The sequence below is a fragment of the Carya illinoinensis genome, chromosome 2 (assembly GCF_018687715.1).
Source record: "Carya illinoinensis cultivar Pawnee chromosome 2, C.illinoinensisPawnee_v1, whole genome shotgun sequence".
In the NCBI taxonomy this organism is placed as follows: Eukaryota; Viridiplantae; Streptophyta; class Magnoliopsida; order Fagales; family Juglandaceae; genus Carya; species Carya illinoinensis.
In genome coordinates, this window is record NC_056753.1 from 15,663,344 (window position 1) to 15,735,432 (window position 72,089).

Consider the following 72,089-nt stretch of genomic DNA (forward strand, 5'->3'; position numbering starts at 1 on the left):
CTGCTATGCTATAGTGGATAAGGGAAGAAGATAGGAGCTTGCCAGGAAAGTGATAGGAGAGGTTCCGTCCAAAGAGAAGGGAGAGAAGTCTGAAAGGGAGAGGGGTCTGTCGAGGAGAGGGGAAGGGGAAAATGATTCCCATCCATCGCACCCACGATTTTTTTATTTTTTATTATTATCATATAAATCGCCTATGTGTCTGCTTATATTTGGACACTGTAAAACATGAATAAACACTAGGTCCGGTTTGAAGTTAAACTCATTTCAATAACAACTGCCTTTATTCTGCAGTACCTCTCTCTGTCGGTGAAGCAACCAACGGGAGGCGGACTGCACACTACCAAAATCCCCCATCTTCCACTTCGGATATCAAATTTTTTAACCCTGTTCCATAAGAAAGAAATGTCCAGATTTCAATCTAAACTAAATACAAAACCATTACCGAAGTGACCAGATGTAGAGTGCAGACCACCCTATGGTTGTTAAGGACAAGCAACTAATCTTAATGAGAAAGAACAAACAAAATAAAAAAAGAGTTATCTATTTGTAGATCTCATCAAAGAAGACAGACGCTTAAGCCTTTCCTCCCACTCGCCCGCAAGAAGATATATTATATACATTTAACTCGCAGTTGGAACAAAAAGATAGTACTCCTACACCATATTCTGTATCGTAACCATTTATGTGAAAATGACTAACCCAATCGTGAAACTCTAATAAATCATGTCTGAATCTGCTGACCAAGAACCCTGACAGGAATGATTTTGCTCTCTGCCACAAGTAATTGCCACAGTTGCAACAATTCTGCTGTACAACTAACCCGCACGACGCCACCTCTTTCTGCTTCTCTCGCTACTATAGAATAGAAGGATATTGCAATGTTAAATTGATGCCAAGAAGCTAAACAATATAAAGGGGTGAATATATCTTCCACATTACGAATATTACACATTTGACACTTACGATACATGAGCAGAAACTATTGTCTTCGATAAAAATGAAGCAAGAAAATAAAAAGCCTCAACTGCAATAAGAAAGTTCTTTGGCACACACCAGCCCTATGTATAATTTTTATGGATTAAACATCTTAATCAGTTGATAAGAAAATGAATATCTAGTTCATAAAATAAACTACCAGTTTCTCACCCACATCATTGACAACCTTTCCAGCAAATATGTAGGTCTCAAGAAAATCATTTCCATGCTTCAACTGTACTTGACAAAACTGATTTTCTTTTTTTCTTTTTTTCCTTTTTCAAGCTAAGATTATTATTAGTCTGCATTCATCAATTTAACAGAAGTGAAAGGGGCAAAATGCTCCTCAACCTCTGTCCAACCCTATAAAAGAAAGTAAAAGGGAAAAAATAGAAATACAATGCCAGTAAGGTCCAAGCTAAAAACAGAAGGCACCCTGGGAGGTTTATACTATGAGAAATGATATTTGCAATTGTGGTGTGTGCAAGAGCCATGTAATTTCTTTGAAAAATGTGTACATACGGGACCCACATAAAAATAAACTAATTTTTTAATAGTAGACCCTACTCTTTTTCAAAGCGATTACATGGCGCTTGCACACTCTATGAATGTATGTAGCATTACTCTTATACTATTGAGTGTGGGCCAATAACAGTAAACAACAACTACGATTATTGTCGTCATTAATCTTATGTGTAGCAGTTTTAAGATAGTAGCCAAGTTTTGTGGTTTTGCAACAACGCTATATAATCTGCAATGGCAATATATATATGCATACAGCCACACTTGAAAATACTCAACGTGGAAATGTATACATATGTGAGTACAAGTTCAATGCAATCCCATATCAGAAATCACATCAAAATCACCGGTAGGTACACTGCAAATCCACAACAGACGACTAAATACAATGCTAATATTGGATAAATCCAGTCATACATAACAGGAAATGGTATATTAGACATACATGGAGAAAATGAAAACTCACCAAGTAGATGCACTATGCACAGGGGCAAAGTCGCCTGGTATATGGATGTGAACCATCACAAGAAAGCATCGCTTGTGCTCGAGTAAACAAGCATGCTCCAGGATTCTGAAAGTCATCAAAGAACAGATACAGTTTAGTTAAGTGTAACAGGATTGAATTTTTGATTGGCATAACAGGATCCATAGTTAAGGGATTTACTATGGATCAGCCACTGTTCATTTTCACACCACACACATATAGCTTTTTCATAGGGTGTAGGGGTGCTTTTCATAGGATATATAGGTATTTTTCATAGGGTGTGTGGTGTGGAGTGGTGAATAGTGGCTGATGAGAAGAATTTTTCTTGAATTTAATGTTATAAGTTTCATAATTTTTACATACATTTCTCTTCCAAATGCAAACACTCCTGTATTGTTGAAATGAATGTTAAAAACAATAGCATTTCAATTTTGAGTTGTTCCCTTTGTTTCAGGAAAACATTTTGATCACACTTAGGACGATATATGATCTTGATTCTAATAACTGCCATACCAAAAATTAAAAAGTCTTGCAGTTTTAATATATAGAAGCTCTAAAGATTTGGGCAACAAAAAGTTAATAAGAAACTTGCATCTGTTTGGAGAAGAACAGAATCATTATTGCAGTGGAGGATGGGGGCTACTGGCATCCTTCCAATGTGGAAGTTAAGGATTCAAGCAACCTCATAAAGGCGAGTACAAAGAGGGATTTTGGAGAGGGTAGCCTTCAGCCTATATTGACTTGGAAATGAAACCAACAAGCCTCCCCAAAACACACAAAACAGAATAAAAAAAGAATTCTTTTATGGGACACCCCCTGTGCTATGCCCAATTTGGATTTAGGACACTGCCTTTTTTTTTTTTTTTCTTTTTTTAGTGCAATAGCTCCCTAGTGGTTTGAGATTTTTAGCAATAGCCCCTTCTGTTACAATTTTTGTTCATTAAATTTTCTACGAAATGCTTCTTAAAAAGTAAAAAATATATTTAACTAAAAAATTAATTTCTATTATTTAGAAAACTTGAAGAAAAAAGGACAAACCTACCACCACGGGTGGCAGACCTCTGGCCACCATGAAGGTGGCCCAAGCAGGGCCCACGTGGTGACCATGTCTCAGCCACCCACATGGTGGCCAGAATATGGCCACCATTCTGGCCACCGACGGTGGCTGTGCCACCATGGGTGGGTTTTCTTTCTTCTTTCCTTTAACTTTTTTCTAAATATATATATATATAATATATATCAGGAAAAAATCTCTTATTTTTTAACTTAATTTTTTAAGAAAAAATAAATTCACGAGCGGCATCCTATGATAAGACCATGTGTCATCTATTAATGTTGATGGGCAGAAATTGTACAGAAGGGACACATGTTACACACACATTTTGAGGATAAGCACGTATGGGTTCACATGTTACATAACACAAATCTATGTTTAAGGAATGAGGTATGGATCAAGGTTGCACCGATGGCCCCCAATGTTTATGGAATTTCCCCTCCCAGGCATGCGTTTCCCAACCAAAAAAAGTTAAGGGATATCATATTTAATCTAAGATGGTGTAGAAGTGCTCCAAACACCAACACCAGATGATCTTTGCAATATAGAGAATTTTAAGATGTTGCAATACTAAGTGAGAAAAAAAAAAAAAAAAAAAACTAGGAATGAAAAACAAATCAAAACTGACAAGCCATTGACTGCCCATATTGTAATATTGAACCTTCAATGAGAACCAATCTCTCAATAGATAGAATACACACTTTTAATCAGCATTGTTATCTAGGAAAAGACGAAGTAAAGAAATATGAAAACCTTGGTGCAAAAGTGCAAGTATACCATATTTTTAGGGGCATCATCAACAACTTCTGCAGGTTGATCTGCTCCCATACTTGCCAAGCAAGCTCCTTTGCAGGTCATATATTTCTGCATACTGTTTCATAAACAAATCAGAGCATGGGCAATTTATGTATTAGTCTGATAGAAAGCAAGAGTAATTAACTTATAAAGAGAAAGTCAAAATGCATTATATTCTTGTGTGCTCAATGGAACTTCTTAGGCAGCTAGAATCATATCATCCCATGGAAGACTGGTCCCCAAGCATTTAAAACGGGCCCTATGAAACTTTACATTAAAGCTTGTTAATCATTGAAAAGGGAAAGTAAATCATAATGACCTCCCCAAAAGGAAAAGAAAAGAGACGCAATCATAATATTAAGAAGCTAAAAATCAAGATAGTAAATTAGTACTGTGATCAAATGCATGCTTGAATGTGATTCTTCATTGCGCAACTAATCAATTCATAGGAAGGCCAAATGCCCCATAAAATTATTTTCCCTCGTCCAAAAGAGATGGGAAAGAGAAGAAAAGGTACTGTAAAAAATCAACCCCTCCCTCCAAAAAGAAAAACACTTACAGAAGGGCAGAAAGGTTCGCAGGTAGAACATAACCATATCTTTATGCAAAGCAAATTTTTTGGGCAATAAGTCAAAAAAAAAAAAAAAAAAAAAAGGAGAGAATTACTGAATTCACATAGTTTCATCTGGGCAATTGCACATAGATTGTTGACACAAAGTGAACAGTACCTTGTGATATTTTAGCAACAATATCTCAGAAAATGGTCAAATATAATAGAACAAATGCATAATGGGAAACTTACATCTCACATTGATTCAGCACCGAAAGCTTATTTGGGACGCACGATTGCCCATTTGACTTGCAAACTGAATCGCATGACTCACTTTGTCTATCACCCAAGTGAGGAGTTCAAAGTGTAAGCTACAGTTGGAAATTAAATGGACAGGATTTTGCTCTAAACTGGGTTGGATGAAACTTTCTCCAACCCATTTAAGAAATTTTCATGTGTCCTTTGAGCATGTGAGAAGCACATGTTTTTTTAATGAAGGGAGACATGGCAGTGTTTTAACTTAAAAACTTTTAAAAAAGCACGTTCTTGCCACATGTTTAATGGACACTAGTCATTTCATAGATGGGTTGGACCAACCGCAGGAAAACTCTGTCCATATTAAATAAATTGAATCCAAGAAACAAAAAAACAATCACCATGATTACTCACCTTCCAACAATAACGTTAATTCCATTTAGTCTTCCTTCAAGTTGTGTATTACTGGCCCCTGGTGCAGAGGAATTTTTTTTTTTGATAAGTAAAGTGCAGAGGGATTTTAAAACACGCAAAATTCAAATGTTAAATAATGTAAACTGCATCCAATCTAAAAGTTTGGTTTTTGATAAGTAAATCATCTAAAAGTTGAATCTTGTTTTTGATAAGGAATCACTATATCTCTATGGAAAGAACCAACAAGAACCACATACAAAATTGTAACACACCCTCCCTTTAGACTTAAGAATGCTTTTTTCTTTTTTTCTTTTTTATAAGTCCTTTAGACTTAAGAATGCTACTTAACATTTATAAAAATAAAAAATAAAAATAAAATAAAATAAAATAAAAAACACTTTATATGAGCTAGGTATAAAAAAAATTCTATAAAATAAAAACAAATAACACTTTAATAAATAAAAGAGTCATAGGTACACTATTAAATAAATGACAACTGTTGTGTTAAATCACAAATCATTATTGATGATCATAAAACATAAAGGTCTTGTGATAACCCGGACTTAGCCAAGTCCACGTCTGTTACTTTTATTTATGGTTACTTTAACCCATTTAGTTATCTGTCCAAATTATAGCATGGAGAGTGTATGGGAAGCATCATGGGCCTTGTTATCTCAAGAAGGGGGCGCCCAAGCCCAAGGCCACCATGGGCTAGCGTGTATTGGCCACTAAGGGCCAAGGGTTTAGGAAAAACCCTAACTAGGGTCTAGCATGGGAGGTGTCCACATGGAGTAGGGAATGCGTGCTTTGGTTAGTACAAGAAGTGCCACATGGCTAGCATGCAAGACTATACCCTGGGTACATTGAATCTGGACCTGAAAATGGAAGAAGGGGGAGAGAGAGGAGGGTTTCGGAACCCTAAGGGACATGCCACACACACACACATTTGTGCAAGTTCCTAGATAGTGCAATGATTTGGGGCACCTAGGGAATATGCAAAATCAGAGGCACAATATTCTAAGGGACTGCATGGATTCGGCCAAGGAGGATGCAAGTTGCCATGTGTCAGTGTAACATACGGGTCCTAAATTAGGGCTTAGGAGGCGGAGGTTGGCCAAGGGGGATGCAAGTTGCCATGTGTCACTATAACAAACGAGTCCTAAATTAGGGCTTAGGAGGATGATTATTATTATTATTATTATTATTATTATTATTATTTTAAGATCTGTGTTAAAATAGTGATTTTATTTGATAGGGTTTCTTCCACCATCTTCATCCTCATATATCCCTCTGTTGATTTCCTAGTTTGAATAGTTTCCTAATTGGAAACCAACTCCCACCTCAAAAACCCTCCCATAAATCCTCTCTTTTTCCTAACGCTTTTTCCTCCATCAGCTCCCTTGTGGCCAAAACCTACCAATTAGCCACTGCCCATACTCACGGCCAAACCCACTCACAGCAAGCCCACGTCGAAAACAAAAGACACCTCCTTGGAAACCACCACCACCACAGAGCACACCGACGAGGACGTCGGACTACCATTGAGTAACCCAGAAATTGCCAGCCAGCCAAGTTCCGTTGAACCCACACCTTCCCGAAGGAGCCTCCAGTTGTTCCACCGTAAACCTCGGCCAGCCACCCAAATCCCCATCATGCGATCAGCTTTCTCTCTCTCGATCATGAGCTACGACGTGAGATTGTGGAAGCAATGTTAAGAGGTAAGTAGCATGATCATAATTATGTGTGCTGTAATTATTCTGCTTGTGCATGAAAATGTGATATTTACCTATGCTATGCTACAAGCCAAGTCAAGGTTAGAACTCTTTTCACAAGTCTCGATGAATTACGATGATATGCTTGTGATGCCATGCTGGTATGAATTGTAGATGGATGACATTATGAAAATCACATGTATGCCATGTAATGTTCATGCAATAACTAGATCATCTATGCCAAGTAATGTCCATGTAATACTTAGATCATGTATGCCATGTAATGTTTAGATCATGTATGCCATGCACAAGAGTATGCCATGCTAGGAAAAGTTCATGAAGTCAAATATGTTCACATGCATTATTGAAGTTTATAAGAAAACACATGAATGATGAGTAAACTTAAAATTGGTTTTATGTTATGGGTGGGTGTGCAAGCCACAGACTCGAGTGTGGTCCACCACATGAAAGATATGATGTTTTGAAGTAACACGGACCCAAGCGTGTTCACCGCAGGTTATGATATGCGGTGCCCAGGACTCAAGCGTGGTTACCATATGCTATGTGATAACATGGACTCGAGCTTGTTTCACCACAGGTTATGATATGCAGTGTCACGGATTCAAGCATGGTTCACCATATGTTAAGTGATAACACAGAACCAAGGTGTATCACTACATGGTATGATACGTTACACGATGCCACAAACCCAAGCGTAGTTCACCTCATGTCACGATAAGAATATGCAGTCAATGACAATCGGACCGATTCACAAATGTAATGATGGCCACTAAATAAGTGAAAGACAAGATGAACAAGTCATGTATAATTGTTAGGAAATGCATGGAGTCAATCATTCATTCATCCACCTTACATGTATTGCCATGACTATGTATGATTCCGCTTATGTTAGTAATGAATGATATATATGTTATGTAAATGTGTGACGATATATTTAAGTTTTCAAAATTAAGCCTTATGATAAACTAAGTTCAGTTTATATAGTATGATGTGCTATTACTGAGTCTTTGACTCATTTGTTTGTTTTCTGTTTTTATGTTTTAATGTCCCAGATGACAGTACAGAACAGGAGTGCCCAGAGTAGAATAAATTTCTAGAGACCTAGCGTATGATTTAGACATTGAAGTTGTGTTGGTTTCACGTAGAACTAGCTTATGTCATTTCTTTTATTTCTTAGCTTTTATGTTATGAAAGACTGTCATACTATATGAGTTTTATGATCAAATATATGAGGTATTTTATGAGACTGAATTTCTTTACCAGGTGTTATTTTAAGAATATACGTACTTATCAAAAAAAAAATTATGAATATACGTAACATTCCTAACCTACAGGAAGGGGTGTTACACGCTCCCTGCACCCGCGGTGAGCCCAGATGCAGGCAGGTTACCCAGCAGCCCGCATCCAGCTGATGGGGACACTGCCCCACCCATGCAGGGGCAATGCGAACGGTGGCGGGGTGCAGGGCCCTATTGCCCTCCCCTACATTAAACCAACCATTCCTCATAAGTTTCAGAAACCGAAAGTGCTCCTCTACAGTTACTATTCACAGTCCAGGAATAGCAAACTAGAACTTGACTTTCCCTTTATTCTTGCTTTCAAGCCGAATCATTTTTCTTCTCAAATCTAACCTTAATACCAAATAGTTTCCAGCCTTTTCCCATCATGATCCTAGTCCTAGCTCATCCTAAATCCTAAAACAAGTTGTCCATAAACCCGTGCCTCAGTTTGTAATCAAAGCGCTTTGTCCGACATCAATGTCATTTTTCTTTTTAGGTTGTCCTACACCAATGTCATATCAGAGTTTTTTTCCTGATAACAGTGTCAAGTACTCTCCAGGAGCATTTAGAATTAGCTTAATCATTTAATCATATAGCTTAAGATTTTATTTTGTCTGTATATCAAAACCCAGAACCATATGGTATCAATATCTTCCATTCAAGTAGCCAAACTAAACTAGCTGCAAGGCGATACTTTTATGGCTTTGTCCCACTTTTCTGGAAATATCACCCAAAAACTGCAGCTTTCGGAACCAAATCGTTTCTATTAGTATGAGGAGGTGCATGAATACTTGTAATACCCAAATTTAGTATGTGTGTGATGAATAATAGAATCCCACATTACTTCAAAGGGAAAAGTTATTGCCCTTTATAATGATTTCAAGTAACTACAACTGTAGCATTAACTACTCCTTTTGGAATATAGATCCAAATGTGGGTCGAGCTTAACCAAAAGTGCAGGACTTAAGTCATGCCACACACAACTGAATGCGATAACAAGGACTAGACCAAACATCCCTAGGGACTAGACCGGTAGCTATTGGTCCAAACTTTTTTTTCAAAAGAAATTGATTAATAAAAAAAATTTATTTAAAATACTAATTTAAATTTAGTGACTTATTAAATGAAAATTACATAATAAATTGTATAATTATTAATATATACTAGTACTATTTATTATAGTTATACATTAAAAAATATAATAGTACATTGATCTAAATATATATAGTTACAGACTTAGTACCAATACTATAACTAATAACTATACTAGTAGTATTACTAACATACTATATGTTAGTGATAAATTGGTAATACAATATTAAATAATACTATGTAGTTATAGTGATTAATACTAACATATTAAGTTAACTATACTAATACTATTATAAATTTATACATATACTATAATTTATACTATAACTCTTATAATATGTTAATATATTAATATATACTAGTACTATATATTATAGTTATACATTAAAGAATATAATACTTTATGTAATATTTTGATATATTAATAATTAATTATATACAATTATTTATATAAATAATAAAATATATACCTTTTTTATTTTCATTCGGTCCAATCGGGGGTGAAAAACCCCTGGACCGGGACCAGACCAGACCCAATTCGGTCCGGTCCAAAAATGGTTTGTCTGGTTGGTTTCTCCTGTCCAGACCAGGCGAATCTCACCCATAATTCTAATGCCTTTTTCCTTTAGGCAATGATGAATTGTTGAGGGAACCTAGCATGTGAACACTTGTGTATGTGAATCCCATCTTATTCTCCAAGTCTCCAAATAGTTAAAACTTTTTCTATTTAGTTATTCAATACTCAAATTAATTGATCCTTAATCCCAACTAACTGGGTTAGCAGTATACGAACTTTGTCAACAAGGTCAACATATATATATTCACAATTTTATCCTAGCCAAGGGCATGCTTTGCATGACTTCTCCATATATCACATTCTTTTCTACCGCTTATGTGAATGTTATTAGGGCTCCCTCATCTTTTTTTCACTCTAGCTTGAATCATATCAACTTTCTCACTATTATGGTTAGCAGTATTCATTTTCATGAAGCCAAGTCATGCAAGAAAAGAAAACATAGACCCCTCGCATAAAGTAAAGATTGATAAATAAGCATGTTTATTGGCAAATACCACATTTTAAAAAGTGTAAACCTTGCTTTTACAAGCAATTACACTTTCTTCTGATTAAGAGCAAATTAGGTTTTTCTGCTTAAAAAGCAAACAATCCATCAGCCCAAATAAAATTGTGCCAAAATAATAAATAATGATAATTAATGTTGTATGCTTTCAAAATTGTACCCGTATCACTCCATGAAATGCAATGTCATTAAAGTAAGATAATTAATGAAACAACCTAAGGAAATCTCAATCCACATTTGTGCTTATACTCCAAACAGGCTAGCTAAGATAACAATTAAATCTCCATTGATTCATTATAAAGGATGATAACTTCTCCATTCCAAGCAATGCCTGATCTCATTCATGAGACTTCCTATCTACCACCATCCATATGCCCCACTCAAATCTTTGCAACCTGTTTAGGCCATTTCGTTGTGGCATGGAATGCAATACCGTGAATTGTGCATAGGAAAATGGTGAACGGGGTCCTATATTGCTTGGGAGAGAGAAGTTCAAGCCTTTGATAATCATTCTAAGGTACTTCAATTGTAACTTGACTAGTCCTTTTGGAGAATGGGTCTACATGCCGCTTGAGCCTTCCTTGGGTGGTTGTTATCAATGATATCATAGTCAAATCCAACCAGAAGTGTGAGAATTGACCCAAGCAACATGATACAATGGCTTAACGAGAACATTAGGGATTCAAAAGGAAAGATAGTAATATCCCAGAGCGTGTATAGAAAGGTGGTGAATGGGATCCAACATTGCTTGTGATTGGGAAGTTCAAGCCCTTTATAATGATTTGAAGAGACTCCAATTGCAATATCAACTAGTCCTTTTGGAGTATGAGCCTAGATGTGGCTAGAGACTTATTTTGGTCATTACAAATCCAACACTTATGGCTAGAATTTGGTTTGATAACATTTGTAACAATCAAAGGAAAATTTAATTCACATTTGAGACTTAAATCTCCTTAAGGCCCAAAACTTATCCCTCTCAGGCAATAAGAGATTATATTCACCACCCTCTTATAGATGTGAGGTGTTACGAAAACAGAAAAAAAAAAAAAAAAAAAAAAAAAAAAAAAAAAGAAGAAAAGAAAAATTTGGGCTTTTGGGGAAGACAATGTAATCCTTTCAACCCCTAGGGGTTGGCTCAAGTGATAAACGCCTTAGGCTTGAGCGTATGCTCCCTTCAGGTTTAAGATTCAAATCCCCTTGGGTGCAAATAATCTTTAGGCGCCATCGGACTGAAAGATTTTTCCCTTGAATTACCCGAGGGGTACTTGAGGAAAACTCCTTGCCGAGGGCCTGTGCACCCCCGGGATCAGTCGGGACGCTGTTCTCAGACACCCGATGCCAATAAAAAAAAAAAATTAAATCTTTAAATAGAGCCCTTGTTTAAATATGTAATCTCTAAACATAAAAACATCAACAAAAAACCTAAGCAATTGCAGGGGTTGAATCCCAGGAGAGAAAATCAAGTGACAAAGCATTAATTGGCAATCATTAGAAAGCATAAAAACAAGTAACAGATATTGAAGCAAGAAGATGGAGAACAGTAAATGTTAAAAATGTAACATTCTCTCAATCGTTAAAGTGTCTTTCACTATAAACATAAAACATGGATACTTGAAGACAACTAAAAGGTTAAAAAGATGTAGCTAAACAAGTGCACCCAATAGAAATAATAACTACAAATTCATACATAGACTCACCCGAAGAATTTGACGGAAGAGAAAAGCAGTGATGGAAATCACTAAGGTAAGCATTTTCATGAACCTGAAAAGTTAAAACTCATTTCAAATTGTATAACAAACTATAGCATTTCACAATCATATCAAGAGGACTACAACTTCTTCAGTCCACATCAGCAAATACAGGGTGAACATAAGAGTTTGGTAGGTGATGAGCGAAAATTGTTACGGTTAGTAAAATTATTATTACCATTGTTTATTTTTCTCTTGTAAATCAAGGAGTTCACTTATTCTTCATGTAAACGTTTATTACATTAGTAGTTTTCGTGATTTTCCCTTAGTGTTAATCAAGTAAAAGCAATAATAAGAGTAACTTGAGTGATCTGCCTTCAGGAGCAACTATAGTTGGCCCTCTAAGATTGGCCGCATCAGGAAGTCCTCACTATAAAGATAGAAAGTGTTCATCACACCATTAGCACATTTATCAGCTCACATGTGATTCTATACATTAGCTTAACTAAAAAAAAAAAAAAGACACATATTGAAAATGCAAATTTCAAATTTTGGTTGGTTAAAAGGGAAACCAAACCAAAGTCAACACTTAAGATTACAGCCTACTTTAAAAAAAAAAAAAAAAAAAAAAAAAGATTAAAGCTTAAAGAATCACTGCAATTGATAAGGCATACCAATTTTATTAGTTAAGAAAATCCAAGTTAAGAAATATTGACAACCATCCTCTAGCAGAAACACAATCTAATAATACAAGTATTACTTACCACGCTCTCAGAATTATGACGGCACCTTCCAGCACAGAAATCAAAAACACCAGCATAAGTTCCTGCAAGAACAATTGCAGATATATATTACCCTAGAAGAAATTCAACAGAAAGGCTGCTATCTGCTAGAAAAGAAACCAAATTTAGCTCAGTTCATATCCACTTAACACGTCTAGGGGATCAATATCCACATTGAGAGTGACCCAGACCCAAGCCAAACATAGCAATGTACCATCAGTCATCAATGCTTGTTAGATCCTATGTTCTTTCCCACATACTGTAATTGCTTCTTCTCCAAAAAATAAAGGTCCATTACTACAGTTACCCACAATAATTGATTTTACTTTAAATTTTAGGGGATGTTTGGAAATTGTTTTGGTCTCATCTCATTTCTTTCCCAAACATCACTCAAATACAAACACTTTTAAACAAAAAACAATTCAAATTTTTCAAATCCCAAAATAAAAACACTATCAAAAAATAATATTCTAATAATATTTTAACTTTATAATATTTTTTATTCAACCTTTTCTCTCTCCTTTCCCAAAACTCCATAAAACATTAACTCAAACCATCTCACTACTATTCACAAACCATCTTACCACCATTCACAAAATTCTCATCTCATCTCATTCCCCAAGCATCCCCTTAAACTCAAAGATCTCCTACATGAGATCTAAATGCTAGGTATAGCAGTCCATGTAGGTCAAACTTACAAACTATACCTTCCAACAAAAGAACGAACTACTTCTCAATAAGAAAGTAAAATTTACCCTTATCTTTTTGGTTCAGAAACAGCATTTTACCTGCAGTTGCTTGTTTAGCAATTTTCACCTTCAGTACCTGTTCCTTTTGTGTCTGCAGAAGAACTCCAGAAAAGTGAAGATACTTTTGAAAAAAGAGAGGGATAAAATAAAACCCGAAAAAGAAAAGGAAAAAAAAAAGGAACACAAATATACCCGTGACGGATTTAGGCAGCACGAAACACAAAACTCATAGGAGTTGCAACATTGCGAGAGAAGGTTGCATCCACTGAAACAAGAAAAACAGATGTGAGCTTGCCAAGTTGCTTTGAAGGTAAGTAGTACAGAGCCTAATTTAGAAAAACTCACTGACAAGAGAATTTCTCTGCTTTTCCAGGACAGCAGCCAGACTGTGGATCCATTGATAAAGCATCACATACACGGCCTACAATATGTATATCACTTAGGAGACGAAACGAAAGAAAAGGCAATAATGCAACAGTGCAACCTTTGTCAAGTTGCAATTATTAAAGTGAAAATGAAGGAATACATAAAAAACAAGAACAGGTCTGGCATTACCACCATGCATTTAAGAACAATTTTGAAACAACCATAGTAGATGGCCACCAAAATTGAGTTCCCAAATGCTGGAGGACACTAGGGTACCAATGGCAGCCATAGCAAGCACGATTTAGCCCCACAAAGCTCAAGGGAAGTATCAATTGACATCTTTTTCCATTGTATGCTTCCTATACACTTGGGTTGCACCCCTCAGCGCTTTTTAATATGATTACAATACTTATCCGGAATAAAATTAATGATGTGTCATACAGGTTTTTATAGGACCTTAATCTTGTCACGCCTGAGACTTAATTAAAGGGTAAAATCACTCTCAAATTATATCATATGTTACTTGCCTTTTCTTGTAAGTCTTTTTATGCATCAATTATAAGATATGAAAGTTACTTATCAAAACAAAAAATTATAAGATATGAAAGGTAAGGTTTTGCAAATGCTTTAGCGAGATGCTTGTGCTACATTATATTTAATTTATGTGCTCACGTCATGCAAGTTTTAAGGATACACACGATATGAAAGTTATGAGAAACGAAAAGGAACAAAATGAATGAATAATGATGTATGTGACTGTATTAAGAACATCTTGGTTGTTAAATGACGCGCCATGGTACCATTGCAAAAAAGGCCGATGCAACAATCATTGTGTCATCCATAGAGGTTGACACACCCAAGTAAGCCATCGCTTATTGAGTGCTTTCATACCTAATACAAATCCACTAGTGGCCATGGAAACAGAGTTAGGATTATTGTGATTGCCAACCCTAACACAAGTTGTATACAAGTTGTATATGTGTGTAGCAACCCAAGAATTTCAAAGAATGCGCATTTTTTTTCTGTGTAAACTGTTCACTTGATACTTCTCTACGATAAAGGATGCTTGCAACTCTTTTTATTTTTGTTTATATGTTTTGAAATATTTTTTTTTTTTTGGCAAGTAAAAATATTTTATATATCAAAAGGAGTGACCAAGTACACTAAACGTATACAAGAAAACACCTAACCCATAATAAAGAGCCCCTAATGACCCAAAAAAGCCCGTGAAAAAGGACTGTTTTCAGTCTGCGCTTTCCACAAGGCCCTAATACAAGGGCAACCCTCTCAGTTCCCGTGGAAAAAACTTTGGAAACACAAGGCGCCTCTCAAAGCGGCGTTTTTCGTGTGGACCGCTTCTCTGGGTAAGATCCTCACAACGGATAATTTGAGAAAACGGAGGGTTATCATTATAGATTGGTGTTGTATGTGCAGAAAGGGGGGTGAATCCGTGGACCATCTATTATTACATTGTGAGGTAGCTAGAGGGTTATGGAATGAGGTTTTTCGTAGACTCAACTTGGGCTGGGTTATGCCAGACTCAGTAGTGGCAGCTATTGCTAGCTGGACAGGTTTGAGAGGCAATAACCAGATAAAGGCGATTTGGAAGATGATCCCGATATGCATTATGTGGTGCATATGGAAGGAACGCAACGAACGGACTTTCGAGGACAAAGAGAGATCAATGGAGGAGCTGAAAGTTTTCTTTTTTAGAACTCTTTGTACTTGGGCTATTGCTATTAGTTTTAATGGCCAAAGCCTACATGATTTTCTTACGTCTGTGGATCCTACATAATCTAGGACATTCTTTGTACTGAACGTGGCATTTTGCCTATTCTTTTATTAATATACTCTTTTACTTCTCTCAAAAAAAAAAAACAAACCAAAATACACTAATCCCAACACTACCCAAAATACCCAAAAAATTACCCTGAACCTCAACCCCTTGTTTCCCGTAGAACTAATACCCAAGCCTAACCCAGCCCCTTGTGTTTCCCGTCTTTACATTGCCCTCTCTTTAGACTTTCCTCTACTTTAGCTACCTTCTTGAGCGTCATAGTTAATTGCCCAAGAAAGACGTTGTAACTCCCTGTTTTTCTTGAAACTTTTGGTTTCAAGCGCGTGGCTTGCCTCAATCGCGGTGATTTGAAATATCCCAAGCAACAATGAGGATTACTACGCAGGTTAATAGTGGGGGCAACAACCCAGTCAAGGTTATGTAGGCTATATGACTTATGTTTAGAATTATTATGAAATTGCGGTTTCTCTCAAGTTTTAACATGCTGGATTTTATTCATTTATAATGTTGAGATCTAATAATGTGGTCGATGGTACTTGAAGTCAATATTGTTTATAGAACTCTTATTATCAACTGCTATGAAAAGTATGAAGTAGCACTTCTAACCTTTATCTTTTTTTTTTTTTTTTTTTTTTGGATAGGTTAGTAAGAAAGTGGCATTCCTAACCTTATCGGGTAGGGATTTTACAAATCCTATATTCATATTACTCAGGAAAGTAAAGTGTATTATCCCATTTTGAAAAGAATTTAATCTATAAAACTTTGATTAGAGGTACATTGTCGCAATCGCCCATTATGTATAACTCTTTCTCTAACAACTCAAGTCAGTTTGCAAACTGATATTAAAAGTCATCCACCAAGACCAAGAGAAAAAGACCCAGAACATTATGGGAATATCTAGAATAACTACTGCTTGAGAAAGTGCTTTATCAATCTTTCGTATTAATAATGCAGAGAAAAAGGTCACAAAGAGAGAAACAGACCAAATAGAAACCCGGACAGGAAACATGCTCACCATTATCATCAGAGAGCAAATATCTTCCTTGTACAGTATTTCTGCAAATGGATTTCTCTAGAAACCCAATATCCTTCCTGCAATGGTGGAAGGGGATAAATAAGAATACAAACCTGACTACCAATAGCATTAAATAGGGCCAAAGGAAAAAAAATGTAGAAAGCAAAATAAGTTAAATCAATATCAACAATTTCAAAGAAGCAGCTTGGATGTTTGATTCCAAAGGGAAAAAAATCATGCTTGGTATAATATAACAATCACTGCTCAAAACATCAATTATCCATAATCTTTGTCAAATGCATGCACATACAGGTGCACACTTGCAAACACATGCAAATGGAAATATTTAAATAAATGGAATGATACCATAAGGGTTTACACCACATTGTAGGTGAAAGTGCTACGCACACTTCAGCACAAAAGCCATCTAGAGCCTAGGTGCTAAGCAGAAGAGCCAATTATAGAAGTAAAGCGCATGTTTTTAAAAATGATATGTAATGACCAAAGATCTATAAATACCTGATGATATTTGATTACATCAGTTTCTGTGTCTTGAATTGTATAGGCGTCTACTGTGCTAGTGTCAGGCAGGATATATCTCTACTGTAAATGTGTCTATAAAAAGGGCGTCTGTATGTAAATAAAGGCATTCAGAACTCATCTGAAGCCATTCCATTCCCTCTCTCGCTCTTCCAAATCTCCAAATATCCTCTCTTGTAATCTATGCACATTAAAAGGGCACTATTTTAAATGTATATAGCTTTCGGCATGTGAAGCACTTGGCACTATGCGCTTTATGCCGAAGCATGCTTTTACCAACACCGTACCACCTTGATATTCTTCCAATAAGCATCATTATGTTACAATGGAGATTGTCCCTCTTCATAAATTTTCCTTATGATAAAGAATGCAAAATGTTTTCTTTCTTCAATTTGCATTTTACTTTTTCAGTCAGCAAATGTAACATTTTACAGCCTAAACAATTAACATATAAAGACGAGATGCAGAATTTAGAAAAGACAAAAAGGCAACTTCTTTCACCAAAAAAAAAATACAAAGAAAGAAAGAAAATGTAATTAAATATTAAAAGTAATCTCCCAATTCCCATTGTGTGCTTCTTCAATTACGTTTTAAAATCATAAAAAGATTATTTGTAAAAGGAAAGCTTGATCTCAAACTAAACTTTCAGCTATAGCTTCTTTTTTGCAAAATGGACCAAGCCAAATTACTCTATGTGAACTTGTGTATAGAAAGTACAGGATCCAGAAAATTTATTGAACTACAATTCACCATCGTTTCACACCCACATTGAAAACCATTTTACTCACACATTTTCATTTGAATTTGGTAAATTGCTAGCTAAAAGACCCCAAGGGTTGGCTCAATTGGTGAAGGACTTGGTCTTAGGGTACCACTCCCTTCAAGGTCCAAGGTTCAATACCTCATAGGTGCAAATAATCCTTTGGGCCACACCCCTAGTGAAAAGCCAGCGATTTACCCAATTCCATGTAGAAACTTCCGAGGGTGTGGTGCACGGGACTGGAGTTTACTTTGCAAGGGTGGGTTTGAAGAACCTGCCTTGGAGAGGTTCCCGACATTTAACAAAAAAAAAGAAGCTAGCTAAAACATTGCAATTAAAAAAAGAAAGCTTTTCGAAGGAATCGCCAAAAAGAACGAATTTCGCTGATAAAACGCATAGATACACACTGTAAGAAGGCGATCACAAACTGAACTTCTCACAATAAGAGCTCGAAAACAGAACAGAAAGCGAATCATTTCGTAAATTTCACACAAAAAAGCGTCATTCGGTCGATGCAAATTCAATAGAAGGAAACGAGTGACTAAATATTCAACCTTTCACTATTTTTTACCCAAAAGAAGCAAATAACGAAACGGCAATAAACAGCGATTCAAAAATTTCAAATCTCCGCCTCTCCTTTGTTCCCTCTTCAACCAAGAAGTGCACACAAAACCCAAATGATATTGAAATCCACGGAGAATTCCACACATTGAAAAAACCGAAAACGAGGGGAAGAAAAGATTACCTGATGGCGGAAATTCTGGGCGAGAATTGAAAAATAAAAACGTGCAAGAATATCCAGAATAGATTCAACCAAGAATTGAACATTCTCATCTCGAATGAGAAAATTTTGAAAAAGGAAAATAGCTCTTGTTAGGGGGATGAAAATTGGATTGAGCCAGAGACAATTTCCTTCCCTATGGACTCTCTGTCTCTCTTCCCGGTACCTCTCGATAATAACTCGGTGAGCTTTCGATAAAAATAACTAGTAATTTGGACATCTTCTACTTGAAAGCCATTCGTTGTATTCTACTGACACGATGACGAGATTTAATTTATAATAGATTTTAATTTTAAATTTTTTTAATGAATTAAATTTGTCGTATCAATAAAATATTTTTTTAAGAAAAATCGTCATAATTCTTTTAAAAAAAAATTACATCTATAACTAGATACATTCTATCATAATATCATGATATTATAAATTAAAATGTCAGACATGATATCATAAATTAAAATAATTTATTTGGAGCTTTACCAATATGCTATTTTTTTTATTGGTCTGATCTTCACTATTACTTATACTTTATACAGATAAACATCTAAAAGATAATACTTTCTATTTAAACAAATACTCAATCTCACCCTTCATAAAAAGAGATAACTCAACCTATACAGACAAACATCAAAAAAATGAACTATTTTTTTATTTTAATTAACAAAAATGAAACCAAAAAGAAAAGCAGTGAAGTGTATATAATCATAACAAGTAGTGAAGTGTTTTAAAGAAAATGGATATCAAATTCACAAAGATGAATTTTTGTTATTAAGTATTGAAATTTATTAAATTAATTACTATTTAGAAAACCAAAAAAAATATAAAGATTCCACTGTCTAAATTAAATTGAAATATTTTACGAAAATAAATTTAAGAATAAAAGAACATAAAATCTAAGATTGTAAATATAATAAAAATAGATCTAGAACGTTTGATTTCATCTAACAAATCTCACACAATATATTCTTCCTCGTTATAAAATGTCAAATTTCTCAAGTTGATGATAAAAATCCCTTAACTATTCAATATCTTCTCTTGAATAATATAAAATATCTCAAACTAATAACTTCATATCTCTATGTGAATTTAACTAATTGAAGACTTATTAAGTTCTTTGAATTTTTCTTGAAAATCACACTAATTGTGGTAAAGTATCTCTACTTTCACTCAACTAATGGTACTTAATTCTAGAGCTCAAATCAAATCACCTCTCGGTCTCATTGCAATTCAATAGATCAAACAATAACTAGTTAGAAAAATACAAGCATTAAGAACTAGGAATAAACACTCATCATGGAAAAATTGAAAATAAAATAATTTGGAATATAAATTGTGTTCAAAACTACATCAAAACTCTAGAAAATAAAATTAGTTCTTAATGAAACTGAAAGAAAAATAATAAAACTAGTGTTCTTCATTGGAGTCGGTTGATGAAACATGCGGCTCTCACCTTTACTTTCTAGATCTGCCTCTTCCTTAGAAAAAAATAAAGGATAAAAACTCAACTCTGACTCCCAATTCATCCCACTAGTCGAGATTAATAGCTATTAAAGTTGACAAAATAGAATCAGAGACTTACGGCTACAATCTAACCTAAATATCTGTAAAATAGTTTCTAAACATAAATATTAACAAAAGAGAAAAATATCCCCAAAATAATGGGATTATCTGAAATGGAAGATTCAATGATAAAAGGCTTGATTTGCAAAGCTCAGGAGGGTTCCACCAGGTAGATGCCGTGTGTGCTGAATATAACTAGTCTCCTAACCTAATGACCAAGATGTAAGGTTCTTGATCGAGATGAAAGACTCACGACTGGGATGATAGATTCCTGATTTGGATGATATACTGAGCTTTAAGTCTCCTCGACCCTTTTAGACGTCACCCAAGATTTGTTGTTTATTATGGTTGCTTAAGTTGGTTGTTTAAACTTGTCGAAGTCGTTTAGTTTGTCTGCTTCTGATAGTCGCTTAAGCTCAAGTTTCATCGCCCAATCTAACCGCCCAAGCCTTGTCACCAAGTCCGGTCGCCCTTAGGTCTCCTTGCCTACCGAGAGGTAAAACTACTCGCCTTTTGAGAGGTAATTCTCCTCGCCCCTTTGGCCCAGATAAGTCTCTTCACTACCCGCAGGACAAGACTCCTTGTCCAAATCTCCTTAGCTCTCTTCAGATCTCGTTGCCCCTCGTCAATCTGGATCTGTAGTATTTTCTTTTGTACCAAAATGCTCTCCTTTTATTCTAAATCTTCTCATTCCTTCAAATCCAAGAAAAGAAAGAAAAATATATAGAAATAAAATAAAATCAAAAGAATTAAAAGGAAAATTAACAATTTTCATAAATAAAAGAGTAATAAAAATTACATAAAAATCACACTTATCAGGATGCGACCATTGAACCTAATAGAAACACTAACATCAAATCAACGAATTTGGATTGATATATTTGGGTTCGAGGTAAAACGAATTGACTCGTTAAGCACAATTAATAAACAGATCAATAACAAGTCAACCTGTTTAACTCAAAATCAATTTTATTTCAAAATTAAAATTTTATTATTGTTGAGATTTAATATTGGGATTTCTCAATATGCTTATATTTCTATTGTTGATATTATAATTTTAGACCTATTCTCATATTTATTATTTTCGAGTTTGTAATATTGGTTTTTATTATATTTTAAAATTTGATAAATATTAATATATTTTGTTATTAAGTAGTCTTAATAGAGGTTTTTATTATTATTTCTTTAGATATCGTGACTACTAATAAATATAAATTTTAACTTTATGTAAAATTTTGTTGATTAGGTCAATGGATTATGTGGGTTAGTTCAACCTATTTACATGAAATGTGTTGAAATAAATCATGTCATGTTAATCAATTTATAACTAATTATTAAATGAGTCAAAGCAGGTGACACGACACGACCAGCTATTTAAATGGGGTCATCTTAGGGTTTGAAGAGCTAACCCATTTAGCACAACGGATCGTATTTGGGTTAATCCATATAGTCGAATGCCCATAACTTGATACTACACGAACACAACTTGTGAACACAAATTGACACCCCTAATTAAAATATATATAATTGTCTTATCATAAGATAAAATAGATCAAACTTTAATATGAAAGCTCTCAAAACAAAGTAGCTGACCTCTTTAAGTAATCGAAGAAAAAAATTTAACATAAAAAATGTAACACCCCCTTTTAGCAAGTTAAGGATGTTAGGTATTTTCATAAATAATACCAAGCAAGAGAGCTTTTAATTTAATAAAATAAATATTTAATTCATAAAAATAATTATTAAATAAAACATGTTCCCAAAAAAAATATGATCGAAGTCTGAATTGAAAAATATTTGTCATAAAATTAACTAAAAAGCTTGGAACTAAATCAAATTGTTTCATCTAAACGTGACCCGCCTGCTCATACCCATTATTCTCACTTGGGTGGTTAAAAATATTAAACAAACTAAAATAAGTCAAAAACTCGGCAAGAAACGCATCATAACGTAAAGTACTTAACATAAGACTTTTCATAAAATATTTCATGCTGAGATTTTAAAATCATGACTAATCATTCATATGCTTATGACATGCATGACTTGTCTTATATGACTGAACTGAATTTAAATTAATTATTTGAATGATCTGAATTATATGATTTTTTGACTGGCCAACACACTTAACCTTATGTGCAAGGTTTGTACACCAGTTCTACGTCCTGTGATCATAAGGAGAACCGTTGATCTGATCTAATAAAATACTATGATGGATCATACTTGAGTCTGTGGCTTGCACATCAACCCTGACTGCAATAGTACTATGCATTTGAATGGCCATTTGATTAATCTGATCTTTATGTTACACTTGATCTTGCAAAAACTTATGTCTTATACAACGTAAGATACATGATATGTGTTAACATCGTGTTTCGTAAGCCTTTGAGCCAAGCTCCTCAGGGGCTCGAGCCTTCCTTACTTCCTACACACGCAAGGTTACTCTGAGGTCCAGTGGCCAGATGGCAGTTGGATGGAGCCTCTGAAGCCTAAGTTAGTATGAGAAAAAAGGGGGAGACTCTAAAACTAGGTTGTCTATTTTTGTTTACCTCTGCTTGGAGTTCAGGGAGGAGGGGGGTATTTATACTTGCCCCGGGTGTTGAAGACCCATGCCCTGCTGCTCTGGCATAGGGGTGGCTCTTACCAAAACTCATTTAATGTGGCATGGTCTCCAGGAGGAGGCGCAAGGTCGTGAAGTCCCATCAAGGTGAGGTGCTACTCCTTCTATGGTAAATGGGGATAGTGCTCTCCGGGCCATGGCCCATCGGACCCGTTGGCTTGACCTGCATTCTCTTGGGGCTGAGAACCTTGCAGATAGCCTGTCTTGAGTCAAATGGGCCTCAGCCTGGCTTTAGGCCAGATGCCGCATCCACTTGGGCTAGCTGATACTTTTAGTAAAAATCCCCTTAATAGTTACCTCGCCAATTCCTATCGAAAGGTTTCAATGGGAATTCCAACGGTCCTTGGCTTCCCAGCTCCTGACACAAACCAACTAGTGTCGCTTCCACTCCCTTGCTATTGAGTACTTGAAATTAGTTGTGTCAGGTCCCCAACGTGGCCAGACTTGTGAGTGGATGGCCTGGCAGTTTGCCTACCCCTATAATGGAATGTCCAGATAGCTCTTTTCTTGCATACGCCAAGACGTACGTCATTCAATGTGCATGTGTGGTTTGAAGCAGTTCTTACCACGTTTCCCCTCTGTCCCTCAAATTCGTCAAGATTAGGAGGCTATATGCCCCTATGCTTGGTCATAGGAATCGTCCCTTAGGACCCTACATATAGCTGCTGGGGAATGGGCTAGATGCTTATCACTCCTAGACTCTCCACATGCCCCTATTTGTCGCTCAGTACATTGGCCTTTGTCCTCACCGTTCTCCATGGCTCCTAAAAAATCTGCTCGTTCGACTCCAAAGAGCTAAGTAGATAAGGCCAATGGGTCTCCTACCCTACCCGGTGGTTGGGCCCGTTGGAGTCCTGCAGTCAGTCAAGGGTTCGCTGGGTCCTCGTGGCGCTCATTGGTGGTGCTCTTCAACCTTGAAGCCTTGAGGCAGGCGTTCAACATACTAGAGCACACAATCCACTACATTCCACTACTGGATGAAAGGGTTGTGGACCCTGAGGGTTTCGCCTACAAGGTGGCACTGTTGCGTTCCATGTTCCTCAACGGCCTTTGGTTGCCTTTCTATCATCCGGTGCGCGATGTGCTGGACATGGTTGGTGTGGCACCTACCTAACTCCTCCCTAACGCATGGAGGATTCAGGTGGGTTGCTACCTGATTTGGTGACTAGCCCTGGGCTCGTGATACTTGGCTCGACCTCATTGGTCGAGAGTTCTTCCTCACTCACCGAGTGCTGAACATGAGAGGAAACATCTATGGTTTTGATCCCATATATCCACTAATTTACCTAGAGCATCAATATGACAAGAGAGCATCAGGTTCCAAGTGCTTCTTCTTCATTTCCGGCATCAGGTGGGAATATCCCCTTGGGCATTCTTTAGAATAGAACAATCATGTCTGAGTGAATTGGGGTGTAGCGCCCGAGGAAAACTCCTGAAATCGTTACTGACGCCAAGGGAGATCTGCCATATCGAGATTGTGCCGGACTAGGTTGCTGCCCACTCGGAAGAAACCTAGTCCAACGCGCTGTTGAACGAGGGTAGCCTGCAGTAGTATCTTCCCTCGCATGTAGCTTTGAGCCAAGTGGCATCCTCGATCCCACTGGGGCCCACCGGTTGCCCATCGTGCTAGAATCGGGTAATATTTTCTTTATTTTCATTGTAATTTAATTTTGCATATTTTTCATAATATGAATTCACTAACATTTGATATTTTATTCTTATTTATTCTTATAGAGTTGACCGCACAATCGAACGTGACAAGTATTGACGATTGAAGATTGAAGGCTTGAAGCAATAATGAGTGAACTTGAAGATCGATATTCTTAATTTTTTGCATTGTTGCTATGTTTAAGTTTTTAAGACAATTTGTTTTCATTTATTTATGTTATTTTTTTACTTGCATTTTTGCTATGCTTAAGACAACTTGACTTGTTTTCCAAATTTGTAATATGTAATACTAAATATCTAGTGAAGTTATTTTTATTTATTTTTAATTATGTAGTAAGTAATATAGTAATTAGTTAGTTAATATGATGAATGTTTTAGTTATTTATTATTGTTATTTATTTTATAATATGATGAATGATGAATTTACAAGATCTTGGATGATGAATTGAATTATTAGTTAAGAACAAAAACTTAAAAAGATGTTGGATGATGAATTCAGGAAAAATATATATATATATATATATATATAAAGCCCAAACATGTATTGGATAAAAGGTCCAAAATAGGGCCCAAAACCCACGGCCCAAACCGATTTATCAAACCGGAACCAGCCGGCAAAGGAACCGGCCGGTTTTCTCCCCCCAGCACGGTCGGTTTCGGCCGATTGATTTAATTTTTTTTGAAGTACCGGTCGGTTTTGGTTTAGACAGAAAATCAAAACTAGCCGGTCGGTTTTCAACCCTACTTGCTACATATTGATGACTTGCAAAATTTCATATTGCAGATTTTACAAGTTCGCTCGAGCGGAGGCTTTTGGCCGCTCGAGCGAATTCAGGCAGATTCAAACGCTCGACTGCCGCTCGACAGGGAGCTCGAGCGGGTTGCTGAAAAGCGAAGATCGCTCGAGCAGAGACATTGGCCGCTCGAGCGAAATCAGGCAGAGTCGAACGCTCGATGTGCGCTCGATAGGACGCTCGAGCGAAATCAGGCAGAGTCGAACGCTCGACGCGCGCTCGACACCCCGCTCGAGCGAACATCGTATTTTGACAGATTTTAGGTTTTCCGCCGTGGGACCATATAAAAGCCATTTTTCACTCTAGAGCCGCGAGTTTTGACTGGAGAACACTCTTTGGGACAGAAAAACACAGCTAGAAGGATTCAATTCATTTGTTTTGGAGACGGGATTCCAATTATTGCACGTACGTTGGAATCATACACGAGCACGGACGAGAGAAAAGCGTTGAATCGTTCCCCTGAGCTTTTGACGACGAGTTGAGGCTACAAGGAAGATTTTTCAGTGTTTATTTTCTTCTTCCCATCTTCTCAAAACAATTATGGTGAATTCGTTTATGTTGAATTCCATTTCTAGCATGAGCTAAATTTTCTTCATTCTAGGAAACCGATGTAACCTATTTCCGAACTATGCTTGATTGTCTATGCTAATTTAATGCAATTCTCTCTTTGTTTATCTGATTTATCCTGAATTTATTGCTTCTAATTAACTGGCCATTGATTAGATGATAAATAATCTTGTGATTTGCTATCGAAAGAGGGAATCATAGGGTAGATCTTGGATATTTCAGCATAGGTAAGTATAGAGATCGAAAGACTTGTATGAACCTATGTAGTCATTAAATCATTGATCTCATTGCATTATTGATTATTGAATTTGCATATTCTTGTGTGAATTGATAACCAAGAGTAAATTCCAATTGACTATCGAAAGAGGCTTTTGGATGAATTAGAGAATTGCTAATAGACAAAAGAGGTTTAAGTTAAATTAGCTGGATGAGAAAAGCATAGTGAAGAATTAGGTGAAATCGATTTCCTAGAAGTTTTCTTCCCTATTGAATTTGATCTTTGAAAGTCAGTTTTATTTTCTTTGCTTATTTCTCTTTGAGTTGATCTAGTTTTAATTGCAACTACAAAAACCTTAGCGATTCCTCTAGATAAAATTGAGATTAGTATAATTTTGGTATTTGGCAAGAGTAAGGTACCAATCCCTGAGGACGATACTCTTCTTATTACTTTACTATAAAACTACGATACTGTGCACTTGCAGTTTTGCACCGGTCACATATGCACATGTCATGAACTACATTTTTCAACATAGCATGAAAAATATTTTTTGTCATGACCCCAAAGGCTAAGATGGGGAATTATCATAATGGAACTCCTCTGTCCACTCTGGAGAGTTTAAAAATGGAGTGGTAACCCCTAGGTTGAAGAAGACCAGCCAACGGGCTTCGAATGAGTTCTTTTTAAAGGACGTCGGAGCGAAGTCAAATGTTATGATACCTAAGGTTGGTAGGTGTATATATTATGATGTTATATTATATTACCAATGCATTGAGAATGAGTCTGCCGACAATGTAGTTTCAACGTAACTTGTACTATGATCACAGCAGGTACTCACAGTGCATATGGAGAACTGTGACGATACCACATGTTATGATGTTACGATTAAGTGCGAATTGCTAATAAGGATGAAACATTATGATATTTTTGCCAGTTAAGTAGAAAAATGTTCTCTGTAAGAAAATGTATGTCTCAAGTTTTTCTAAAAATATTAAGGAATCTGAATGGGAGACATACACTAATTTTTCTACATTTGCTTGCTTCTCATATTTATCATTCATCATGCATGATTTATCTTTGTGTACGTTGGTTGTTTAACTTATTGAGATTTCAAGTAAACCTCACCCCTTATGGATCCACTTTTATTCCACTCGCAATGATAGAAGTTGTGTCAAGACTGGAGGAGAACGGACTAGATTGAATGATGGATCCAACTAATTGTGGAGGAGTCAAACCTAGAGAAAAGACTAGACCTTATCTTGACATTTCTAGCGCTAACCCTTCATGCTCTAGAATACAAGAAGCAGTTGATCTAGCTTTGGAGACTTTTTCTAATGATTAGCTGTATTGAGATTATGCTGCCATTTGGTTTGAACTCATGATGATTACTAATGAATTGTGATGTTTTTAGTTATTCTGGTATAAGTTTTATTTTATCACCCTTAATCCGCTATGAATATAACATTTTGCTAGTTGCACTTATAGGATGCATTGCATATTAAATGTCATGTACAAGAGTATGAAACCTTGTGTTATATGTCCTGACTCTAAGTCTCCGTTCCATCCCAAGTGGAGGTTGGGGGCGTCACACCTATTATGCCTACTCCCAAGGGACCTAACAGGAAGGTGGGAAACCTGGAGAGCCCTTGATCTTCTAACAACAAGTGAGCAAGAGTCTAACGGAATGCACCTGCAGCTTGGCAAAAGAGATAGGAAGCACCCCGCATTTATTGTGCCACCCTAAGAGGCTAGGCCACATCAAAGGATCCTGACCAAGGGAACAGCTGAGGTGACATGTATCCCTGACACAGGCTATGGGTGGTTGACCCCCAGAAACCATGTATAAAAGGCAATCCCCAAGTACAAAGAAATCTCTATGAACTCTATTCACTCATACAAAATACTAAGATGATATTGACTTAGGCATCAGAGACTCCCGACTTTCACCAAGGCCCTCGTCTTTATGTGTCTTCTCCTTGTTTGCAGACCCAAGACTGAAGACCCGAGTTGCTGAGAGTTTGGCCCAAAGGTGTACAAAACACAATGTTAATAGTGGCACTGTTTATGAGATTTCTATACACTTCATGTATCCTTTGTATGCCTGCAACAACCCATTCTCAGACGACTTGTGGACAAGAGGAAGCAACATTAGTAAACATGGAAAGAAGGATTGTGGCAATGGAATATTTGGAAGGGAAGGAGAATGAGGCACTCGATGGAACCAATAATGAGCTGAAAGATAACATGGAGCCAAATGATGGTGAATGCGAAAGATCTGGTAATGCTGGAGGGGGATTTAGCACCGAGGAAGAAAGGAAGAGCATGCAGGGCGTCCTCCCAACCCCACTCGAGTACATCTCAGCAAATGGTGAGACTCGAGACGAGCATGCACTTAGGAAGGTGGAGCCAAATGAGCTGCTAGAGATAGTCCTACTGGACTCAAGTTGCCCAGAAATCACCACCAAGATCGGCACCGGGATGACTCTCGAAATGAGGGCACCATGCAGTGATTCCTCATGGAGCACCAGGATGTCTTCGCCTGGAGTCACAAGGACATGTTCAGAATTGACACAAAAATCATGCAGCACCACCTGAGTGTGGACCCCAAGGCTAAGAGGGTAAGACAAAAATGCCAGAGCTTCAACATAGAGAAAAATGTTGCCATCGCTGCAGAGGTCGACTAATTACTTACAGTAGGGTTCATACGAAAAGCCCATTACCCAAACTGGCTATCTAAATGGTGTTGGTAAAAAAGAGAAAGAAAAATAGAGGATGTGTGTGGACTTCACTGACCTGAATAAGGCATGCTCGAATGATAGTTTCCCATTTCTCCACACACGATTGTCGACTCGAAGATGGGTCATCGTAGGCTGAGCTTCATGGACGCCTACTTTGGGTACAACTAGATCCATATGAACCCAAACAATGAGGAGAAGATGTTGTTCATTACTGATCAAGGGCTATACTACCACTCAGCAATGCATTCGTGTTGAAGAACACAGGGGCCACCTACCAGCGGCTGCTCAATCGCATGTTCAAAGATCAGATCGGGATAAACATGGAGGTCTACATGGACGACCTATTGGTCAAAAGCATAACTCCCTAGTAGCACCTAGATGACCCGTTGTTGAGACAGTATTAGATGAAGTTAAACCCAGCAATGTGTGCTTTTGGTGTGGGCTTTGGGAAGTTCCTAAGCTTCATGGTGTCGAAGCGAGGAATGAAGGCTAGCCTAGAGAAGGTGGAAGCTATACTCGACATGCCCACCCCTTAGAACATAAATGAGGTACAAAAACTTGTAGGTCGAGCAGCGGCCCTTAATCATTTCATGTCAAGATCCATTGACAAGTGCCTCCCTTTCTTCAAAGCATTGAAGAAGGCTGGAGATTGGGATGCAAAGTGCGACCAAGCATTTGATGCCCCTCAAAAAGTACCTCACCACCCCTTAGTTACTCAACCAACCCAAATGCGGAGAAGTCCTAGTCTTGCACCTATTAGTCTCCCTGTAGGTGGCCTTCTTGACCTTGGTATGGATGAAGGTGGGGTCCAAAGACCCGTATACTACACCAGTCGAACCTATCGAGGAGTAGAGGCTAGATACCCGTGCATAGAGCAGCTTGCCTTCACCTTGGTGGTGACCACTTGGAAGATCTTGCAAAGACCAGATGCCTCAGGCTGCCTCACAAACTCGGCTATGGAGTTGAGTGAATTTGACATCGAGTATGTACCACAGACTTCGATCAAGGGGCAAGTGTTGGTGGATTTTATAGCAGAATTCATTGACTTCCCTGAGAAGGCTGAACATGCACATCCCATGAAGTCTTAGTAAGTCTTCGTCGATGGCTCGTCTTGTCGAGTTGGTGGGAGAGTGGGGGTGAATATGGTTATAGATGAGGCTAAAGAGCAAAACTATGCTATCAAATCTGCATTCAAAACTACAAACTACAAGGAAAAATACGAGGCATTGTTCTTTGGCATAATGATTGCCAAGTCTTTGGGCACCAAGGAAGTAGAAGTACAAGCTGACTCTCAAGTGGTGGTTAGCCATGTACGAGAGGAGTTCGCAGCAAAGAGTGAGAAGTTAAAAAGTATCTAACATTGATATAGGCCAAGTGCACCCACTTTAAGTACTTCTAGATTCAGCAAGTTCTAAGGGCCAAAAACTATAAGGCAGACAGGTTGGCAAGAACAGCATCCAAACAGGGAAGTGCTCCCCTCCTAGAGTGAATGGTGTTTAGGAATGTCAAGGTACCTATTGTGGGGATTAAGATAATGAAGGTCGGGCCAGGAGCACTGGAGTGGGACATTATCAAACTTGGATGACAATAAGGTGCCCGACGACAAGTGGGAAGCCAGGAAGATCAGGAATAGAGTGGTGTGTCACACCATAGTCGATGAGGTCCTGTATCAGAAGGGGTATTCCACACTCCTCCTGAGGTGCCTCTCGTTCTAAGAGGCCTGATACATGTTAGCAACGATACATGAGGGAATATGTGGCAACCACTCGAGAGGTAAGGTGCTAGTAGGCAACATGATGCGAGTGAAGTACTACTGCCCTTAGATGCCGATGAATACATATGGAAGTGCAAGAAGTGTCAATAGTACTCTAAAGTGCCAGTGAGGAGTTGACCTGATAGGCCCCCTCCCCTGGCAAAGGAGTAAAATTCGTAGTAGTCACGATGGACGACTACACCAAATGAGTAGAGGCCAAGGCATTGGCAACCATCAAGGTGAGCAACATCACAGGCTCTACGTGGAAGATAGTCATCTTTAGATTTGGCATCCCCCGCATCATCATATCAGATAACGAGAGGCAATTTGACTCCGGTCACTATCGAGACTGGTGCTGGGAACTGGGAATCAAATTCTGCTACTCGTCCCTAGGACACTCCCAGTTCAATGGGTAGGTGGAGACAACCAATAAGACCCTGATGGGGATATTCAAGAAGAAACTTAATGACAGGAAAGGCGCTTGGGCGGAGGAGCTCCCCGAAGTTCTGTGGGCATATTGGATCACAATGGGGACACCAACGGGAGATACCCCGTTCACCCTCACTTATGGCCATGAGGCAATGCTGCTAGCCGAAATTGGGATCCCCACCTACAGGGTACAACACTTTAAACAAGACTCCAATGATGAGCAACTTGAAGAGCAGCTCGATCTGCTAGGAGAGGTCAAGCTTGAAGTAGAGGTAAGAATAGCCGTCAACAAAAGAAGAGCGAAGCGATGTTTTAGCAAAAGAGTAAGCCCAAGGACATTCAAGGTCGGGGACCTCGTGCTAAAGTAAACGGGGACCACTACCTAAGATGAGGGGAAGCTGGGCCCTTAGTGGGAAGGCCTCTACATGGTTTTCACCAACAACCTACCAAGTTCCTACTGTGTGACTCCCCCAAATCTCATGTACGGACACAGAAAAATCGAGACGTCCGGATGATGACATCGCGGGTCACCACCCTATTGCCAAGTGCCAAGTGTGTGTATATGCAACAAGTGTACAAAGAAAATACGCAGTGGATAAACAAAGCCATATAACTAAGTACCAGAATTTTTCTTGGTTTAATACAAAGCCGTTCAAAACATACATAATAAAATATTACAAGTTACAAATATTGTTTCAAACCAACTACAAAGCATAAACTTCAACTCAAAACTCTAGCGGAGCTGCATCCCCGGGCTTAGCCTCCTCCTCCTCCTCGATCTCTGCATCAAAATCTAAGGTACCAAAAATGGTGCCGCAGGTAAGTAAGATCCAAACGCCACTAGATAAAAGCATATTAAAATTCAAACAATATGCATAAAAGAATGCAAATGCACATGACCCGTAAACCACATTTTTTCCACGCACTCCAAAAATCCCATTTGGCCCCAAAAACATATTACTTTCCAACTTACGCCAAAAGTCTCATTTGGCCCAAATCCAACTCATACCAATAACCAATTAATCTGAATGCACCATGACCTCCCCTAGGGGTCATCCACACACCCTGGCTCCTGTGCCACACCGCAGGTAACGACCACGTGTGTGACACCTAAACGAGCGATGTCCAGTTCTGCGCCCCGCGCATTCGTAGCCAAGCATCCTCTAGCCCTCGCCAGCAAAGGGCCACGGAGTCAGTACGAGAGCGTTACCATCCCGCCTGCTCCCGTTGTCCCCCAATGACAACTCAAGGGACGTCACTCAGTATATTATGCTCCTGAGTGACCAAAAGAGTTCCACCGAGATAATACCCCATCCCGGCTTGGGGTCATGATACACACGCACCCGGAAATCCATTTATGCAAATAAAACAGGATTTTATCAATTTAAATAAAATGCACATGTATGCTCCATGTAATGCACACCTCAAGGCACAAATAACCAACCAATCACAAATCAACAAACCAAACCAAGCAACTCCGTTCTCAATCCATCCGACTCCTGAACTCCTCGGACTCAGTCCGGAATCAACCAACCAGCAGTCAAATAATTATTGTAAGAGCAAAATATATTTAAATCTAAAAGTAGAGTTTGGAAAATACTTACAGTGCTATAAGGTATTTTTCAAAAGCTCACGACGTTGCAAACGAAGGAGAAAAAGCAACATAACAGTGTATTTTACATTGTGGCCGTGGGTAGTAAATTACCCACTTTCGAACGGGAACAAACCAAGACACGAAATTGATAAGGAATGGCCAAGGGATGTTTACGAAACTAATGGAAGTGAGAGTTGGCCGTGGGTGGCGGCGCATGGCGGCAGATCGGACACTTGAAGCTAATTTCGACTTTGTAGAGTGAGGGAGAGTGAGGGCTATACACAACTCCATTGGCCATGAAATTTCTTGGGGAAGGTAATGGTGATGAGAGGAACAAGATGGTGGTGGTGAAACATCATGGGTGGCCGTGTATGGTGGCGTACGGTGGTGCAACCGATAGCTATGGAGACCCATCGGAGAAAAAGAGAGAGTTAGGGGAAAAGAAAGACATGGGGAGGAAGCCCTTGATGTGGTGAATCCATTGGTGGTGCTTGGTGGCTGATTTGGCCGTGTATGGTGGCTCAAAGAGGAGAAAAAGGCTTGAAGACCAATTTGTTTGGAGGAGAAAAGAGAGAGATTGGGTGGCCGGCGTAGCACACCACCGACGCAGTAGAGCTCGTCGGTGAGGGAGGGACATGCAGGAGGTCGAGGTGGGTCACGGTGGCTGGAGGTGGCGCCGGCTGGGTGGGCTAAAGGAACGGACGAAGGGAGAGGGAGAAAGGTCGCACGTGGGAAGGGAAGAAAGAAGAAGGAAAAAGAAGAAAAAAAGAAAAAGAAAAGGAAAAGAAAAAAAGAAAAAAAAAAAGAGAAAAGAAAAAGAAAAGATGAGGGAAAAGAAATGAGATCCAATCCTCACATCTGGAGTCCAAAAACTGATCCGACGAAAACAAATTAAAAACCATAAAACGACTAAAATAAATTAAACACCACATCAATTAAAATAAAACCAATTGAAATACAATAATTTAAAATAAAAGAACTAATATTTTAATTAAATTAAAATACTCCTTTAGTGAAAATACATGTAAAAATGGGATGTCACATACTGGCTCCAAGACTCTTGAGGGGACGAGCTGCAACACCCGTGGAACGCCGAACACCTAAGAATATTTTATTGCCAAATAGCTTGTAACATCTAATTTACATTTCTCTATTGATAGCACAAACTCATTTAATGAAAGTGTGGCTTTTCAGGAATAAAATGTGTAAGCTTCCTATCTCCACCAACTGAAATCTCCAACGACTACTTACCTTCTCGCGGGGCACCAAAGGGATGGGTGTAAGGAACTAGACTATTTTATCCCTCCCGTGGAGGAGTGTGGACTAGCCCTCAGCTACCCGATAACTTACTTTTCTCGTGGGCATCCATAGGTGGAAGCGGGTTAAGTTCCAAATTGTCCAAACAACCTACCTCCCTGTGATCGTCAATAGTTGGGACTAGCGCCCGTGGCAACTCGACCTCCTCCATGGAGGAAAATCAATCTGGCTTCATGGCTATCTAAACAACTTACCCCAACCTCCGCCACGATGAAGAGTGGGATTAGCACTAGCTTGTCCCTAACTTACCTTCCCTGTGATATCAACAAATGGGAGTGAGTCCAGTCTCAAACTACACTTACAGTCAACCTCCCCATAAGGGTCAACAGGCAGGACTAGCCCTTGCGGTGGCCCCACCTCCCCCATGGAGTATAGTAGGTCTAGCCTCTCGACTGCCCAAACAACTTACCTCGTCTCCATCACGGCAAAGTGTAGACCGACTTCTCAGCCGTCCAACATTTACCTTTCCCACTGGATACCAAAGGGATGGGTGTAATGTCCAAGGCATCTTGATCCCTCCTGTGTCGAAGTGCGGGCCAACACTCGGTCGCCCAACAACTTACCTTCCTCAATAAGCGGGGATGGGTCCAATTCCAAACTACTCGAATAACCTACCTCCCCATAAGGGTCAACAGGCGAGACTAGCCCCTATGGCGGCCTGACCTCCTCTACGGATGAGAGTGGGTCCAGTCCTGTGGTTGCCCGACCAACTTACTTCGTCTGCGAACATGATGAATAGTGGGCTCAATACCAGCCTAATCCTCACTTACCTTCCCTGTGGCATCAATGAAATGGAGTGGGTCCAGTCACAAATTGTCAAAACAACCTACCTCTCGACAAGGGTCAACAGGCAGGCCTAGCCCCTGTGGTGGACCAACCTCCCTCATAGAGGAGAGCGGTTCTAGCCTCTCCATTGCCCAAACAACTTACCACATCCCCGTCACAGTGAAGTGCAGACCTAAGGTATCCCTACCCCTACCCCTCCCTCAGCAGAGTTTGGGTCTAGTCCTCGAACTACCCAACACAACTCCAGAGTGCCATCTTCCATGACAAAGTGCCTCAAAACTTACATCGCACTTCAACAACACCCTTTAGGTTAGCAAGTTTCAGAAATTATTTAGACTAAGTGATTTGACTTTGCAGTATGAAAAAGTATCTCCTACTTACCTTCCCATTGAGGGTCAGTAGGGCGGTCCGACCTTAATGTGGCTAGACCTGCCTCAAGGCGAAATGTGGGTTCATTCCCTCAAGGCGAGTTCAACCTTAACGTACTGCTTGACCCCTTCCTTGCAAAACTCAAGGGTCGATGAGGCGAGTCTAGCCTAAAGATGCTTCTTAACCTCATCCAAAGAATTATATCAAGCACAATTCTATGACAACCTAACAAGAGGGGAAGGTCAGGACCGCCCAACCTCCCAAGTAATTGAAGGGCCTGCCCGGCTGTGTTCTTACAAAATCTACGTGGTCAAGCCTACCTTCCGGCTAGCGACATTTGTATGCTTGACCACCCAGCTGTAGGTCAACTTGCCCTTCAGGAAGATTGGCCTGAGGTATCCCTGCATCTATCCCTACAGAATGGGGAACTAGTCTCCCCACGACACAACTTAATTCCTTAAGATTGAGGTTATTCGATTGATAAAAGAAGGTCAAGTCCTCTTACGAATTGCCCATATTTCCAGCAGCGACATCTCTCACCCGATATGCCCACCCAAAGTGCACAAACCATAAGTACAAAGCATATACTAAGGAAGGCAGGGGAGAGCAAGCTCAAAGAAGGCGAGAGTAGCCAAGTACTATGTCTCCACGAACTTGCCTTAACCCACACCTTCATGGGCCAGATCAACGAGGAGATCAAAGTCCCGTCGAACCTTCAGTTAAAAAAAAAAGAAAAAAAAAAGAAAAAAGAAAAATGATGCATGAAAATTAAGGAAAAGTAATAATCTGAAATGCGAGATGGGACAGTGAAGGGAAAATACTTGTTTATTTATGATTGGAGTTTGATATGAACCTGTAGGATTGAAATCCATTGAACTCATAATCAATTTGAAAACCAACCCAAGAAAGCCAATAATCAAGTCAAGGAGATCTATATCCATTAAAAACTTTTTTTAAGAACCTAGATTGCAGGGAGAACACCACAAAGGTTTTTGCCTTTGATAAGTTCAAAAATTCATTCAAGGACAAGAAGAGAAAACTCAACTTGCTAAGAAAATATTCATTCAATGTCTAACCTTGTGATGTGCGGCTACATGGGGTTTAAATAACCCTTCACCAAAAACCCTAGGTCAAAAATAAGGCCATCCCTAAAGCCCTTGGCCGGCATCCCCAATAGTACATGTAATGATAATTCTAAGAAACCCTAGTTCATCAAAATAAGACATATGTGGGCCGAACATCCTTAAGCCCAAATAATATAGACTAATTCCTATAACTAATAATATAAGTCATTTTAATGAATTAAATAGGTCCAAAGCCTTCAATCACATAAACATAACAATAGGCCCAAATAAGAAACCCTAAGTCATGCCACCCCCTTCCATAGCTAGTATCATATGGATCAAAACCAGTTCTCTTCCTTTCAAGCCCATCCTGAATGTTGGGGTCATGTTAGATTAGTCCTAAGTGGATTGCACCAATTCTTACATTATTTCTTTAATCTTCTTAGCTCTTGATCTTGTGATTAGCCCATCTGGAACTTACAAGGGATCTTTAAGACTCGGTCCACCTTGGTGCCCATCAGAGTCTTTACAAAAAGAAAGGAGAATTGCAAGATCTTTACAAAGGAAAAGAGCATACTTGTACATTTGAAAAAGGAAAAACATTTTGCCGGCAGGGTTGGAGTTGGCGAGGTCATCTGAGAGAGCACTCAAGATTAGCTCTTTCCCTATCACAGTGCTTTGCTTCAGGGCCGCCAGATCAGGAGCAAGAACCTCGAGGTCCAACAACCGCAGATCACTCCCAGGGTTTGAGAGCACAAGATCCCTCATCCTCTCCAAGCCCTCCAGATAGCCATAATTCCAAGTGTCATCACGGACCAAATGGACGTTAGACAACTCCTGGCGTAGCCTGGGAAGGGCAGCTTTGGTGCTTTCAAGGCGAGAGTGCAGGTTATGAATGGTTGCCTCATGGACAGCTATCGCTTGGTCAACCTCATTCTTATTGAGCTCCAAAGCCTTTATTCTCTTGGACCGCTCCTTCAAAGAGTTCATCTTTTTCTAGATAGACTCCATGGCATCCTAGAACTTCTTCTTGATCTGCTTATAGGATCTAATAGCGGACTAATGCTGCTTGATTAGCTCCACTTCTTGGCCTAGAGCTTCTCTAGCTCCTCTTGCTAGCGGTTGAAATACTCCTAAAGATTGTCCCTCGCCTCTGCGGAGAGTGCAGCCCCAAGGCATTGCCAACCAACCTTCTCCTTAGACCTCGCTAGGGTAGCCTTGAGCTAGGCCTTGCATCAGCGAGGGCGGAGAATCCTCTTTTGCCTATGCCACCTGTAGAACTGCACCCTGATGAGGATGTCCTCTAGTTCCTCCTTGCTCTCCCTCTTTTCTTTAGCACAATGCAAGGTCAATTGTGCAAAAGATTAAAGAGACTGGTTCTCGCCCTCTAGGTCTTACTAGCCATCCATGATGAAAGCCGCCAACCGCTCCACGCCTTGCCATGGAAAATCTAAGTTAGATTGATAGGGAAACATGCAAAGAAAGCTTAAGAGCGCAAGCAACAGAAGATGGTGGATAGTTGATCCTCAAGAAATGCTCCCTGAACCTCTGAGCAACTGCCTTGACGGGGTCTGGGTGAGCCTTATCAGCAGCATGCTGGGGGATAGTGCTGCTTTCCATCTCAAGAGGGATCTCGATCAAGGCTGCATCATTCGCTAGGGCCTTAATGCCCGCCATAGACCCCACCAAGGATAAGCCAGTCGTGCGTCCACCCTTAACGCCAAATTTGGAGATCTCCTTGACCTACAAGACCATGGAAGCTATTGGCATGCTGGCATCGACTCCCGTTGACACTAAGGCTGGGATGGCATCATTCAAGGAGGTCACAAGAGTGTTGGTGCACACTGAAGTGACTTGGGCCTCTCTAACCTCACCGACCCCAGCTCTAGCTCTAGCCTTTTCTATAGCCAAAGTTGAGATGGTGTAAGTGAAGGGCAGTGGAGCTTCATTGGCCCCCACCAACGCCATCGCAGCTTCAGTGTTGGATGCATCGGCCCACGATAGGACTTGTACTGTCTTCTTCCTGATCTTTGCATCACGGGCCAAACTAGGCTCGGTCGACGTGATCTTAACCTCTGGTGAGTAAGGAATGGGGGAGTTCAGGATAGACACCTGATCAAGAAGATCCTTACCCTTGAAAGGATGCTCAACAAGTGTAAATGAGGGGACCCCCTTGAGCTCGACATTGGTTGGGGGGGGGCATAACCTACGACTCACGGAGGGGGCGATCTCGAAGGACTCCATGGAATCTCATGCCTAGCAATTCATCACATAGTGAAAGCTCCACGGCCCCTTCGTTGCCTGACGACGTTGGGGAAGAAGCATCCAAAACTGTACGAAGTGTCCCCCTCGACTGATTCAAACCGACCATGGGAGGATCTATGTGGACTTGCAAAAGAGGGGTTGCGCCACCCTGGTCACTGGAAGGAACAAGAGATGGTGTGGTCTAGGCAGGCAGCACATACACCACTACCTTCTTCAGCAAAGACGACTTAGGTTGCTGAAAGAGCACCCCAGCTGTAGTTTGTCTTAGGGGTATAGGGATAGGCGCCTCATTGGAATCGACTTTAGCCGGGAATCCCCTCTTGGGTTTCTTCCCTTTCCCCTCCATGGACGGGCTAGGTGAATGCTTGCAAGTTTGGAGGCTGGTCTCCAGCATCGGGATGGTCTGGTCTGCGTAGTGCAAGTTGGCTAGGGGAGGCAAGTATCGCTTCAAGTTGTCGTTGTTTGAGCTAAAATATTGCATATTTTATATATCTAAAACCAATGTATTTTAATTGTTTCATGACATTATTATTGATTTTAGATGAAAAATTGGTTAATAGGCATAAATATGAGTTGTGATTTAAATTGATTAATATCATAATTTTTGCTTAGTTTTACAGCCTGTAATTTTATTGGGTAATATTTTCTCACATACACAATATATTTTTGATATTTTATTTTTATTTTTTAATTTATTTTTAATTTTCTATCTATGTTATTTCTCTTTCTTGTTTTTATTGCTTTTAAATAATACTTTTAACTGTGACCTCAATGTAGATGTTTAGATAGCATGGACACAAAGCACCTGGTTACTCATGTATGCGCTAGCTTGCTAGCTTTGTGATCAATTATATACTCTCTCTGTTAAAGAAGACAAAGTGTTGTTTTTAAAAACTTTTTAGTCTTTGACTTTTCAATGGGACACATGTAGACAAGAAGAAAAGCACTACTTTTGCACAAGGACGCCACTTTTTCCTTTTTTGTTTTTATATGTTTCTACATGTAGGAAATTGAAAGGCAAATCTTATGCGGTTTGGATGCACATGGTTGCAGGGGACATGCAAAGAATGGCTTTAATAAGTAGCACAGACTTCAGCTCTTTGGACTTTTTGCACAAGCTATTTGGGAATGCAGGCTCGTACAATAGGCTTTTTAACTTACGGTTTTTTGAAACCTGCGAAGAGAGCTGCAGCTCCTAAGGGACTGAGAGGAGCAGAAAGTGACTGATGGATAGGGGCACGGGGAAGACATTTTGCAAATACATGGCTTGAGCAGAGGAAAATGCATCACAAACGACAATCTACACTTGAACTGCTGGACAACTGAGCGGCTTCCTGGACAAGAAGTGAAAAAGAAAAAAAAAAAGCTTTTTGACACACATGTTGAGCACACTGAAATGCAGTAGCTTTGGACGGACGCGAGACACATTAGACGGAAGGCAATGACACACGTGGCTAGGCAATTTATTTTGTTTCTTCCTTTCTTTTGGACGCACGAGATGGCTATAAAGGTGAGGAGTAGAGTAGTGTAAGGGGGAGCACAATTAAAATTAGAATAGGAGCAGTGTAATTTAGTTTTCTCTTAGTTTTCTTTTGTTTTTAGCTCAGACATGGGAGAAGGAGACAGCACAGTTGAGTGACACCACTGTCGCGGTCCACCATTCCTCCCCTGCCTGTAGCCTTTTCTCCAGCTCTTGTTAATTTTGGTTTGTTTATTTAATTTATGTCATTTACTTTTCTTGTATTGTACTAAGGTTAGAGGTGAACTCTAATGATTAAAATATTGTTTTCAATCAACAATAGTGTTTTTACTGTGAGTTTGATTACTTGAATGGTTTTATTATTAGAAACTTTGACTATCTATATATTCATCTTCATTCATTGTGATTTTCGGATACATTGGATGCTTGAAGAATTCTTATGATATTCAAATGGATTTGTGAATGTTTTAATTATCAATTGATTATGCTTAATATTTAGTGATTAATTTTATTGGCCTTAAATGCTAAATCTTCAAATTAAACGAAATCATTATTCTAGTTTAATTGAAGTAAATTGATTGGAAACAATATTTTAAATTATTAGATGTATCCTTGAAACCGAAGTCATTATTCATATCTCTTTATTTTATCATTTTAGTTGTATAATGCTACTTTTAAAATCTTCACCTCAGTAATTTTATTTTCTATTCATTGTACATACCACCATTTTTATTTTCTCTTTATAAATATCTTTGATCATTGTATGAGTTTGATTTTAAATGCACTTTTCTTGAGAAGACGATCTAGGAATTTTATTCCTAATTATTACGTGACATTCTCCTGCACTTGAGATAGCCTTTGTACTGCTCGTTTTAGAGCGAGTCAGTCCTCTTCCAATAAGGTGTTCAAGAGGACTTAGTTCGGGTGGGCCTTCACCCAAGCCAGACAATCTCGATGCGATTGACCTCTTGGGGAGTCGTCGGGGACCTAATATCCTTGTCATCCTTCACGACCCCCCAAATAGCTTGAACAAGGTATTCTTGTTGGTCAGCTTGCTAGACGGGGAGCTCCCACCCTTTGCCGGACACAAAGAAGAAATGTAGGCTCCATTCTTTCACCCTGTTATATTGTGGCTCTAGACAAGCCAGTGCTTGGATAGAGCAAAAATTGCAGGTGTTTCCGCTCTGCCTTAGAAGGTTCTGGTTGAGGATGAACTCGTGAGAGGTGAGATCGAGGTGATTGGACCCAAACTCCTCTAGAGTGTGCCACCAAATGACACAACAGCACACCAGGATCCTTCACGCGTTGGGGTGGAGTTTAGCAAGAGCCATGCCTACGAAGTCCAGCACATCATGAACTGGATGGTAAAAAGGCAACCTAAGGCCATTGGAAAACATGACGGGCTATAGTGTGACCTTTGATGTGAACCCCTTAGAGTTTGCAGTGCCTTCATCCGATGAAAGCACCACCAAATCAATGATACCAGACACCTTGTACTCTGTCCTTAGCAACTCCAACTCGCTAGGAGTCATCACTGAGCGCCATGAGAAGTCATTGAATCTCTAGGCCTTAGCATGGGCATCCAACCAAAGTCATGGGAACACACATGTCCCATGGAGCCATTGAGCCCAGCGTGAATCCCATGACGCGAACTGTACGACATGTTGTGGAAGGAGCTACTTGACACCATCAATGCAGAAAAGATATAACAGGCATAATCAAGTACCTAAATCCAATTGCCCAAAACGTGCCAATAAAGTCAGGATGGGAACCGTCATGCAATGCGTTGGAAGATGAAAAGACCTAGTAGGAGGTGACCTGGGACTAAACCCACGAAGAGGCCGGCGAGAGAAGTTATCAAACAGTAAAAATTGTGGAAAGGTACAAAAACAAAGGCAACAAGAAATCCCAGTCAGACCAGTCTGATAGGAATTGGTGGGGTAACTGTAAGGGAATTTTTCCCCTCAAAGTACATGCCCAAGTACAGGGAGGCCCAGGTTGGTCGGGTGACCCAACGGCCCATTAAGGGCTCTCGATCATGGAGTTGAGATTTGCCTATGGTCATAATCGTGCAACAAGTACCAAAAGGCGAGAAACGAAGGGACACATCAGCCTAGCCTCCCCCTACGATGCCTAGCCCTAAGGGACAAGTGCAGGTAGGCGGGCAGAAAACTTGGAGAGCCCTTAATCTTTTGACAACAAGTGAGGAGGAACATGGAGTCTTTTGTATCCTAGCATGAAAGGAAAATAAATTTTCAAAAGAAACCATAATTCCCGTCTATTTTTATTAAAATCATTTTCTAAAGGATCTACTACAAGGACGGGTGTTACACTAAGGGATTTTGCTAATTTCAACCTAACCCTATTAGCTAAACAAGGGTGGAGATTAGTCTCTAATCCTAACTCTCTAGCTACACAAGTCCTTTCTTACTACAAAACTGGGTCAGACAACTCCATTCATGTGGTAAAGTTTCCTAGATGCAAGATCTTTGCTCACTGAAGGGATGATTTGGAGGATTGGAGATGGTGAGACAGCTAAGATCTAGAAGGACAGATGGCTCCCTAAGCAGAACACTTTCAAGGCTCAGAACTCAATCAGATTTCTGCATGTGGACTCAAAAGTCTCGATACTCATAGACAAGAGTACACACTAGTGGAAAAGGGACTTGCTTACCGCTATGTTTACTTAGGAAGAAGCAGAAATAATCTTGAAAATCCCTCTTAGCCCTTTCTCCAAGCCTGACAAGTTATCTTGGAGATGCACCTCATTAGGCCATTTTAGTGCCAAGTCAACCTACTACCTTATTATAGAACTGGATAACCAAAAAATGGGACAATTCTCAAACCTTAGATGCCCACAAGCACTATGGACCAGACTTTGGAATTTAAACATCTCCAATGCCACTTACCCACTCGAGTCAATTTATTAAAGAGAAAGGTAATAGAGGATCCAACCTCTCCAATTTGCAAACAAGTTCCAAAGACCATTGAACACATCCTTTGGGATTGTCCATTTGCAAGGATGTATGGGCATTGAGCAATAGGAAACTACAGAAGGCAAGCACGAAATCCCCTCACTTTGTAGAGTCAGTTGAAGGCTTTACTGAGGTCCCTAGGACCAAAAGAGATGTTGACCTTTGCCACCACTTCATAGCACATTTGGAAAAGAAGGAATGAGATGGTTTTTAAGGGACTCTTCATGGACCCCTCCAATGTGGTCCAACAATCCAATCAGTTAGTAGAAGAACTCTAACAGCTTAACCCACAAAAGAGGCCTAAGTCAACAGCCAAGCATCATAATTCACAGTGGGTAGCTCTACCCCTTGGCAGAATAAAGCTATATTGGGATACATCAATTGACAAAGCCTCATGCAAGGTGGGAGTGGGTGCAATTCTTCGAGATTTGGAGGGCCATGTGCTAGCTACTCTTAGAATAAAGCATGACTTGATTTCGGATCCACTTGTGGTAGAAGCCTTCGTAGCTCTTCAGGTAGCCACCTTCTGTAAGTCCTCAGGCTTTCGAGACATCATTTTGAAAGGAGACTCCTTGCAAGCCTTACCTCAAAGACAAATGCCCCCACCTATGCAGGTCAGCTCATTGTAGATACTAGAGATACACTCAACTTGTTTACACCATGGTCAGTAAGGCATACTATTAGAGCAAATAATGAAGTTGCTCAAGCCTCAAGCAAGGATGCTCTAAGCATTAGTGGTTGTACCACAACTTTTGCTTCTATTCTGCTTTATATCCAAACTATGGTCTAATGCTATTAATACTAGACATGTTTCCTTTCAAAAAAAAAAAAGGAAAAGAAAAGAATGACTGATGTTAACAAATTTGGCTAAATGCATATAGAATAAAGAGAAAACCTACAAACCGGTCGGGCTTATTTTAGGGAGATAATAGCCCACCAATAAATTTGTGACACATAGGCGTTCTATCATAATAATGTTGTGGATGCACTGCATCAAAATTGCACCCCTCCTTCCCATTTCACACCCCCGCTCTGGTTTTCCTCTCAGCCTCGACCCCCCTGATCCCCATTTGGTTTTCCTCTCAACCTCGCAACCCCCCTCTTTGGCCATCCTCAGCCTCGAACCCTCCTCTGGTTTTCTTCTCGCAGCCTCGACCTCTCTCCCTTCTCGTAGCGTCGCACTCCCTCTCAAAGCTTCGCACCAACTCTTGCACGCCCCTCTCGCGACACAGTCACCCACTCCATCTATCTCCAAGACATTCACGTGGGTTAACAACCTATAATTGATGAGCTTAAAGTGCTGGATGCCAAAAGTCCAGTTCATGAACATGGTAACAGCATATGTACTTCGACTGCAGGGATAAATGAAAATGGTAGGTATTAAGTGTGAGAACCAATATTCTGATAATGTGGTGAGTGTTTTTTTTTTCAAACTTTTGAGAATCTAGTTACTATCAATAACTGGGTTTACAACCTATAATCATCGTATGTAATTAAGTAATGCTATGAATAAGTCTGAACCATTTCATCCAAGATAATGCTTTCATTCTGGTGTTCATAAATCTTGGACATATTACTCTGCCCATTATGGCCTTGAAATGATACAAAAACAGACTTTACCAACCATTAGAGAAACTAAAAAATGTAGTTGAGAGGGGTTAACAATTAGGAAGAGACCAGATTTGGCATGGGCAACTCACTCGTGGGACTATATCAGGAGAAATTAGCCTGGGTGAAATTGGCCAAGGAGGACTGGCGATGGATTTTGGTGGTGGAGGTCTGCTTGGCGTTGGTTTTGGAAGCACATGTTGTCACGTTCTGCTAGTCGCTGGAAGCACATGTTCATTCTGAGGGAACCTACGTAAGCTGAAGTAATTTTGCATTGCTATCCCATGCGCACGAGTTTAGCGTGAATTTAATGTGATTTCTAACGTGGCAGTAAATAAAGGGATGTTATTACTGAAAAGTTGGACAGACCGCATAGCAGCGGAACTGTAGAATAAATTACATTTGCTTGTTTTTATTCAAGGTTCTGCTTGACCACTGAGATTTCTCAGATGAAAATTTTGAGTTTTAAGATTAAATATTAAAATGTTATATTTTAATATTATTATTATTTTAAGATTTGAAAAGGTAGAAGAAAAGTTAAGTTATTTATTATATTTTATATAAAAATTTGAAAAAGTTATAATAATAAGATAAAAATTTTATATTTGAGATGAAAATTCTTTATAGCTAAACAGTAACTAAAAAGGCTTGCGGAGCACAAAACGAGCTGCATCTGCACAACATGAACTGGTCTTCTCAATAGCGCCCTCCCATTCCTATTTCCCACAGTTCTAAAAGATCTTCCTCCTCTCTCTGTTCATCTCTGAAATGTGCGCCAAACTTCATAACCATAGCCACCAGCTCCGGCTTGTAATCTCCTGCCGGAAACTAATGGCCCAGGTGACTCACCCAAGCACCGATTCCATAATCGCCATGGCCTCCTCTTCCGACCAAGAGCTCCTTCCGCGATACCGCGACTGGCTCAACCGCTTCCCACGCCAGAACCATCGCTTCTGGGACTCTAAGGTCGCTGCCCGCATCGGCGACAAGCTAGCCCTTCGCCTCCGTGAGATCGGCGTATCCACCGTCACCGTCAATCTCCACGAAGAGCTCTCCCGCCCTGCCTACCTCCGGAGGATGGTGCTCCCGCTGTTCGATTCAGTACGGCGCGCCGGCGTCGAGGTCGATGGAGCCGACGAGTTGACCTAGGTACAGGAATCAATTGATGATCGGAATGAAGACCGAGCCGCGATTTTGCTTACACATTTCGCATCATTTGTTTTTTCTTTATAAATTAAATTTTGGCAAAAGATTGTTTGATCCTAAAAAAGGAATTGAACGAATAATTAGAAAATTTTACCATAAATAATTTAGTGCGTGCTCAAATTTTCAACGTCATCGAAATCTGAATGGGTAAATTAGTCTTCCAATGTATAATAATACTTTGTGCTTTCGAACACACCCATGGCTACTCGTATGAATGAATGAAATCTTCCCTATTTTCCTTCATTTTCCCGTTCACTGTTCTTGAATATTGCTACTTGTTTATTCTCTGATAAGTCTCATTACAAGATCTTTCCAGCAAGGTCTTAACATACGCAGCATCCATGAGGGACCTCCCCTGGAATCTAAGAAAGACCCAGTCTTTTGATGGTCCTCGAGATTCATAATTTCCTCTCTCTCCATTAGTTTATAACAGATGAAAGAAAGAAATTGCAGATGGTATTTACTTTTTTCTGAGACGCACTGAATTGTTTTTGCTCCTTTTCTTATTCTTCTATAGCCCATATGAAGAGTGCATTTATGCATGATATGGAATTAGAACATCTGAAAGTCAGCAGATGATGATGAAAAGTTGTAGATAGAAAGCATTTGTTATAAGATCAACGTTTTAATTGTCAAAGACAGACAAATTTGTAGGGTTTCACCTGTTTACTATATGAATATATATAGGCATATAAAATAGTTGAATGTTTGCACTAGCTCTTTAACTTGCCTGTTGGCCTATTGGCCTATGATTTCTCTGCCTTGTCACTTCCTTTGCATGATTTTATACAATAACTGCATTTCTATCAAGTTTGTTGAATCTTGTTTCCATTGAGTCAATGACTTTGAACAAATCATAATAAGCCTTACACACACATAGTTTTGCCTTAACCATATGGTATATAGATTTTGAAATGTAATAGCAATAAATATCAAATAGCATACAGTTTCTCTTCTTCCTCTACAACACTTCATTTTCTTTCCTCAGATGCTTGACTAGTTAAATATATGGTGATCAACACCTATTCAATGGCTGTTCATACTTAATGAGGCGGAAATTTATCAACTTAAGCAACCTTTTCAGGACCTAAATGATAAATAGGATAAAATTAGGGGAATTAATGAGATACTTGAGAAAAAAAACATTACTCAGTTACAAGTTTGGATAGAAAACGACATTGATTAATGCTTTTTATACCAATCTCATGCAACGCAAAGTGCCCCACATCTTGGCCTGTTTTGTGTGAAGTAAAAAGCATAAATCATGTGACATTTGCAGGTTTTTGGAAACTGGCTCAACTTCGCTTTATTTCCAAGAATGATAAAGCTTGCAAATTTTGGCTAAAGGTTCAGCAGTCGAACAAAAGTAAACCTTTTGTTTTGTTTTTCTCCAATTGAAATAAACTTTTCCAAGCAGGTTTTGGAAGCTTGATTTTGTAAGTTTCACAAATATTTTGTAACTGCTGGCCAAGCTAAGCTAACATGTATGTATGGCATGAAAATTGCAAGGACTTGTTCAGTTCTCCTTAGGATCCTGCAGCCTCCTCTGCATAACTACATTTAAAAAAGCTGAATGCATGCATGCTTGCCCTGAAGCACTTGATACTAAACTTCTCACGTAATCCATAACATAACCTGAGAATAAGGTTCAAGAGTGAGCAAAATCACATTTATTTTCAATCTTGAAACAGAATCATTGACTTTAAAAGTACTTGGAGCTTCCAAAACTGTTTCTAAAACTTAAGTTGAAATCTGTCTTTTATTAATTTGCTTTACCATAGTTTTGCATCAATATCTTTCCACCATTTACAATGTCTTCTCAAACTTCTCTTAACTTGAGCACCATTAAACAAACTCTCAGCCCTTTATCTCTTGGAACCCTATGCAAGTCTCTGGTTATTTTAGGTCTAGTCTTGTTTTTGTTCTACACTTTCTTGTTTAACCCTCCCAATTACCAACCTTTTGATCTCTTATCAACCATAAAGCAGAAATTTCCTTCCTCAACTCCCATTATCACCAATTCTCCTACCAACATCAGCCACATTGTGTTTGGCATAGTTGGTTCCATGAACACATGGAAGTACAAGAAACCATACATTGAAGCTTGGTGGCGACCAAATATCACCCGGGGATATCTTTTCCTAGACGGGGCACCCATGCTGGAGTTCCAACCTTGGCCTTCAACTTCTCCTCCTTTTCGTGTCAATGAAAACATCAATAAACTGAATGTATACCCAAAATTTGTGGGGCCGGTTCAAGTTCGAATAGTTCGCACAATAATGGAGACATTTAGACAGGGAGATGAAGATGTAAGATGGTATGTAATGGCGGACGATGATACTATCCTGTTTGTGGATAACTTAGTTAAGGTTCTAGCCAAGTACAACCATTCTAAACACTATTATATTGGGTCAAATTCAGAGTGCGTCAAGTCTAACTTTGATTTCTCGTTTGAAATGGCATTTGGTGGTGCCGGGTATGCTTTGAGTTACCCTTTAGTGCAAGCATTGGCAACCAAGTTAGACGATTGTGTTGAGCGATATCCTCACATGTTTGTCAGTGATTTTATATTACACTCTTGTTTGGCTGATTTAGGAGTTTCTTTAACTCAAGAGAAAGGGTTTCATCAGGTAATTGAATAAAGCTTCTCTACTTCAGTTTGCTACTATATGTGATTTTGCACCAATACTTGCTATTCTTTCTGAACCAAAAGTTACGTGCATTTAAATCTTTGTATCACAATCACATTTGTTGACGTGGCACATTTTGATTGGTTTTGTATATTATCACAGGCATTGTAATTGGGTATGATACATTTAACGTTAAAATTGACATTTATCTTTTCAATAGTACTATGGTAGAATTAGACCATTCTATACAGTTAAATGACATATAAAAGCTATTCCAAATATGGCAATGAAACAAATACTCTTATATATGGTATTCCATCACAAAATAAGCCTTGTGGGTATTTATGACTGCAGATTGATCTACACAATGACATATCAGGTCTTCTATCAGCTCACCCGCAGTATCCTTTCCTCTCCCTCCACCACATTGACACCATAAACCCAATCTTCCCCACCATGAACCGTTCAGAATCAATAAACCACCTCATGAAGGCTGCAAAAGTGGACCAATCACGTCTTCTTCAACAAACCATTTGCTACCATAGGCCAAGTAATTGGTCTTTCTCAATTTCATGGGGTTACTCGGCTTATATATACGAAAACATATTTCCTCGGAGCATTTTGTGGAGACCACTCGAGACATTTAGGCCATGGAGGAGAAATGTTAGGCCACCATTATACATGTTCAACACTCGGTGGCCCTCCAACAATCCCTGTGAAGCTCCTCATGTATTTTTTCGTGATTCTATTGAATATAATACTCAGGAAAACCAGATTGTTACAACTTATATAAGAAAATCGCTGCGTGGTTTGCCAGCTTGTTCATTCACTGGTAATCATTCTGCAGATGCCATCACCAAAATACAGGTGTTTTCTCCAGCAACAACACCCATGGAAGTAAGTTCTTTATATTCTCATGATTTTTAACCAAAACATTCATTTTTTGTAGTTCACTTCAATAACTCGAAAAATCTTGCCTACTACTTCGATAAGATCTCGTGGATTTTGAGAATTAATTTTTCTGGTTCAATGATAATTGCAAATATTTTTTCCTTAACAGGCCGGAGGAAGAGAGTGTTGTGACATTCTATACACGACTACTAAAAATGTTACAGAAGTGAAATATAGGCCTTGCGGGAAGAATGAAGTAATTGCCTAACTTCAACATCAAATTACTGAGCTTGTTTTTTGTTTTTTGTTTTTTTTTTTCCATTCTTTCATTTTCTATCTGTTTTGAGCTACTTAACAATTGATTGTATTATTAATAATATATAAGGGTGTATGTGGTTTTGTAATATGCATTTTATTTTAAAATTTCACATGGCAACATGCATGTTTTTCAGTTCTCTTAAAAGATTCAAAATGAATGTTCAGGGTAGAACCACTAGAAGAGAGAAGAAAGATATCGAAAATTAGTATTTCTTATTCTAATCATAAGAAGAATTCCATATGCAACAAATGGTACGTAGTGGCTTAGCAAGTTGTTGGTGTTTTTTAATAAATATTATAAGTTGTAACGTTTGTTTATTGTCTACTAATGGTGTTTTTTGAAATTCTTTTAAGCCATTAAGGTTAGGAGTTACTATGTATTTATTGTTGACCATTGAGTATCTTTTAAAGTAGGCGGTTTTTAGCTTTAATTGTTATTTGTATTAATGTTGGCTTCTCAACGAGTAATGTTAAGTACAATCACTTCTGTATTGAGTATACAAAAGTGTCTATTTTTCAAACAAATAGTACAAACCAATTTTATGGCCTCTTGTATGTTTCTATCACTAATTAATTACTCATAATTCCTTGCAACTTTATTGAGGTTTTAATTACTCGGCAATTAGTTCTTGCATTTGAAAAAGATCACCTAGAGGGGTTAACATGTGTGGCTATTTTTAAGAGCCTGGCCGACTTATTATTTTGCGTACAACATAGAAGAGTTTGATTGAGAAAAAACAAAAGAAGTGCGTATATATTTTTGAGAGATTTTCCAAATAATAGAGAGGCCTGACCTTTGGGCTCAACTACTTGTGTAGAGTATGTTTGAGTTATATAATGATCAATTGGACTATTATTTCCTGAAAGAGATAAATCAATAGGAGTTCTGCTGCACCGATTCATTTGAAAAAGCTTTGTATATTGTAGAAGGCTTAAATCTCTTTAAAAAGAGTGAGATTTCCGTGCCTCAGTCCAAATTAATTTTGTCTTAATTTTAATTTCATTATAATTTTTATTTTATTATTGTGTATTTTCACCAACGCAAGTGGATGTATATATTAAAGATTTCCATACGAAACAACAAAAAAACTATGAATTGGGAAGATCAGCAAAATTTGTAAATGTCTAGAATTATCTTTCAATAAATTTGCTCAGTTTGGGATTAGAATTATAAAATATCTCCACCTTCTATATTTCTTCCCTTAGCTCTTCTTCCACCTCCTTACCATTCTCTTGGATGTGAAGAATCATGCATATGGGTGATATTTCTGATTTGAATAGGGAATAATAAAACAATAAAGAAAGCAACGTAATAATAACTATTGTGCCTAAACTTTGACTCAACTAGTGAATCAAAAATTTAAAACAGTCTTACCTGCAAGTATACACATGTTGTAGTATCTAATAAGGTCGAATCTACAAGGATTGACTTATATGATAAGAAAAATAAACTCAAACAATAAAAAGAAATTACTAAAAAGAACGTGCAATCAAATATAAGAGAAAATTATCAAGATGAAGATTTTTAAAGTAACAGAATAAAACTAAAATGATAAAATTAATTGATATGGAGAACGGCAAAGGTTTTGAGGATCCATTTAATAATTTAGAATATTGTTTCCAGTCAATTTACTTCAATAAAATTAAAATAATAATTCCGTTTAATTGGAAGATTTAATATTTAAGGTCAAGAAAAATAGTCACTAATTATTAAGATGAACGATTGATGATTATAACATTCATAAATTCATTTGAATATCACAACGATTTTTTTAAGCATTCAACGTATTCGAAAATTACAATGAATCAAGATAAATATATAGAAAATCAAAATATCCAATAATAAAATCATTCAATCGATCAAACTCACAATATAAATTTTACATTGATCCGAAAATAATATTTAAATTATTAAACTTTACCTCTAACCTTAGTACGAAAATTTAGCCAATCATACTCAACACAAGGGCTATGAAAATCACAAAAATATTCTTCATAAAAAAATTAAATAAAACACACAAATTAACACTAGAAAAATTATATAGACGATAGAGCAGAAAGAGAAGATAAAGCCCCAAAAGAAATAACTCCCTTTGTTTACTCCCCTGGTTCCAATCCACCCTTAAGTCCGTAAACCCCTAGCATCTTCATGTTCCCAGCTTCAGACCAAAAGAAGTCTCAGCATCTTTACACGAAGACCCCTCTCTATTCTGCCCCCTAAAAAATTGCTCCTCTGTTTTTCTCTCTAGTCTGTCTCTCTCTTTCATTTTTCTTCATTCCATCTGCTAGCATCCCCCCAAACGAAAATAATTCTCGGTAACTCCCAAAAACCAGACTTCCAGCCTCTCCATCTACTCTCTCTTTCAAAACCAATTGCCGTAAGTCTCTCCTTTAGTGTCTGTAAGTCCCAAGTGGTCTGTTTCTTTTCCAGCTTCTCTCTCTCCCTACCTCTCATTTTTGCTGCCCCCTCTGAAAAAAACAGCCCCCCACCTATCTGTTTCTCCGTAAAAAATAATTTCCAAAACTCCCCAGTCCTCATTTCTCTCTTTCCGCCAGAGCTGCTGCTTCAGTCCTTTGGCTACTCTATCCCTACTCCTTTCTAAAGCTCAGCTCAAATCAAGGCTCTCTATCCCTTGAAGTGCTAGAAAAATCCCCACCGTTCCTGCCTCTAGGTTCCCAAGCAAAGCACAGCCCCATTTCCGTCTCTCTCAGCTTCAGAAAGCCAACTAGCTTCATAGCAAAAGTCCTACCATAGCTCCAGACCTCTCTACAAGGAAGAAAGCCCTCCAACCTTTTTCTCTCTGTCCCCTGTTCTTCCTTTTTCGTTTGTGTTCCTCGGTTCTAGCTCCAAAAAGTTGCTCTCTAGGCTTTCTACTCTCATTTTCCTCTTTAGAGTCCTGCTTTCCATGTCTTTCTCCTCTCAAAAGCTGAAGTGCTATCTAAAGGAAAAAGTCTATCAGCGTGCAGCTTATGTCGGAATGCGACATGGTGGTAAAATTCCAAACCTGAAAACTTCTAGGCGGTGGTCAACTCGTAGATTTGGAGGAAAAAGCAAGAGGCTCGGCTCTTACTTAAAAGCATTTAAAAAAGAAAAGAAAAGTAAATATCACACAAAATTAAAAACTTCAAAATAAATTAAAATAAAGAATATAATATCACCGTTGTGTTATGCATATGAGAAAATATTGTCTAATTAAATCACAAGTTATAAAGTTAAGCATAAATTATAATATTAATCAATTTAAATCACAACTTGAATTTATGCTTATTAACCATTTTTCTATCTAAATGTCATGAAATAATTAAAATATATTGGTTTTAAATGTATGAAATATGCAATATTTCAGCTCAATCAATAACTAAGTTATTTACTTGTAGAAGTCGCAGTGTATTAGATTTTTTAACAAACTCTCAATCCCTTTCCCTAGTTTCTTTTTTACTCAAAGTCGTTTCATGCAAATAGAATTTTATAAGTTGAAGGTGAAGAAGGTGGATGCTGAGATAAAGCCAAAATTGGTAGAAAAATAACTGTATCAGTTTAGTAAGGATAAGAATAAAAGTCCTGCTTTGGGATGTGAGCAATCTTGGACCAATCCTCACCTCTCTCTTGTTCACATCTTCGTTTTAAGATGGAACAATCATGAATTGTCAATGTTTTCAAAGAGTTTAGACACTCATAATATTTTAACAATATTTTATTTAACTTTCAACTCTCATCTAAAACTATATCATCTCATTTTACTATCCAAACTGCACCTTAATGTTAGGTATGCTTGTGGTTTTAATTCATTCTAGTACAAATAGTTTACAATGTATTTTTCTGCTATAATTTATTTATACTGCTAAAGACATGTTAGGTGCATTGTATTTTATTTGCCATGTACAGAAGGGTATGTAACCCAGTATTTCATAACCTGACATCTCGATCTCTGACAAATCCCAAGTGAGAGTTGAGGGCATCACACAAATTTAGCCAATTGTGTGGTCATGGTTCTTTGAACAAACCCATGACAAGTCTTGGCCTATGGCTCGGAGCAGAGAACCACGATCACTTGTGGCTGTAGGTATGAACAAAGAGTCATGACCATGACTAGCCACGAGTTTGCTTAGAGACTCATGGTCCTTTATGGCCGTGGTTCTCTAAGCAATCTCACGACCATGCCGTGGCCTTTGGAGGAGAAGGAGAAGAGAAGAGCAAGAAGAAGAAAAGGTGGGTCTGCCTGTCATTGCCATGGTTCTCTAAGCAAACTCATGGCCATGTCATAGCTTGTGGAGGAAGAGACGACGTGTTGTACTATTGCAGGGTTGGGGCCATCGACAAAGGAGAGATGAAGGAGAAGAGAAAAGAGATTGAGAGATGGCTTAAAATGGCAGGAGGGATTGAGAGAGAAAAGAGAGTAAAACACCCAACTGCCCATTCACTTGGGAATAGCGGATTCCCGTTCTGGTCCTTGCCGGGGTGAGCGAATGGGCTGGGTAGGCCGGATGTAAGGGTCCACCTAATAGGCCTAGATTGCATGCACACCCAAAGTTTGAAGAGTTGCATAATAACAAAGTTTATGGAGTAAGACTTCATTGGGGGATTGATTGTTCAACGCAAGGGTAGGTAACCTTTTAATGAGGTAAAGGGTTGTGTTAAAGTTTCAACCTAGAACTTCTTAGGTAGAAAGGATTGAGAAATGAGTGTGAGTTATGTTTCTACCATGTTGTGTTTCTTTTCCACCACTCCATCTTGTTGTGGAGTGTGTGGACAAGAGACTTTTGTGCATTATACCATTTGAGGATATGAAGCTTGTAAAATGATTGGATAGGTATTCTCATCCTCCATCAGATTGAAAGGCATCAAATCTTTACAAAAAGTGATTTTCAGTAGAGCACTTAAACTTCTAAAAATCTATAAACTAGTCAAATCTGTGCTTAATCTGAACCATCATAATACTTATAGACATTATAGATGCCATTGGTGAATGCCACAAATTCGAGTGGACAATTTCAAGAGTAATACAAGATTTTATTGAAGAAAAAGAAAATGGCAAACACTTGCCTTTTCCTATTTGATAGAACTCACAAAGTACACTCTTATTGACTAGGGACCTTTTATAGGCCATATAAACTTGGCTTTCAACATTTAAAGAATTCCAAAATTTGGAGGCTTTTTTCGAAAAAATTTCCATCCCAAAATTCTCATCACATCTTATCCCATCTCCTTCTCAAACATCACTCAAACATAAATACTTTCAAACTAATCATTACAACCTTTTCAAACTAATCATTATAATATGCAACCCATAGGCAACCTCATTACCTAATCTATGGACATATTGGATAGTACATAAGTTAAACCTTCTCATAAGATTCTTGGTTTCCTGCCGCACATGAAATAAAATAGAAAAAGAAGCAACTATTTCATCTTGAATAGCCTTGATCACATCAAACAATCACTCTAGAACAAGCTGAGTAATCCCTCGTTTCAAGCAGAATTGTAACCCTCTAAGCATTGCAAGTAGATCCATGGCTTTTGGTTCAGCGAAATTATGTTCTTTCATATTGACAACAAATAAAATCTCACCATTCTGGTCTCTTAAGATTGCCTCTACACCTACATTTTATTGATTAGAGAACATGGTTCCATCTAAATTAAGTTTAACCAAACCAAATAAAGGTGGCTTTCATTTGCAATAATACTTCATATTTGATTCTGGAGATTGAGTCTGGTCCTGAGTATATTTCTGCAATGACAAGGCTTGAGCTACAACCTGTTTTGGATTGAGAATTAACTTGTCATGCATTTTGTTCTTTCTAAACCAAAATCCCCAAGCCATTAAAAAGAACAACCCCATCTTTTCAGTTGAGCCTCTATCATGTATATTTAAGGCAATTTGTAGAAAACTTCTTTGAACTTCACTATCAACCACAACAAGTAACACCTGTGTCCAGGTGTTTTGAATAGAAAGGCAGTGTAATAAAGCATGTGATATGCATTCTGGGACATCATTGCACAAACTGCATATGGGATCCATATTGACACGTTTATGGATCAGATTCTCAATGGTTGGCAGACAATTCTTACATGCTTTCCAAGCAAATATATTGACTTTGTGAGGGATCTTCAACTTCCATAGACTTTTCCATAAATGAAGTAGTTGTTGATGGTGAGAACTTCCAACATCTGGCCCAAACTCTCTGTCTGTCAATAACTTGTAAGTTGTTTTTACTTTTACTGAGAATCTTCCATCCTTTGCTTGCCTCCATATGATCATATCTTCCCCGCCCTCTGGATTATGTACAATATACAACATATCAGTAAAAATACTTGGATTGAAGAGAGCTCTTAGCTTCTGTATGTCCACCATTTTGTATTGCTATCAATCAAAGTATCAACTGTGTCATCTCTACTTTGTATTGGTATGCAGACAAATTCTTGTTGTAATGAGTTATGACCGGGAATCCAAAAGTCTTGCCATATTTTAATCTTTCTTCCATCTCCTACACGCCATTGGCAACCCTTCATCAAATAGGATTTAGCTTCCCATATACCCCTCAAAGCATAGGAGGGACTATATCCTAGTTTTGTCTCAAGGAAATCAAAATGTGGAAAGTACTTTGCTTTAAAAAGCTTATGAAGAAGAGTATCATTTTCTTGTAAAATACTCCATCATTGTTTTGTTAAAAGAGCCATGTTGAACTTCCTGAGATTTAAAATCCTATACCACCATGGAATTTTCATCCACACAACTTGCTCCAACTTACCCAATGGATCTTTCTTTCATTTTCTTTTTTGCCCTACCAAAATTATGCCATCACTTCTTCCAATTTCTTACATAAGTAATCAGTCAACTTGAAGCAACTCATAGCATAAGTTGGAATGGATAGAGCCACTGCTTTGATAAGAATCTCTTTGCCTTCTTGTGAAAGTTGTTTTCTTTCCATGTTTGAAGTTTCTGCCATACCCGATGTTTGACTCCATAAAATGCCTTTGCTTTTGCTTTTCCAATCATGGGTGGTAATTCCAAATATTTTTCATATTGCTGAACCATACCACCCCCCATAACGCCATAATATATTCTGTCATATCAGCCCTTGTGTTTCTGCTAAAGACCATAGAAGTTTTTATTCTTATTGATCTTCTAACCTGACGCCATCTCATACTTCTCCAACAACTCCTGGATCTATTGATTGTATTGACATCAGCCTTGCAAAAAATTACACTATCATTTGCAAAAAGCAGATGGTTGATTCTTAGTGCCCTTCTACAGATATGTATGCCTTGTATGCCATGCTGTCTATCTACTTGTCTCAATAAATGGTTCAGTCCTTTAGTGCACAAAAGAAAAAGATAAGGGGACAAAGGATCCCTTTGTCTTAATCCTCTGCTAGGAATTATATGTCTAGTTGGTAGCCCATTGATAAGAATATAAAAGGAAACAGAAGTAACACACTTCATAACGAGATGATTCAGTTTTGCATCCAACCCCAAGGTCTCTATCATTTTTTCCAAAAACTCTCATTCTACTCTATCATAAGACTTACTCATATCCAGTTTAATGGACATATATCCCTTCTTTCCAACTCTTTTTTGTTGCAAAAAATGAATAATATCATATGCAATGAATACATTATCAGAAATTAACCTGCCTGGTACAAAGACACTTTGTGAATCAGATATAATACTAGGGAGGATTAGTTTAAGCCTATTAGCCAACACTTTTGAAATAAGTTTTTAAGTGACATTACAAAGGCTAATAGGTTTGAAATCAGATACATGCATAGGAGATTATTTTTTAGGAATCAATGCAATGAAGGTCTTGTTCAAAGCTGATGGGAACTCACCCTCATTCAGCACATACAACATAGCCTTTGTCACAGAATCTCCAATAAAGTGTCAATATTTTTGGAAAAAGATAGGGGACATACCATCAGGACCAGGGGCTTTAGTATGATGCATTTGTTGCAAGGCCTTATGCACTTCTTCTGCAATGAAGTCAATAGTCAGTTGTGCATTCATATGGTTTGTCACTTTTCTCTACATGTTTGACATAAACTCCATCGATCCTCTTTGAGCTGATGAAGTATAGAGGGATTAAAAGTAATCTACAATAATCATATCCCTCTGGTCTCTCTTTTTTCTTACACCATTTTCATCCTGCAACCATCTAATAAAATTCTTCTTTCTTTTGTGAGAAGCTTTTGTATGGAAGTATTTAGAATTTTGATCACTAGCCTATAACCACATGGACTTTGCACTTTGATGTCACATAAGTTCTTCTCTACCAAGCAATTTCTACACCTCATCTCAAGCCTTAGCATGCTTTTCTAACTTTGAGAAAGTAGGGTCTATGTCCTGAGCTTTTGCAAGTTCTTTTTTATCCAACTCCAGTTGCTTATGAACCATACCAAAAGTATGCTTATTCCAGTATGATAACTCGAGGCTACACTCTTCAGTTTTGCTCATAACATCTTCAAAAGTTCCATTCCTCAGCCTACCTTGCCAAACATTTTTAATGAGCTGTTTACACCCTTCTTCCCTCATCCATATAGCTTCAAATCTAAAAGGCTTTCTTCCTCTCCTTGGCTCATATCCACCCTCAGTATCTACCCACAAAGGAATATGATTAGAATATGCTACAACCCAATGAGTAACAATAGCCAAAGGATAGCACTAGCACCAAGAAGAATTTACTAGAAATCGATCTAGCCTTTCACTTATACTAGATGCACCCTCCCTTTTGTTGCGTGATTCACTCAAAAATGAATAGCACTAAAGCTATCCCAAGTGCAGGAGGATGTCGTGTAATAATTAGGAATAAATTCCTAGATCGTCTCCTCAGGGAAAGTTACTTAGAAATCAAACTCGTTGAAAAAGGTGAAAAACTTCACAAAGAGAAAATAAAATGATGGTATGTGCAATGGATGGGAGAGGACACTAGTCTTGGACTAGATTCATATTTTTGGATTTTGATTGTCGGATCGGAATGTAAAGGACTAATAGATTAAACTCAGAAATTGATAAAACTAAATTAAGAATTAAACTAAATTAGGAAGTAATTAACAAAACATGCACTGAAATTGAAAAGCCCCAAAATCAATGTTCTAGGGTTCATCATTATGTTCAAATCACAAATTCTCAAATTAAACCACCGTAATTGTAATCACCACTAAAATGAAAGTTTAACGAAACGATAAAAATAAATAACATGAATTGAATGAATAACAAATAAATTTCTCAAACGTCTAAATCAAAATTCTCTAAAATAATTCAGAAACTCAAAACTGAAATAAAATAGCAAGTAGGGAATTGAAAAGATCAAGCCAGTTGAATGGAGATGAAGATTCGAAGCGGTGGAGGAGGCTGAACTGCAGTGGCAATTGGACCCCTCAAGGAGTTCTTCAATCTGCTGCAGTGTGAGTGAATGATCCAGTGGAAACTGTGTAGCTGCGTGAATGATCGATTGAATGAATCCTCCTCTTCGAATCTGAACGAAAATCAAAGGAAAAATGAATTCTAAGTGTTTCTCTACTCAAAAAACCGAGTTTTCCAGCCCAAGAGTCGTCCTAAGATGTAAAAAAAAATATATATATACTCTGACGGCGGAATGAATCCTGATCTGTAAAAATGCGATATTCGCTCGAGCGGAGTGTCGAGCGAACATCGAGCGTTCGACTCTGCCTAAGTTCGCTCGAGCGGCCTGTCGAGCGAACATCGAGCGTTCGACTCTGCCTGAATTCGCTCGAGCGGCCAAATGGCTCCGCTCGAGCGATCTCTTTTCCCACATCTCGCTCGAGCCCACTGTCGAGCGGAAGTCGAGCATTTGAATCTGCCTGACTTCGCTCGAGCGGCCAGAAGCAGCCACTCGAGCGAAATGTACCATAATCCATATTAATTGGCAGTTGATAAAATTAGAGCAGAAATTCATGCTTTTAATCAATTAAAATCACAATTTTGATTTATTCATTGTTCCATATAAAACCAATGATAAAGTAATGAAAGAATTAATATATATTGGTTCCAAAAGCATTAAAAATGCAATAATTCAACTCAATCACACCCCCCAACTAGCATTTTGCTAATCTTTGAGCAAAATAGTGAAAATTAATTGAGATGAATATTGCATAAAGATCGAAATTCAAACAAAAACAATCAAACACAATTCTGAATTCTCACAAAAGTGACACGTTACTACTCAACCCCCAAGGGTTATACCCATCAAGACTATCTTAACAATCTTTCACATAGAATTAAGGCAAATGTTTCAGAACTCAAATGTGTGTGTGGAGCTAGATCGGTTGTGTGTTCCTCATTACTAGCCATGATTTGCCTTAGGATTTTTCAACCTTAAAATTAATCATTGCTGATTCTAACTACCTCAAAGCCCAAGGGTCTAACAGTTTTCACGCCGGCTCTGTTTTTAAAGGTTGGACACTCAACCCCAAAGTCTTGGGTAACTGTTTCTAGCCCTTTTTACTTAGGAAAGTTCACTAAGTTGCCTTTATTCCTTTTTTCTCTTTTTTTTTTCTTTCTTTTTTTTTTCTTTTCATTCTAATCTTTTCAAATCCTTTTCCCTTTTTTTTTCTTTGTTTTCTTTTTTTCTTTTTTGGCATGGCTCGGTAGTCCTGCAGTTTACTTCTCCAGTGTTAAATCAATGAATGGTAAATAAGGAACACTACAAGCGTAAGCATGTGCAAAATGTCCTTCAAAATTTGCCTTTCATTCTACAAAAATTTTATCAAGTTTCATCTCAATAAGCATAACATCCCGGTGTTTCAAGCCACATATCAACAAAATATGATGCATCAAAAATCATGCTCTATGTTTAAGCTTGAAAATAAATCTTCACAAATGATCCCGCTCAACTACTCCACCAAGATGCTCAAATTTCACAAATCTTTATTTATTTATTTATTTTTTTTTAAACTGTGCACACATGCTACCCCCCAACTAGTGAGAGACATAGTCCTCAATGAGTCGAACGAAAGAAAAAAAAAGTGCACAGAACTAAGCAAGCAAAACAAACAATCAACATGAAATATAAAATCAAAGCAAAAGAACAAATAAAAACAATGCAAGTAAAGAAAACTGTAAAGAAAGAGAAACAAATCAAAACACTTCCCTGGGGTCTTGCACAAGCAAGATCTCTTCATGTGGATCAAAGACCTTCAGAAATGACTTTAGAAGTTGTCCGTTGACAGTGAAGCTATTACCATTCTTCGGATTGACAATGTCTACCACACCATGAGGATGAACGGTCTTTACAATGTACGGCCCACTCCATCGAGATTTCAACTTTCCAGGAAAAATGTGCAAGCGAGAGTTGTAAAGAAGGACTTCCTGGCCAAGTGTGAAATGCTTTGGATGAATTTTCTGATCATTCAGAATTTTCATGCGTTCCTTTGCAATTTGAGCGTTGTCATAAGCATTCCGACGAGCTTCATCCAATTCATTGATCTGCAATTTTCTCAACCCTGAAGCTTCATCAAGTGACATGTTAACATATTTTATGGCCCAAAGAGCTCGATGCTGAATATCAACAGGTAAATGACAAGTTTTATCATAAACTAATCGATAAGGAGACATCCCTAGATTTGTTTTAAAAGCTGTCCTATAAGCCCACAAAGCATCAAGAAGTTTAACCGACCAATCTTTCCTATTAGGCTTGATGGTTTTCTCTAAAATAATTTTTATCTCTCTATTTGCCAATTCAGCCTGCCCATTTGTTTGAGGGTAATAAGGGGTAGAAACTCTGTGTGTAATACCATATTGCTTCACAAGTGTAGAAAATGGTTTGTTGAAAAAATGAGAACCCCCATCACTTATAATAACTTTTGGCATGCCAAAACGAGCAAACAAAGATTGCAAAAATTTCAGGACAACATGATGGTCATTTGTTTTGCAAGCAATGACCTCCACCCATTTTGAAACATAATCCACAACTAAAAAAATATATGTGTTTCCAAAAAAAACCGGAAAAGGTCCCATGAAGTCTATTCCCCAACAATCAAAAATTTCTAAAGTCAGAATAGGGGAAAGAGGCATCATGTCTCTTTTGCTAATGGATCCCAATTTTTAACAAGGCTTACAAGTCTTGCAAAAATTATAAGCATCTTTAAACATGGAAGGCCAGTAAAAACTGCTTTGCAAAATTTTTGAAACTGTTTTCTTTGCTGAAAAATGACCACCACATGCACCCATATGACAAAATCTCAAAACAGAAGAAAACTCATCATCAGGAATGCATCTTCGAATCAATTGGTCCGAACAATATTTAAAAAGATATGGATCATCAAAATAAAAGTGTCGTACCTCAGAGAGAAACCGACGCTTATCTTGGGTGGACCATTCAGAAGGCATTCTCTCAGTCACTAGATAATTGACTATGTCAGCATACCAGGGAGCTCTATCAACCACAAACAGCTGCTCATCCGGGAAATTATTATCAAGAGGAAGGCTGGCATTTGAAGAAGGAGATTATGACAATCTAGAGAGGTGGTCAGCTACCACGTTTTCAACTCCTTTCTTGTCCTTAATGTTGATGTTGAACTCTTGAAGTAATAGAATCCAGCGAATCAAGCGTGGCTTTGCATCTTTCTTAGCCAACAAATACTTAAGAGCAGAGTGGTCAGTGAAAATAGTAACATGAGAACCAAGAATATAAGTCTGAAATTTATCAAGTGCAAAAACCACTGCAAGCAATTCTTTTTCAGTAGTGGTATAATTTTTCTGGGCATCATTCAAGGTCCTACTAGCATAATAAATCACAAATGGCCTATTATCCACCCGCTGCCCCAAAACAGCTCCTAAGGCATAGTCACTAGCATCTGTCATAATCTCAAAGGGAAGATCCCACTGCGGAGGTTGCACAATAGGTGCAGTGGTAAGCGATTTCTTAAGGGTATCAAAAGATTTTTGGCACTCATCAGTCCAAACAAATTCAATATCATTTTTTAAAAGAGTGCACAAAGGTTTTGCAATAGAACTAAACCCTTGAATAAACCGCCTATAAAAGCCAGCATGACCAAGAAAAGAACGAATATCCCTAACTGTCCTAGGAATAGGAAGTTTAGATATTAATTCAATCTTTGCCTTGTTAACCTTTATACCCTCAGAAGAAACAATATGCCCCAATACAATGCCCTAAGTGACCATAAATTGGCATTTCTCCCAATTAAGTAAAAGATTTTTTTCCTCACATCTCTGGAGAATACGTGCCAAATTATGCAAACAACTCTCAAAGGATTTTCCAAAAACAGAGAAATCATCCATGAATATTTCACAAATGTCATCAATCATATCAGAAAAAATACTCATCATGCATCTCTGAAAAGTAGCTGGAGCATTACACAACCCAAAAGGCATTCTAGTAAAAGCAAAAGTGCCAAAAGGACAGGTGAAAGTGGTTTTCTCCTGATCCTCAGGTGCTACAGCAATTTGATAATAACCAGAATAGCCATCCAAGAAACAATAATATGCATTACCAGCTACTCTTTCCAAAATTTGATCCAAGAATGGTAAAGGAAAATGATCCTTCCTACTGGCTGAGTTAAGTTTTCTATAGTCAATGCACATTCTCCAGCCAGTAACCATTCTAGTTGGAATCAACTCATTTTTATCATTTTTTATGACAGTCAAACCAGATTTCTTTGGTACCACTTGAGTTGGACTTACCCACTTACTGTCTGAGATGGGATAAATGATACCCACTGCGAGTAGCTTAAGCACCTCCTCTTTCACAACTTCCTTCATGGTAGGATTGAGCCTACGTTGAGCATCACGAACTGGTCTAGCATCGTCTTCAAGATGGATTCTGTGGGTACATACAGCAGCATCAATGCCTTTGATGTCAGCTATTGTCCAACCAATTGCGCCTCGATGCTTCCTTAATACTTCAATCAACTGGGCTTCATCCTTCTGATTTAGCTTTGAGGAAATCACCACCGGAAAAGTGTCTTCTTCAGGACCAAGGAACACATACTTTAAATCTTGAGGAAGTGGTTTCAGTTCCAACTGGGGAACTTCTTCCTCTGAAGATTTAAGCATGTCTGGTGGTGGTAGAGCTTCAAACTGGGGTTTCCATCTTACTCCCGCAAATTGTACTTCAAGTGGTAAAGATAAATCTGCAAAACAATCAAAAAAATCAAAGTCATCTTCATTGATATGATCAATTTTCTCATCAAGTAAAAATTCAGGTGTCTGAAAAATATAATAATCATCAGAGCATGGAGAAGTTGAGCAAATAAAATCTGTTGGTGTCAAACTCTCCACAGCATTCAGATCGCTTGTGTCATCAAAATGTGCTGGCATCTTGCAAGCGTTGAAAACGTTCAACTCAAGTGCCATGTTCCCAAAGGTAAGCTTCAAAACTCCACTTCTGCAATTGATCAATGCATTTGATGTAGCTAGAAATGGTCTTCCTAGGATGACAGGAGCTTGATAAATAGTGGAGACCGGTTGCTGCATGTCAAGAACCACAAAATCCACTGGGTAGTAGAATTTGTCCACCTGGACCAACACGTCCTCTACAATACCCCTCGGTACTTTAACGGATCTGTCAGCCAGCTGTAGCATGATGGAGGTCTTTTTCAGCTCACCCAATCCCAACTGCTCATATACTGAGAACGGTAGCAAGTTCACACTACTCCCCAAATCAAGTAAAGCTCTCCCAATGCGTGATTCACCAATTATAATGGAAATGTTGGGAGAGCCAGGATCTCCAAACTTCTGAGGAGTCTCGCTCAATATCAATGCACTAACTTGCTCCGTTAGGAAAGCTTTCTTCTTCACATTTAGCTTCCTCTTCACTGTGCACAAGTCCTTCAAAAATTTTGTATATGAAGGCACTTGTTGTATGGCATCCAAGAGTGGAATATTGATCTTCACTTGCTTGAAAATCTCTTGAATCTCCGTGTGATACTTGTTCTTTTGGCCAGCTGCCAATCTCTGAGGATAGGGAACCACAGGTTGGTATCCCTTACTAGTCTCAACATTTGCACTCACAGGCTTTTTCAGCTCTGGTCTCACTACCTCTGGTTCTTTCTCAACTTCATCAGTCTCTGTTACATCTTCAGGTGTAGGGCCAACTACCTGTGTGTCTATAGGCATCTCTGGTTGGGGAACTTCCTTCCCACTTCTCAAAGTAAGAACTGCCTTTGCTGTCTCAATAACATCCCCTGAGACATTATGCACTTGCTGTTGTTGCTGCCTGTACACTTGAGGATTAGGCTGAGGCTGTGCTGGAAATTTCCCTTTCTCTAGGGTGCTCAAGGTTGTACTCATCTTATTAATAGTGTCTCACAACTCATTTATGGCCGGAGTGTTCTGATTATTTGTGGTGGCCTGAATCTGCATGAATTGCTGAAGTGTATTGGCCATCTGAGCCATACTGTCATCTAGAGTCTTCTTTGCAGATGATGAAGGCTGTGAACTCTGTGCAGCTACATGAGGCTGAAATCCAGGAGGAGCTACATAAGGATAGCTCTGAGGATTCTGATATGGTGGATACTGGTGCTGAGGAGCACCCTGATTAAATGGCTGCTGCTGAGGTGGTGGGGACCGACCAGGCTGATCATTTCTCCATGAGAAATTTGGGTGATTCCTCCACCCCGGATTATATGTGTTGGAGAAAGGCTGATTTTGTGCTCTATTAACCCAGTTAGCTGATTGCATCTGCTCAGACCCACCTTTTTGAAATACTGGCATAATCGGGCAGTCTTGGGTCTTATGGGTTAAATCAGCACATATAGAACATGCCTCTACTACTTTCACAGCCTTCACTTTTTCCATTTCCATTACCTCTAGTCTTCTAGTCAATGCAGCTATTCGGGCCTGAACATCGGTGTCTTCTTTAAGCTCATATCTACCCCCTCCAGAAATAGCCCTCAGTGGCTGTGCTGCTAATGGAACTCGATCAGTACGAGTGTTCCACTGTTGTGCGCTCTCAGCAAGATAGTCAAAAAATGATAGAGCTTCATCAAGTTCCTTGCTGAAGAACTCCCCATTACACATTGTCTGAACAAACTGCTTGCATTCTGGAGTGAGACCAGTGTAAAAGTAGCTCACCAACCTCCAAGATTCAAAACCATGATGTGGACAGATGTTTATTAAATCCTTAAATTTTTCCCAACTGGCCTGGAAGGTCTCATCAGGTCTCTGACTGAACTGATTAATTTGCTCTTGCAAAAACTGAGTTCTTTGAAAAGGAAAAAATTTTTGTAAGAATTCACGCTGCATATCAGACCAACTAGAAATAGAATTAGGCCTCAAAGAATTAAACCAAATCTTCGCTTTATCCTTTAAAGAGAAAGGAAATAAACGAAGTCTAATGAATTCATCAGTAACAACCCTAGTGATAAAAGTAGTACAAGCAAACTCAAAATCTGTCAAGTGCTGGTAAGGACTCTCAGAATCCATCCCGTGGAACTGGGGTATCACTGACATCATGCCATACTTAATAGAGAAATTAGATGCATTTTCAGGTAAAACAATGCATGAAGGTGTAGTGGTGCGAGTGGGTGCAAATAATCCTTAAGAGTGCGTGGTGCAGGTGCAGCCATGTTTTCTTGTTCAATTTCAATTTCCTCACCTGACTCACTAATAGAAAAGACAGAAGAGTTATCTATCTCCAAACTGTGTGTACTACTCTCAACACTCGATGTGACTCTATGTAACCTATTTGAACTGTCCCTCACCCATGACATGAAACATCAGTTTAAAGAGCATAATAAAAATAACGAGTTTAAATTTAAGTTAAAATACTTTCCCCGACAACGGCGCCAAAAACTTGACTCACTCAAAAATGAATAGCACTAAAGCTATCTCAAGTGCAGGAGGATGTCGTATAATAATTAGGAATAAATTCCTAGATCTTCTCCTCAGGGAAAGTTACTTAGAAATCAAACTCGTTGAAAAAGGTGAAAAACTTCACAAAGAGAAAATAAAATGATGGTATGTGCAATGGATGGGAGAGGACACTAGTCTTGGACTAGATTCATAGTTTTGGATTTTGATTGTCGGATTGGAATGTAAAGGACTAATAGATTAAACTCAGAAATTGATAAAACTAAATTAAGAATTAAACTAAATTAGGAAGTAATTGACAAAACATGCACTGAAATTGAAAAGCCCCAAAATCAATGTTCTAGGGTTCATCATTATGTTCAAATCACAAATTCTCAAATTAAACCACCGTAATTGTAATCACCACTAAAATGAAAGTTTAACGAAACGATAAAAATAAATAACATGAATTGAATGAATAACAAATAAATTTCTCAAACGTCTAAATCAAAATTCTCTAAAATAATTCAGAAACTCAAAACTGAAATAAAATAGCAAGTAGGGAATTGAAAAGATCAAGCCAGTTGAATGGAGATGAAGATTCGAAGCGGTGGAGGAGGTTGAGCTGCAGTGGCAATTGGACCCCTCAAGGAGTTCTTCAATCTGCTGCAGTGTGAGTGAATGATCCAGTGGAAACTGTGTAGCTGCGTGAATGATCGATTGAATGAATCCTCCTCTTCGAATCTGAACGAAAATCAAAGGAAAAATGAATTCTAAGTATTTCTCTACTCAAAAAACCAAGTTTTCCAGCCCAAGAGTCGTCCTAAGATGTAAAAAAAACATATATATACTCTGACGGCGGAATGAACCCTGATCTGTAAAAATGCGATATTCGCTCGAGCGGAGTGTCGAGCGAACATCGAGCGTTCGACTCTGCCTAAGTTCGCTCGAGCGGCCAAATGCCTCCGCTTGAGCGATCTCTTTTCCCGCATCTCGCTCGAGCCCACTGTAGAGCGGAAGTCGAGCATTTGAATCTGCCTGACTTCGCTCGAGCGGCGGCTTCTGGCCGCTCGAGCGAAATGTACCATAATCCATATTAATTGGCAGTTGATAAAATTAGAGCAGAAATTCATGCTTTTAATCAATTAAAATCACAATTTTGATTTATTCATTTTTCCATATAAAACCAATGATAAAGTAATGAAAGAATTAATATATATTGGTTCCAAAAGCATTAAAAATGCAATAATTCAACTCAATCATTGCGCCATGTAAATGGAATCCCATTGAACTTTAAGTCCCTCAACTCACAATCAGTAAGCAAGTTTCGAAAGTCCCTCATAAGGCCTTCACTTCTATCCCTTCGTCCACATTGCTCATTACTATCCAATATTTCATTGAAGTCACCAAAGACAAGCCATGGGGTTCCATCCCTTTGATTTATAGTTCTAATTAAGTTCCATATGGCCATCTTATGAGCAGAATCAGGATGACCACACACCCCAATAATGTGTCACTCATTGTTATTTGTACCATTGATAATTAAGGCATTTATGTGGTGTTTTGAGTAGCTTAACACAGAAACCTTAAAATCCTATTTCCATATCACAGCAATGCCACCACTTCTACCCTCACAATCCACTGCAATACAATTAGAGAACCCCAAATGAAACTTTTTCTTAGTCATCACTTTTGTAGACAGTTTTGTCTCTTGAAGGAATAAAACTTCAGGACCTTCTTTCAAAATTAAATTTCGAAAAGTTCCCAAGCCCACGTGAATTCTAGCTTAAGTTTTCATGATGTTCGGCGGGGCTGGATACTAGCCTCCACCGATATGTCATTATGTTCTATCAAAGAGGGAACCTCAGAACCAGTGTAACTCTTCTTTGAAATTCTCATGACTTCCTCATCTTCCCCAACAGATGTTCTTTTCCTTCTATTATTCTTTCTCCCCATACTGTTCTCTCCATTCTCCACTTGTGCTACCCTCCTTTTACTCCATCTCTACCTCTTCTCACCATTTAACTCAGTTTGAGTCACTTGGTTCATAATAGTTTTTTCCTTCCTTTGTATTTCAAACACTGCATCCTGGTCCACATTCGGAGTATCTAGTGCTTCATTCAAAATAGGATTCTCAACTATTTTCCTTATATAACTTCCTAGCTACACCAATAAACTCCTATGTTTCCATTCCTGATTTAAATCCCTCCATTTCCATTGCACCATTATAACTAGCTTGATTCTTGAGTTCCAACTTATTATTACTTTCATGATTCATGTCCATTTCTAAATAAGGTTTTTTAGAAACAGCCGTTACAACCTGTCCCTCTTCATTTAATTGTTTTATTCCTTGCATCTCCGGCTGCGTTGATGGAGGAGCTTGCTCCGATGATTGTTTTTTACCTCTAGTTGCACCACCTCGACCACCTGCAAGTCCTGCACCCAGCCATTGCTCACAAGGAAATTCAAAAGCTAAACATCCTTCATTTATACCTTTCCATTGCTCACAATCTTTGTGTCAATGTCCCAAACATCCACATTGATAGCATAGATCAAGCAATTGTTCATACGTGAATCACACCCAGCATGCATGGTTCGATCCAATCATGATTTTCTTCCTTTGCAACAAAGGTTTAGAGACATCAAGATTAACTTGGACACACATATATTCACCCCATGCCAATTTATCTTCCTCCAAATCTATATCAACCACCTCTCCCAATGCATTGCCAACCAGTTTCCCCACACAAGAATTTCTTGCCATAAGTGGAAAGTCATGGATTCTTACCTAGAACATTGCTTTTAGAAATTGAATGTAGTGGACTTTCTACCTGCCATCGAATTCCCGCATTAAGAGAAGTTTTTTATCCAATGACCATGGTCCTTCACGCAAGACATGATATTTGTCTTGTAAATCTGCAAATTCCACCAAAATTAGACTTTGATCCAAATCATGAAATTTTACTCCATGAATTGGTCGCCATATTTTCTTCATTGTTTGTTTAAACATCTCTTTGTGGTAATATTTATCTGTAAACAACTTCATAATAACACACTGAACTCTTTTAGAATAAAAATATTATAAAGTTAAAATATTGTTAGAATTTAATTTTTTAATACAGTATTTTTTAATACAATATTTTTTTAGATTTGAAAAAATTGAATTATTTTTTAATAAAAATTTGTAAAAATTTAATTAGATAAAAAAATTAAAAATTAAAAATTAAAAAATACGTATTTAAAAGATATTGGCTGGTTTGATTAACAAAAATTAAACTATCTATCTCATTTCATCTCATTATTATAATTTTTAAAAATTTTCATATAAAATCTAATAAATAATTTAATTTTTTTAAAATTCTAAAATAAAATTAATATTATAATAATATTTTATTTAATTTTTAATAAAATATCTCACTTTATCTGTTCTTTTGAACATAATGACGAAAACATGTATTAAATGTTGAGATTGATTCAGATAGAAAAGCGCGAACTTGTTCGGTACCTATGAAAAATAAAATAAAATATGGTTTTTTCTTCCCTCCTTTTCAAAAACCCAAAATGTCCCTTGTTCTCCTCAGAAGTCACTTTGGCACCCTTCCGCTTTCTACAGGTTTTGGGCGAACCAGATCATTCAGCAGCATGTCCAATCCCAAAACAAGATCATCTTTCAAACTCCTCCAGTCCCAATGCGAAACCCCCGCTTCAGAGCCAAACCCAGGTCATTGTGAATTCTGATAATAATGAAAAATCTCGTACCATCACCAAAAAAAAAAAAAAACAAAAAAAACTTTGCCTCTCTTACAACATTTATACTGTTCCAATAAGAATCTTATTCCCATTGTACTGCTATTTTTTCGTTTTTTCTGGGGGATATTGCAGGCTCTGAATCTTCCAATGGCGGTTCGGTATCAGAACTTCGTGTTTTTGTGAGGAAGAAGAGAGGGAGAAAGATTATAGAGACTCAAGAAACGAAGTATGAAGCAGAACCTCTTGACCAAAAAGTAAGAATATTAGTTCTTTATTAAATTCTGAAACTTTTTTTAATTGTTTTTTATTTGATCCAGCATTTAGGTGATTTGAGTAGCCTCTATTTCTCGCACATGACAAAAACAATGAGCTATTTAAATTTATATGATTTGTTTATTTTTATTTAATCATTCTAAACCTGCCACAAATTATGATTGCCTTAAATTTATTTCTGCTTTGTCAGTTCAGAAATTGGTGTGCAATTAAACTTATATATATTGCTTAAGACTTTGTCTATAAAATCATTTGAACGCATGGAGCATACTTTCATTGCTTCGCAGAAATTCATTACAATCTTTGTGGCTTCGCAGCTAGAGTTTTTCTTGGCTATTTTGCTGGGCACTGAGGTCCACTGTAGCTTGTTCTATTACTGGGTTTTCAACTTCTATTAACTCGTTCAAGTGTGTCGAAATTATTAACCATTTTGTGGAATAAATTATGTATGATAAAACCCAATATTTAGCTTTAAGTCCTGCTTAATGGTTACAATTTTTTTAATTAATCCATAAAGAAGAATTGTTTATCATGATCATCTTTTTCTATGCAGCAACGTGGCCCACCTGAAATCGAAGAATTTGGGTACAAACAAGTGAATGGATCTTTTCAGTCAAGCAACGCCTCCTTTGCCAATGGTCTCTTAAGATTTGCGATGTCGAGTAGCATATAATACATAAGATGTTTTATGCTGTTGTGGGTCCTGCTTACCAATGATGAGAAATGTTTTAGGTTATTACAGTTCACATGCATCTTTTGAAGACACTTATCAAACAGAAAAACATGCATTTATTCAAACCTATTGTACATTTTTGGCATATAATACTGAAATGGGTGATTTCATCTCGCATAGCCTATATCTGTCTTTGAGTCATTTTTCTAGTACACTACAGCAGTGGAAAAATTTTCTGAGCAAGCCACTATTTGAATCTTTTATCTGTGATCGGGTACCTCTGAATAGTAAGATCATTGTATTCAGCATACTTTTAACAATAAGAAAAACTGAATTGACTTTTGAAAGTTGTTTGATGACCGGCTGTTTAGTTACATGATTAACATTCAACTGCTTAGCTGTTTGTTTGATGATCTGCTGTTTAGTCCCTACAGGTGAACCACCTCCAAATTGGGAAAAAGTCCTTGAAGGAATTCGCAAAATGAGGTCTGCTGAGGATGCACCAGTGGACACAATGGGATGTGAGAAAGCTGGCAATTCTCTTCCTCCTAAGGTAAGATTCTCTGTTGTCTGGCAATGGGTATAGTTAATGACAAAGCATACCTTAAATTATTATCATATCACTTTATCAGCAGTTGAGACTTTCTCTAACAATGAGATCAAATCTTCAACTTCATATTACAGAGGCCCAGAAATTTACAAAACGCCTTTGAAGTTCATATGTTCTGGGCTTGGAATGGGAAGAGAAAACTATGGTAATAAGTCCAAAAAAAAAAAAAAAAAAGGAAAAAGGAAAAAGGAGAAGCCAAAGAAATTAAAGTAATTGCTACATAATTCGTTTTTAGTAATTTTGCGATAATCATAATTCATTGTATTATGTTTGTATTTTCCTGGGAAGGGTGTACTTAGGAGCCGTGTTGGGCTTTAGGAAAACCTGTTGAGGTTCAAATGCAGAGGTTCAAAAGCATTGGACTGGAAGGTGGTGACTCACACCATTAAGTAGGCAAGATGAACTTAGCATGCTTTAGCCTTTAAGACTCTATGAGATGCTGGGAGCTGTAATGAGTTTT

The 72,089-nt window shown here is 38.2% G+C and overlaps 4 protein-coding genes across 12 annotated transcripts in view; 3 read left to right on the forward strand and 1 right to left on the reverse strand.

Annotated features, from left to right (window-relative positions):
• Positions 1-246: 246 nt before the first annotated feature.
• On the reverse strand, positions 247-18,931 carry LOC122300174. 4 transcript variants are annotated; one of them, XR_006239942.1, is made up of 13 exons: positions 18,677-18,929; positions 16,632-16,708; positions 13,798-13,873; positions 13,645-13,717; positions 13,492-13,543; positions 12,686-12,747; positions 11,931-11,994; positions 5,050-5,107; positions 4,633-4,719; positions 3,813-3,906; positions 1,964-2,068; positions 700-855; positions 247-384 (listed from the first exon to the last, which is right to left on the reverse strand). XR_006239942.1 is itself a non-coding variant. In XM_043110648.1 (12 exons), the coding sequence occupies exons 1-11, from the start codon at positions 18,763-18,765 to the stop codon at positions 1,976-1,978; spliced, it is 825 nt and encodes a 274-aa protein (XP_042966582.1). In that variant the 5' UTR covers positions 18,766-18,931; the 3' UTR covers positions 526-855; positions 1,943-1,975. The 4 variants fall into 4 exon arrangements, 3 of the variants coding, with proteins under 3 accessions (XP_042966582.1, XP_042966581.1, XP_042966583.1); XM_043110648.1 differs by lacking the exon at positions 247-384 and having other exon boundaries at positions 526-855; positions 1,943-2,068; positions 18,677-18,931; XM_043110647.1 differs by lacking the exon at positions 247-384 and having other exon boundaries at positions 526-855.
• Positions 18,932-45,161: 26,230 nt separating this feature from the next.
• Positions 45,162-47,245, forward strand: LOC122300176. Its single transcript, XM_043110651.1, has 2 exons — positions 45,162-45,659; positions 46,996-47,245. Exon 1 carries the CDS (start codon positions 45,279-45,281, stop codon positions 45,657-45,659), a length of 381 nt encoding a protein of 126 aa, XP_042966585.1. The 5' UTR covers positions 45,162-45,278; the 3' UTR covers positions 46,996-47,245.
• Positions 47,246-47,383: 138 nt separating this feature from the next.
• LOC122300175 lies at positions 47,384-49,663 on the forward strand. Its single transcript, XM_043110650.1, has 3 exons — positions 47,384-48,346; positions 48,701-49,243; positions 49,407-49,663. Exons 1-3 carry the CDS (start codon positions 47,528-47,530, stop codon positions 49,503-49,505), a joined length of 1,461 nt encoding a protein of 486 aa, XP_042966584.1. The 5' UTR covers positions 47,384-47,527; the 3' UTR covers positions 49,506-49,663.
• Positions 49,664-69,816: 20,153 nt separating this feature from the next.
• The window catches only part of LOC122300177 (endonuclease III homolog 1, chloroplastic-like), a 19,108-nt gene continuing 16,835 nt past the window's right edge, over positions 69,817-72,089 (forward strand). For 2 of the 6 annotated variants that reach the window (XM_043110652.1, XM_043110656.1), the window contains exons 1-4: positions 69,818-70,044; positions 70,206-70,327; positions 70,900-70,984; positions 71,445-71,572. In XM_043110652.1, coding sequence (XP_042966586.1) covers positions 69,831-70,044; positions 70,206-70,327; positions 70,900-70,984; positions 71,445-71,572 — 549 coding nt within the window. In that variant the 5' untranslated portion in view covers positions 69,818-69,830. Of the gene's footprint in view, positions 70,045-70,205; positions 70,328-70,899; positions 70,985-71,444; positions 71,573-72,089 lie in introns of all 6 variants that reach the window. The other 4 variants (XM_043110655.1, XM_043110653.1, XM_043110657.1 and 1 more) reach the window with 4 other exon arrangements.

Excerpts from the sequence above, each read along its gene's own strand:
- LOC122300175 (XM_043110650.1), top strand. The coding sequence starts at position 47,528 with ATGTCTTCTCAAACTTCTCTTAACTTGAGCACCATTAAACAAACTCTC. Across the intron at positions 48,347-48,700 it reads AAGAGAAAGGGTTTCATCAG|ATTGATCTACACAATGACAT; the intron begins GTAATTGAATAA and ends TTATGACTGCAG. Across the intron at positions 49,244-49,406 it reads CAGCAACAACACCCATGGAA|GCCGGAGGAAGAGAGTGTTG; the intron begins GTAAGTTCTTTA and ends TTTCCTTAACAG.
- LOC122300174 (XM_043110648.1), bottom strand. The coding sequence starts at position 18,765 with ATGAGAATGTTCAATTCTTGGTTGAATCTATTCTGGATATTCTTGCAC. Across the intron at positions 13,718-13,797 it reads GCAGAGAAATTCTCTTGTCA|TGGATGCAACCTTCTCTCGC; the intron begins GTGAGTTTTTCT and ends TTCTTGTTTCAG. Across the intron at positions 3,907-4,632 it reads GTGCTGAATCAATGTGAGAT|TATGCAGAAATATATGACCT; the intron begins GTAAGTTTCCCA and ends TTTATGAAACAG.
- LOC122300176 (XM_043110651.1), top strand. The coding sequence starts at position 45,279 with ATGTGCGCCAAACTTCATAACCATAGCCACCAGCTCCGGCTTGTAATC.